Source organism: Cyclopterus lumpus, chromosome 13 (assembly GCF_009769545.1).
Source record: "Cyclopterus lumpus isolate fCycLum1 chromosome 13, fCycLum1.pri, whole genome shotgun sequence".
Taxonomy (NCBI): Eukaryota; Metazoa; Chordata; class Actinopteri; order Perciformes; family Cyclopteridae; genus Cyclopterus; species Cyclopterus lumpus.
Genome location: NC_046978.1, coordinates 12,760,237 through 12,832,325, shown reverse-complemented (window position 1 = coordinate 12,832,325; position 72,089 = coordinate 12,760,237). Strand labels below are relative to the sequence as shown.

Below are 72,089 nucleotides of genomic sequence, written 5' to 3'. Positions count from 1 at the left end.
TGCAATGGAGAGATGTAAATTCATCCATAAGGAGAGAGAGAAGAGGAGGTAGGTGCTCAGTGTATCCTAAAACATCCCCCAGCAGCCAATAAGCCTATAGCAGCATATCAAGCCAGGGCAAACATTGATTAATACGTTTTTCAGCCGTATTAATCCTCAAACACAGCTGATAAAATGTTGAAAGTGATGGTCTAAGCCTTAAAGGTGACATATAGTGCACAATTTCAGGTTTGTATTTTGGGGCTTCTAAAACACATGTTTGCCTGCTTTAATGTAAAAAAAATCTTCTTATAATGTCCATCTCAATATATCTTTGTCTGAAATGGTCCGTTTAAGCACCGGCTTCTTTAAGACTGCCTCCCGCTGAAGCCCACTTTGCTCCGATTGGCTTGTGAGAAAAATATGGTGCACCTTTGGAAAGGTAGTTCTCAAGCAGAAAGCAACATCCGGTCTGGGAAGCCAGTGCAGAAGTGTCTTTAACGTGCATTCTGTCTTCTGACCAGCAGGGGGCGACTCCTCTGGTTGTGTTGAGTTGTAGTGGATTTTATATATACTTGCACATGTAGATTAGAAAGTTTATTTTTTAAATTAATACATAAAGAAAGCTATGATAATTAATTTGAGGAATATTCTGAGGAATGTATTATAAAGCATAAGAGAGGATCACTGTTTTATTATTCTGTTTGTTGATGACAAATGTAATGATTAATTGTATGATGCTTCGGAACTTCTTCTTCCAAGCACCAGGCAGCTCGAGATTCTCAGAACTTATACAGTTGCAAAAAAAGTCTGATTGTATAGAAGTCTATAAGAAAACGACTCTACTTCTCTCTTGATTTATTCCCTCAGTAAACATTGTAAACATGAGTTTATGGTCTCAATCTCTAGTTTCAAGTCTTCTTCAATACAGCATGATGTTAATTTAGTAAATTATGGTCCATTTAGAGAGTCAGAAAGACCATAAAGGGGAGTATGCTTTAGGGCGGGCTTACTGTGATTGACAGTTTGTTGCCACTACCAGAGACGTGTACAGCGTCTCCACGTCTCTCCTCCACATTCCAAATATGGCAACTTCTGTTCATTGGTTGCAAATAGCCAAGATGACGGCGTACAAATTGCCAAAATCAAGGCTTCAAAACGACAGACCACGAACCAATGGGTGACGTCATGGTGACTACGTCCACTTCTTATATACTGTCTTATGTTCTTAAGTAGTGGGTGGAGAGACTCAGATGGGTGACGTATATTCTATTGAGTGACATAGGATAGGAGAGAAAGATCTGATTGGCTTACGTAATCACATGTGTTCTGTTCTAGGAAGCTCACAAAACAATAACTGGTTTCATGGAAAAGACAATTGGTTGATGGTTTAGAGAAAAAATGCGCATGAGGAACGACGACGCTCAAAGCAAAAAGTGCACTAGTAGACAGTTGTAATGGGAAGTGACTGTGTTTGACTGCTTGTGATTGTGATGCATACTGTAGTTGTAGTACCATGATTGGACCATAACATTGTGATTAATGCTGAAATCTGTTATTTATTACCGTGGTCGTCCTATCGACAGTATCACATACCTACTACATTTTTTTTCTTTAACCTTTTAACCGATACTGATATATTTAAGCTCTTAAGCTTAGAATAATCAAATCTGTGTCATTGGGGGCCTGCAGGCGCAATATTTTGCACCGTTAGACAAATCTTAGCTTCTACACCAGATGTCTAACTGACAGTGCTGTAGCTAAATTTAAAGAAGCGATTCCTTCTGCAATTAATTCAATACCACGTCTCAATGTGAAGGAGGACTCCTGTGCTAACTTTAGTCCGTCCCAGATTGATCATCTTGTCGATAGTGCTACAGGCTCACTGAGAATGACACTAGACTCGATAGCACCTCTGAAGAAGAAGACGGTGAGGCAAAGGAGGTTTGCTCCCTGGTATAACCCTCAGACCCGCGAATTAAAGCAAACTTCACGAAAGCTCGAAAGCATATGGCGTTCCACTAATCTGGAAGAATCACGCTTAGTTTGGCGAGACAGCCTTAAAACATATAAAAAGGCTCTCCGTAATGCCAGAGCAGCCTATTACTCATCAGTAATAGAGAAAGATAAGAACAACCCCAGGGTTCTCTTTAGCACTGTAGCCAGGCTGACAGAGAGTCACAGCTCTGTGGAGCCGTGTATTCCAATAGACCTCAGTAGTAATGACTTCATGAACTTCTTCAATGAAAAGATTTGAACTATTAGAGGTAAGATTGATGATCTCTTGCCCTCAACCAGTGCCGATCTGTCATCAAGAGGAGTGGCCTTTGAAACGTCTGTATGCCCTGGTGTATATTTGGATAGCTTTTCTCCCATTAACCTAGACCAATTGTCCTCAACGGTTTCTACTTCTAAACCGTCTACCTGTCTCTTAGACCCCATCCCAACTAGGCTGCTTTTAAGACGTGATGCCTTTAATTGGCACCTCTCTGCTGGATATTGTTAATGTGTCTTTGCTAACAGGCCATGTATCACATTCCTTCAAAGTAGCTGTAATTAAACCTCTCCTGAAAAAGCCCACTCTTAATCCAGAGGTGTTGGCTAACTACAGACCCATCTCTAACCTTCCTTTCCTCTCTAAGATCCTTGAGAAAGTAGTCGCAAATCAGTTGTGTGACTTTATACATCATAATAGTTTATTTGAGGAGTTTCAGTCAGGATTTAGAAAACACCACAGCACAGAGACAGCACTGGTGAAAATTACAAATGACCTCCTAATTGCATCAGATAAAGGACTCATCTCCGTACTGGTATTATTAAACCTTATTGCTGCGTTCGACACCATTGATCATGACATCCTATTACAGAGACTGGATCAGTTGATTGGCATTTCAGGTACTGCACTAAGTTGGTTTAAATCATATTTATCAGATCGATCTCAATTTGTATTTGTAAACAATGAAGCCTCGATGACCACCAATGTTAATCACGGAGTTCCACAAGGTTCTAAGCTTGGACCAATTTTATTTACCTTATATATGCTTCCTTTGCCTCGATGGACCTGGCGGCCTGTCCAGGGTGTCCCCTGCCTTCGCCCTATGTCAGCTGGGATAGGCTCCAGCGCCCCCGCGACCCTAATGAGGATAAGCGGTATTGAAAATGGATGGATGGATGGATGCTTCCTTTGGGTAACATTATCAGGAAACACTCCATAAACTTTCATTGCTATGCAGATGATACTCAATGATGATCTATCGATCAAACCAGAGGAGACCAACCAGCTCGCTAAAATTCAAGAATGTCTTAAAGACATAAAAACATGGATGACCTGCAACTTCCTGATGTTAAACTCAGACAAAACTGAAGTTATTTTACTGGGCCCTGAACACCTCAGAGATCAATTATCTGGTGATGTGGTTTCTGTAGATGGCATTGCCCTGGCATCCAACACCACTGTAAAGAATCTCGGCGTTATCTTTGACCGGGACTTTAACTCCCACGTTAAGCAAATCTCAAGGATTGCATTTTTTCAACTACGTAACATTTCAAAAATCAGGCACATCTTGTCCCAAAAAGATGCAGAAAAGCTGGTTCACGCGTTTGTTACTTCCAGACTAGATTACTGCAACTCCTTATTAGTTGCAGACACAGTCACCTCATTTAAGAATAGACTTAAGACTTTCCTCTTTAATAGTGCTTATAGTTAGGGCTGAATCAGGTTTGCCCTGGTCGAGCCCCTAGATATGCTGTTATAGGCTTATAGGCTGCTGGGGGATGTTTTAGGATACACTGAGCACCTATCTCCTCTTCTCTCTCTCCTTATGGATGAATTTACATCTCTCCATTGCACCTTATTAACTCTGCTTCCTCCACGGAGTCGTTGTGACTTCACGTCTCATAGGGTCCATTGGACCTGGAGGTGTCTGATGCCTGGTGGGCCGGCCTCCCGCGTTGGCCCTGCTGATGCGCCCCGCCCCCCCCTCCTCTCTACCTCCTTCTGTTTCATGGATTGGAGTTCCATTCATACATTGTCATATTCATGTAACGTGTTTATGTAACTCTGTAACTCTGTTCATTCTGTACACATGACATCTATTGCTTCTTTCCATCCGGGGAGAGGGATCCTCCTCTGTTGCTCTCCTGAAGGTTTCTTCCCTTTTTTTCCCTGTCAAAGGTTATTTTTGGGGAGTTTTTCCTGATCCGATGTGAGGTCCTGGGACAGGGATGTCGTATGTGTACAGATTGTAAAGCCCTCTGAGAAATTTGTAATTTGTGATATTGGGCTGTACAAAATAAACTGAATTGAATTGAATTTAATATTTAGGTGAAATAAATTTTTTTGTAATAATGATTTTCATTTGTTTAAAATGTGAGTGTACAATTTGATCTGTTTTAGCTGGCCACCACCGCATGGAACTATGATATTTAGAAGCAGAAAAAGAATATAAAAATGTACTGTAGTTTTATATGAATTATTGTGATTGCAATAGTAATACAACAGACATCTATACGATTGGTACTGCTCACCAACGACACTAAATAGTATCCAGCTCTGCAGACACTGGATGGTGCTCTTGTACACGTTTGTGCAGCGCTGCAGTGCTCAAAAAGCAAGAGGCAGGACATCTTTCCTTAAAAAAATTAAAGAATAATAAAGATGCTGGGTGTTTATTCCATTTGTATACACATGTCCCTGTAAGAGAAACTAAAGGTCTTCGAATATTGACTTTCAATGGAAGATATTCACTTGTCCCTGATGAATTCCATCTCTCTTTTTTATTATACGTTATATACGAGTGTTAAAGAAAGTGGCAGAGGAAATAAAAGCACTGGGTGCAACTATTATTAAAATTGATGGCAACATTTCCTTTTCCCTCAGTACACAGTTCTGAGAGGCTCAGCTCACAGGGACAATGCATGTTAATATCCTTAAATTGTAAATTACATATATTGGTATAAATACAGTTTGTTATTTTTTTTTCCAATAACAGCTGCTGTCCTCTGGCATTTTTGCATAACTATCTTTTGTTCTACATATATTTAATCAGCCGTATTTGTTCTTCTGAGGACAAATCATTAAGATAGTGTGACACAATTTCTATTTCACAAATCAATGAATGGGGGTGGGGGGAGGCAAATTTCCCACCCTCCAAATCCTGAGGGATAGAAACTGCAGAATACTAAGATTACCACAAATGTACAGTGGGTCAAACAACATCATTATATCTCTTGCCGAAAATAAGCCTGGTTATTGGCTTAGTGATGAGATCATTCTAAACAGAAAATAAACCAAAGCAGAATCCCCGATCAGAATAGGCTGGAGCCCCCGTCTGAGGGGACATTTTGTTTGTAAACAGTAAACGGGATGAGATTCTTTGCAGATGATTGAGCCTGTTTGTTTTCTCAAGCCGATGCAGTTTACTTGGACGTTCTTCTCCGTGCCTACTGGTTTACACTGTTCCAGTCTGGAGACAATCTCGCTGAACCCTCTGCTCATGAACAAGGTTGCAACTCTGGCTGTCCAGAAATGTAGAACTGATCAGAAACAGACCAATAGAAACAGAGATGTACTCTGAAAGCCACGCCCATCGGAGGGGAATAAAAATCGGCGCCACAATACGCAACCAAACAGCAAAAAAAAAGGCTCAGATCCCACATCATGTCCCTCCAGTCTTGTGTTAACCTACCTTCGAAAGTTGGTCAATAACCCCTTGAGGGTGAACTACATCAGCTCCCCCCTTAACCCATTTGCTCTGGCATAGTCCCAATAATGAAAGCTTTTAGAGGGCTATGCCTATTTTCATAAAACCCGGAGTTACAAAACGTAACGAACTATCTGAATAGATTCTTTTACATTACATTACATTTAGCTGACACTAAAAGAAAGTACAATTTCTTCAATAAAGTTAAACTACAAAGTGCTATCAATAAGAGCCATTTAAGTGCTACTAAAGTGCTACTACGGCGCTACCTTCCCTATTCAAGGTATAGTCGAAAAAGATGTGTTTTTAGTTTGCGACGGAAGGTGTAGAGACTTTCTGCTGTCCTGATGTCAATGGGGAGCTCATTCCACCAATGAGGAGCCAGGACAGCAAACAGTCGTGACTTTGTTGAGTGTTTAGCTCAAAGTGAAGGAGCTACAAGCCGATTGGCAGAAGCCGAGCGAAGTGAACGAGCTGGGGTGTACGGTTAGACCATTTCCTGGGTGTACGGTTAGACCATGTACTGGGTCTAGACTGGACCGATCTGTTCGCAGCACGGTACGCAAGAACCAATGTTTTGAAGCGGATGCTGCAGCCACCGGTAAGTGAAGGTCGCGGAGGAGCGGACTAGTGTGGGTAAATTTAGGTTAAAGACCTTCAAGCTGCTGCATTCTGGATGAGCTGTAGAGGTCGAATGGCATAAGCAGGTAGACCTGCTAGGAGGGAGTTACAGTAGTCTAGCCGTGAGAATGACCAGAAGCCTGGACCAGAACCTGTGCCGCCTTCTGAGTGAGAAGAGGTTGTATTCTCCTGATGTTGTACAGCATGTACCTACAAGAGCGTGTTATTGTGGTAATGTTGGCAGCCAGGGAGAGTTGACTGTCAAGTGTCACACCGAGGTTCCTGGCAGTCAGAGTCGGAGCCAGCACTGAGTTGTTGAAGGTTATAGTCAGGTCGTGGGTGGGAGAGCCTTTTTCTTAATAAGATACATGGACCCTGACAAAACAAAGCTAGCTATTTCCCTTTTCCCCAATCTTTAAGTGAGGCTAACTATGTCCCGACTCCAGCTCTGGACTTTATGCAAAGATATGAGATCTATATAGATCTTCATAGGGTATTTCCCTAAACATTGCATTTCTCTGACTGGCTGGAAAAATGTTCACCGTAAGTAAAAGGAAAAGTACGCCTTTCTTTAAAGCAGACATGTTAATGTCACACCAGGAGGACAACTGTTTGACAGAAGTGTGAAAATATTGGACTATACAGTGGATGTTAAGACCCTCCCTAAAAAACATACATCATGTTTTATAAATCATGATGACAGTCTGTCAGGGTTCACCTAGATTTAAAAAGTAGATCGCAATAAAAAACTGTAACTCATGAAGGAGAGCCAGCTCTAACGTTGCCTTTATGGATTATACATAACGTATTGTGGCAAAATAATACAGTTTAAAAACATTTTTCAGATAGGCATAGTGAGTGTTTTTTTGTGTTCAATTAAGGTTAAAATGAAGCACTTTTGACCCAAAAAAATAAATTCATTTTTTTCTGTTTATCTAACTTCAGAATGTACAGGTTTTACATTGGTTTCACGAACCCAAAGGAATTTGCTCATCTCGCAGAACAGCGTGTGATGCTTTATTAACAAAAACATGTTATAAAAACATCTAAATAAATCTCTCTATCAGTGCAAATCCAAATATAAATCTCACTCCAATCACCATTACCTCTCTCACTCCTACACTTCTGTACCTGCTTCCATTTCCAGCCTCATCTTTAATCCCAGTTGTATTCCCTCTGTTGTTGTTTAGACCTTTCTCCCGTTCTTAAATCTCCAACTCCATTTCCAGTCACAATTTACTGAGACCTCGCACCCAGTCTTTTTTCTATTTCTCAGTGTCTAATCACCCCACTCCTCCCAAATTCACAGACCCTGAGTTGACACAGCTGGACTCTCACTGGACTCTGTCACCACCACAGGGACTATCTGTTAACAGGAAGTGGGCCGGCTTTGCGCTTCAGGGCACATTTTCTTATTTCCTCTTTGAGCCAGCCAATCAGAGCGGGATTCACACCCGGGGACAGACCCCCAGCTCAGACTGTCGGGAAACATCTGCGTGGGTTGGCGAGGGCGTCGGACATATTGAATGTAAACCCAAGATGAGTGAAGCTGCTGGGTCACGACCGCTAATGGTCTGACCCGCCGACAGACCCTTTTTTTCCCTAAATGACTGATCTTTAAACTATCTAAATTCTTATATAGTGACTAAGTTGTGTTGGTTTACATTACGCATCAACACAACTGAATGTGTCGTGGTTATCATTGACATTTTGGCCTCGTTATTGATGTGTTGCCTCTGTGACTGATCAATGTGCTCAGTGTTGGTGTCCGCTGTCTTCTTTTAGCACTGCCACAGAATCTGGGACGACTGGAGGACCCACTTCAACAATGGTAGGGACAGGAGTTAGTCCTGCCTCGTCTGCTCAAGCTGGCTGTACAGTGTTTCTGTACCTCAGCCTTCCCTGTGCCATGTGACAGAAGAAATTATCTAAAAAAATTTATAAAAATGGCCTCATCCCTAACACAGTTGACAAATCATTGAACCTGACTAAAACAAATAAGGTCTCCACTCTTCATCTTCACACTGCCCTCTGCCTGGTTAAACCACACTTTTCCGTTTTAGAACACTAATATTCTCCTTCCTGCCACTAAACGCCTTGCCGGTGTCTGCAAAACATCATTAAAAAAAAGATACATTCTCTCAATTTAGTTTCAGCTAGAAAATGGACAGAATATATATTCACAATTTATCAAAAATTCATCCATTTACCCATTTATGCATATCTATCTCTCTCTCTCTCTCTCTGGTTGATTGTTAGTGAGACAGCGAGGCGGTGGAGGAGACGATGACGGAGGTTCGACGCCAGACGTGAGTCAGACTTCAGAGCATTATGACTTCATGAAAGCTAAAGCAGAAACAGCCATTGTTTCATTTCCCTCCACCTCCTATCTTATCAAATAACACCATGCACGGAGCCATGAGCCTGCATGTGGGAACATAGGTTTACACACGATTACAGCACATCCATACACACACTTACAGTTTCACACACACCGGGTAATGGGCAGTATTTCAAACAGACTATTTATTGCCATATTTGCATACAGTTCTTGGTCCTTACAAAGAATACACACACACACACACACACACACACACACACACACACACACACACACACGGGCACATAAAGGACATGACACAAGCTCCTGAGTCTTTGAGACTATAGCTTCTTAGTAACTCACCGCTCAATAATGGGAGGGAAAACTGTAAATCATTGAAGCAATTTCACCTCGACACGGACACGGGTCTGTTTATAGCTGCAATCAGCAAGAATATATATCGAAGCTTTGGACTTTTCTGGTGAAGCAGCCACTCTTGAAAATAAAACTCTACAGATACAGGACTATTTGTTGTTTCTATTCTCCTTTGTCGTATGTAACGTTGGTATGGATACAAAATGTAGATTACTTAACATTTCTGACCAAAATAAATATGACATATAAACACCGGTAATAATTCGGATGCAGTTATGCTACAGCAGTTATGCTAAGACATGACATGACGAATAAGAATAAAAAGCGTTTATTTCACATATGATGAACCTAAAACTGTTGCACCTAATTTCAGCTTGGGAGGCAACACTACACCTTTTTATATTATTATATAATTTCCAAATATCAGGTACATTTGGAAGCTGCGGTCGACTGTGCATTATTTACCATCAGTCCCTCTATTTAGTATATTAACTCTATAGTTGATATCTATTGTCCAATAAAACCTCACTGTGATCCTCACTGCGGTGTGGTTCACATGGTCTCTTCCAGCTAAAAAGACTTCGATAAGCCCACATGGGCCGACTCTGGACACCTCTCCAAACATGTGATAGCGTTCAAAAACATACACGCTCGTCAGTCAGAAATTAGGGCCTTTTGTTCTGGACTCCTGCTCCGTTCACGATTACGTGGTTTGCATCCAAAAGCAACGCAGAGGTCTATTTTTACTGTGTTGCATTTGTCTGGGCTGTTCAGGGGGGACTGGGGACCCCCTTCCCCCAGCAAGGATGGAAATGCAACTGAATGAGTTACTAATAAGATTATAACATGCATCTTAAAAATGGATTCTGGGTCACATTGGTCACAGTTGGAGGATGCATAAACAGCTCACCATGTGCTACATAGAGGTATTTACCATTGAAATTGGGTTAATTTAGTAGTGATCGAGGCCTTCATGAAAGGTCTAACTATATTTTTGTGCAAGGTATTTAAAATAGTAGGTATATTTTATTTTATAGTTTTGTCATTTATTATAAACCCAAACCGGTTGCTATAATATCAGTACCCTTTAATATGACATTTGATATATTGGATATATTTAATTTAGTAGTTGTTAAAATTCTCTTTACATCCCGACTTTCTCACTAGATTTTGCAACTTTTTGATCTCGTGCTGCCAGCTAGTTTTGTTGGCAAAGAGTTTTCAACACTGGGTTTTTCAGTGGGGACAATTTAAAAAAAATCTTGTGTACACTGGTTTCTCAAGATTACACACCCTAGCTTTAATTGTACTTGTTTAAATTGAAGGGAAAGGACAATGCATCCCTCCATCCACTATAACTACATCAGTTACTATTATCAAACTGTATATTTTACACTCAGGCTGGCAAAATAAATATGAATACCTCATGAAAACAACAGCACACCCATCTTTTATGTCCTGGAAGGCGTTTTCGGTATCCTCACCCGATAATAAATTACTCTTGTAATAACCAGGTGGGTTCCTGGTAATGACAGCTTGGCCTCTGGTGAGCCGCTATGTATAGGCCTATATATAACAGAGGTGAGCAGTGAAGCACAGAGGGCGAGAGACAATGTTCCCCCAAAGAGAGCCAGGTAAATCCTTTCCTCGTCCTCCAAAGAACAGAAAGGCATGTGTGTGTGTGAGCGCTTCAGTTTAACCATCTTTGTCTTTCACACACATGTATTTCAAAAAATACACATGCATTATTTGTCTGTAGCTCTGTCCTATCTTCTCTCTTCACACACACACCTTCATGAACCCACTGAACCCCCCCTAATCCCTCTGCTACCAGGACGTCATGGGTCATGGTTTGGATAATCATTTTACAGGTTGACTTTGTTTGGCTCAACTTTAATCATATGTCAGACTTCCTTTTTTCTCCGAGGTTGAAGCCCTCTCAGGTCTCAGCAATCTCAAGGACGGTCCAGTGTTATCGCAACGGAAGGAAATGACGGGGGGCCGGACAAACAACCCGAAAAGATGCAAAGTTTCTCATATGCATAATTTATTTCCCACTGACATTGTCGATGCACAAATACACATTTTGAAGCCAGGCGCCTCCTCTCTTAGACTGACATGCGGATGCACAACAAAAGCAATGGTACACAACAGCAGCGCTGAGGGCAACACGGACAAGCTTTAACATCATTGCTCTGAGTAGAGGAGCGCTTGCATGCCAAGACAATATTAAAGAAAGAGCTGTAGCTTGTTGGCCAGAGGAACCCCAACATGAACATACAGCTGGACATTCTGTAAGTAAACAGACGATTCTTTGAAATGTCATGACCAGAGATTTGCAAAAAACTGTGCAAAAAAAAATGGAGAATTTGAAACTTGATTTCACAAGTTGAAGCTGCCTTCGCTGCGACAGCCATTAGCCGACAGTTTCGGGGATCCCAAAGGTTGACTGCCAAAACACTATGTGTGGGATTTACTACACAAACAAGCTGCCAACCAGGAAAAGGAAGATCTCTCAAGTCAGTTTATTGTCATATTATGGTAAATATGCACAGCACGTGAACAAGATTTTTTTCAGACCCTTGACGCCTATTTGTAGTAATAACAATCAGCTTCATGTACAAAAAGAGATATATGCTCAATATCTATTTTTAGTTCACTGTAGATGGTTCTATGTGGATATCCAGTCAAGTCTTTCTTAATTTCCTCATCACACATTTGACATTAGAAAGAGAAATGATCCGTTTCCCTCAGAGTGTCACTTGAATCACGACCGAACCAGGGAGAACCATCTGAAAACGTTCTTGTGCAATTTGATGTGATGATAATAAAAATGACCTAATTTTCAGGACAGTTAAAGTTAAAAGGAATGTAAACAGTATCAGGTGAACCGTGGGCAGCCTTTACCGAAGCCCAAGCATGTAGCCAGGATTGCAGGAGGCGAGGCTGGTTTTCAGGAAACATAGTTTCAGTTAAGGCTGAATGTGGTTGCAATACCTCATACATTTAACTTTCAAACCGAGCTAAATCAATCCATTCTAAATCAATTTTGTTTCCCGTAACATTTTAGAGAAATACAACACAGCTCACATAACATAAGATACACTTCTACTCTAAGACTTCTCGCTATCACAGTTTAAAAGCTGAGGTACTTCATAAGGCTTCATTATTTATTTAAAAATAATAATAAAACGGTTCAGACATTAAAAACATTTTATTGACCAGTAATTGACAATCTTTCTTTTGTAAAAACATTTTTACCCTTCTTCCATAATTCAAAGTGGTGCATTTGTTTGTGAAATCCCAATCCTCTACAACTTCCCTTTGTCCAGTTTGAATGAATTCCATGTAGTTTGAATTCAGAGCGCATCTCCTCTACCACCACTAACAATAGTCAGCCATGCAGGACGTGGAGCGTTTAAATAATTCCACTTTAGTATTCAAGAGCATTTTCCTGGGCATTGTGAATTATTCCTGACACAGTGGATAGTTGTACAAGTGGTCTTTAATAAGATCCTTATGAGCCGCACCAGTGGGACGACTGTAGGGACGTCAGCTAGTCTTTTGATCTGTTGGTCCAACACTTTGGACCAGACTGAAAGGAAGGACAGATTGGGAGGACATTTGTGGTTGTGATGCTGAATCGTGAGGACTTTGGTGATCGCCTGACTTTTACATATAGTGCCGCAGGCAGGTCAAAATCTGCTCTGGTCCAACCCTTCACCGCTCAGGCTAATGACTAGTAGGCTTGTCCGCCTCAGTTGCACTCTGGGATTGAAGATAATACAGGACCTGTCCTTAAGTGTCACCCTCAGGCCACATTTGTTGCCCCACTATAACAATAGCCCAGTAGTTCACCCACTAACTTTGTTTCCTGCTGTGTCTCAATCTCACAGGGGCTGCTACCGTGGCTACAGACAATTTGCTTAGTTTATTTGTGGCTGGAGTCACTTCCTAACACCGAGGATGGTCATCTGTAGACACTCCTCCTTCAGAGCCACCAGTTCTGTCTTGTAGCTGCTTGTCTTGGCTCCATCGGAGTACACACAAGTCTGCTTCTTTGCTGATAGCGGCGTGTCTATAGTCACTGAGCCGGCGTGGAGCATGTCTCCGTGTGAGGGTGAGGAAGAGGAGCCCCTCTTGCAAGCTGCAGAGAGTAAAGCCGAGAGCGCTCGGCCAACGTCGTGCCGAGCCCCCTCGTTGACGAAACAGTACAGGATGGGGTCGGCGACGCAGTTGAGGCTCGTCAGCGCCAACGATACATGGTACGCTGCAAACAAGTTCTCCTCTGAGCCACAGTCACACGGCTTCCTTAGAAACATGATGCTTCGCACCAGGAGGAGGATGTGGTACGGTCCGAAGCAGAGCAAAACGATTAGGATGAGACTTAGTGCCAGACGCTGAATTTTGGCCTTTTCCTCGCGCTCCGTCGAGACGTTGCAGCGCACCGCCGCCAAAATCCCCCGGTAGGCCACGAGCATGGCTGTCCATGGAGCGAGAAAGCCCAGAAAAGTCCTGTAGAGGTTCATCCCTGCCACCCAGTCCTGCATGGGATACTTCTCAAAGCAGAAGGTGTGGTTGAAGCGATCCTGGAAGAGCTCATCGTGGAAGAGGGGCGCAGAGTTGGCTACGATCTCAATGATCCACACCATGGCGCTGACCAGGACAGCTGCAGGAAGTTCAGCAAGGAAAAATAAAGGAATGAGAAATACTTGACTTTGCAGTAATTTACATTCCTGTGAATAAGGCTTTACTGTATTGAAAGGTCGTACGGTTGCTCTTGGAAAGTCCAGAACTTTCAATTGATTGAGTGACTCCATGATGCTACCAGCCTATGTAATCATTCACCAAACCGGCCTGAATACCATCTGCCTTGGACAAAAATGTTATCCAGGAGGATACGTGACTTTATAAATGCAGTACCCTGAAGTGAAAGTACTGACTCTTGTGTTATTGGAACTTTAGTTGCTTTTCCTCCCACTAAATGTTTAATTTTCGATCCATCCACTGGAGTTGCTAATGACGTTGAATGACATTTCATTTAATCGAGCTTAACTGAGCATAATTAGTTCAGTTTATGTCGGTTAGTTTTAGGTTAGATACATTATCAAAAGCCCATCCTGAACTCAACATACCTGTTTTGATACGTCGAACCTTGGCAAAGCGCAGAGGATATGCCACGGCCAGGTACCTGTCCAGGGATATACAGCAGAGGAAGGCGATGCTGACGTAGATATTTGTGTAGAAGATGAAGCCGAAAAGCTTGCAGCTCTCCTGACCGTGGATCCAGTCATCGTGCTGCAGGAAGTAGTCGATCCACAGAGGAAGAGTGGTGATGTAGAGGAGGTCAGCCACTGACAGGTTGATCAGGTAGATGCCGAGCTCATTGCGTTGCCGTACCTGGAGGGAGGAATGTGACGAGGGGAAGGATGGAAAGATGATGGAGGAAGGGTTTGGGAGGCAGGAGTGGGAGATGGGAGACAGAGGACGATTTACATTTAAAGGATCAAACGGATCAAAACGGAAACGACTGGTGCAATGATATAGAGGGATAAGAGTGTTAAAGTTAAACAATCAGTGGAAATACAATGAGACAAACAGTGTTTATGTTTGCTTTTTAATGCAAAGCTCTGAAATGTGAAATAAAATAAAATGCAAAAAACATGTGTTTTTTTCATATCGACTGGATTTCGTATATTTGGCTTAGAATGTCAAGACTTGAAAGAAATGCAAAGTCTGAATTATTGTTGTTTAAAATATGTTCATCTGTCGCAAATGACCATATATCCCATGCCTTAAAAAACAGATATGTGCTACTTGGTAATAGACTGCAACTCAGGGACATACAACCACAACAAGGGCTTGTAAATGAATGAGATGGAAATCATTTCTTTGGCGGCAGCTTTTCTAATTTGATTTGTCAGCACATGGATTTGAATCCACCTACGAGGAGACTGCTCTGTTTCACATCCAGTATTGATTTTACATTTTGAATGTTTCGACAGAACCGCCGATGACAATAAACAGCGTGTATGTTGGTGTTTTGGATCCGGTTGCCATTAACAAAGCTGGTGGCTTAGTGCTAGAGGGCTGAAAGGGAACTACACTAACCACAATGCACCTGCGACAGAGCGCCTGGCCCAGAGTCGTGCTGTGCTCGGGGCCAGGGATCAACCTGAATTCAGAAAGATAGATTTTAAAAGTTGGAGGAGTCGCCCTGATGCTGAGATGGAAGCACAACAAAATGTCTTTTATGAGCTTGTGAACTTACTTGAATGAAAAGTAAATAACAATTCTGTCCGCTGCTGCCAAAGTAAACTGACAGTCTGTGGGAAACACTGGAAATGTTTTATGCTGTATGGGAAAACTAGCCCCAGTGCACTGTTGAGGTGTATGTGGTCAGCAATGTCGGACATGTTACTTGGAAAAAATCTGTTATTACACAGTGAACATCCTGTTATTTATTATGTTGATTTAGAAACGTAATTAGCGACATAACACATTACACGACTCATTTTACACGACTCCCTTCTACTGTAATTTTCAGAAAACACCACGTTGTTTAATGACCAACCGGCCCACACATTTAAGATGCCCTGCATCATGCCCCTCTTGTTTTTTCAAACGGTTTAAAATTCTTCTTTTTAACATTTGGGCTGAGCAAGTATTCCCACAAGCAGTGGGCAGAGCAAGAAATTCAGCATGTGTAACGGGTATGAATGGGTCAAGCAAACACAGGACTTTCACCCAGGAGAACACGGTACGTGTCCTGTGTGAACCGTAAACTAAAAGACGAGTTTATGCTTCTGACATCACGTTACGCAGGGAAGTCTGCTCAGGACGTTGTTATTTATTTATGCTAGTTACATTAATACATTACAATGTTACTTCATTATTTTAACACAAACCATGACATCATTTCTATCCTTAACGAATCGTTTCACAACGTCAACCAAGTGGCAATGTGTGTTGGTGCAAGCGTGATGAAAGTAAAATACTCAATGTGTGTGCGTTTGTATGTGTCCTCCTCACCTGCATGTAGGCAGCCCACAGCGCCATGCAGTTCGTGGGCAGTCCCAGAACGATGACTATGATGTAGAGCGTTGGCTGGAAGAACTGGTCCACCTGACTGTCCACGTCACAGAACGAGATGTTGCACATTGTCCTGTGTGGAACGCTCTGAGTGTGTTTTGGTCTGTGTGTGTGTCTGTGAGCAGGTGTGTGATGTGTGTTTAGCAACTCTCAGCTTTGACTGTCCCTCTGTAGTTTCACTTTATTCCAGCTCCAGCAGTTTGACAGTGACATGCCGACTCTGGCGTCCTGCTCGGCTACCACGCGGCTGTCCGACATGGAGCAACAGAAGAAAACAGAGCTGTTGTTTACGGAGCATTTCATGGTTCCCGTTTCTTAAAACACTGTCCTTCTTGCCCAGGGGCCTCGATGTGTCATGACCCTCTCTCAAAGCCAGCAGCGGCATCCCTCAGCACGGAGGAGAAGAAGAAAAGGAGGGAGCGAGGTGCAGAATGTGGTGAAATGAAAGCTGCCTTATCGACGCTGTGCCAGGCCTCCTGAGCTTTAACAGGACCTCATCAATCTTTTAGAGATTAGAGGTCTGCCTGGTCTACTGTAATATGGAGAGGCCGGACATCAATGTGTGTGTAGGTGTGTCCCAAGGTCCTGATGAAACACACAACCCCTCTGGGATGCTCGCTCTAAAACCCGGGAATGGCTTTACAGAGCTTCACCACTCTGGAGCCGAAAGGTTGTCCCTTTACTCTGAACTGCTGAACATCTGCAAGAGAGAGAGGGGGACAAAGAGTGAGAGGCTGCTACAGTATGATGCCTTATAATCAAATGCTAAAACAATGGGAAAGAAATGTTTTGTCTTTGTTTCAATGGAAATATTTGATAAATGTAAGAAACTGTGACATAGTTAAGGTAAATAAGGGCCGATTAAAACATATAGTAGAGGACTATCCTAGTAATTTAATCTATAAATGCCAGGATTTCAATGTTGGATGGGCCAAAGTCATTTTGTTTGGGCCTTTTAATTATAGAATAATATTATTTGCCTTCCTTTGTTGGTTTCCCACTGGTAGTCTCACTAAAACAGAAATGGCTGATACCATGCAGCAAGGTTACGTGCGTCGAGTTGATTATTACACACATTTGTTTCTAAAATGTTTTCAATGCTGTATTCAATGCTGTTTTCAGCTCTAGTCTTGCCAACATTGTTTTCTAGGTTCTTAGTCTATGCATTTGCGGCAAAAAGATATGAGTTATTTAATCTTAAACCATTGGTATACACATCCAGCTAAAAACTATAGCAACAATTGACTGCTGGGCAAAAGGCTGAATAAAAACACACACAAATACAAATCTTCTGCACTACAGGAATTTACAATTCTCATTGACATGTAGACATCTTTTTTTCTTTGATTTTTGGTATTCTATTGTTAAAATAAATAATAAAACATCTTAGTCTGTACTGTGACATCACGTTAGTGTCCTCATGTGATTGGCCCAGACGAAAATCGCGATATGTAACGAAATACATTTTAGTTGTCTTTATTGTGTACTTCTCTGTTAATTGGAATAATTCAAAATAAAGAAAATAAATGTTCTCTCAGTCATTTAGGATGGGCTAGTTGTACAAGTGGGTGGGCCCAGGCCCCTTAGGCACACCCACAATGCAGTGCCTGTGTTACTTTTGTCTGACAGTATCATATCTCTGTATAAGCTGGCCTCGGCTCCTTATCAAAGCTGAATTATTCAAACAGTTGTAGGAGCCTTTGGAAAGGGGAATTTAAATATAAACATGTGAGCAATGTGTAGCATGAGTTTGTCGTGACTGCCGTTAAAACTTGAACTCTGCACAATGCTCATTGTGCAGTAATTTCATGCTTCTCATACTGCTCAGGAATGCAGAAGTACAACTGTTTCAGGCACATTTCCTGTATGCATTTGCTGTGCCCTACATTTCATTCACGTACACTTTAAAATGCACTACGTTTTTTTACAATCAGAGTTCATACGTGCAGAGTTTTAGGCGTTTGGTTTGGTTATTTGAAGTGAATGGAATCCCACTTGCAGTGAAAACAAACCCCTCAAAAGTGCAAGGAATGAACACGCCCTCAACACATAGACTAGATGGAATGAGAGGCAGTGGAAATGGATGAAAGCGGCACAGAGATGAAGACTTTATTCCAACGGGTACGTGAAGCAGCAGACACTAATCTGGGGGACATTTGTTCAAAGACTTGTTCAAAGATCTGGTTTGATAACCCAGAATATACTGACACGCTGTACAGGGGTGCAATCAGACAGACTGGGACATATAATAAGAGAGAGAGAGAGAGAGAGAGAGAGCTCAGTTTCACTCCTTGACTTCTCACTTCCCACCCTGAGCTCAGCTTCTGTTTATACATCTTGGACTGCCTCGATATTTTTGAATATGGCCGATATGAGTATACATATGCTTTCAATCAAAGAGTTTATGTATTCTTCAGCTTCTTTTCATTCCCCTGCTCTTAGATTGATATATTTCAGAAATAACTTTGAAGGTTTCTCTGCCTAAGACGCCAACAGGATGTTGCGGCTTTTAAGTATTTCAGTTAGGTATTTATTAAAGTAAAGCGTAACTTGAATTAAGAAATATAAACATATCAACTCAGTCCTTCTAGCACCCACCAGAGGTTGTGTTATAATATATTTAGCCATGCACACTAGTTCAGGGAATCAGAATGTCTCTTCTTATTCCTCTTCAATGTAAATTGACAATCTGATGTTGGCAATATGGTGAAGTTTCTCTGTGGACCACGAATGTACATCACACATGTCAAGGATGACAATTAGATGAATTACATGAGTGTCGGAGAGAATTACCCCTGCGTTGCCACGGTCCAGGATCAAAGGCCTGAAAAGAAACTGATTGTACTGGGTGGCTCCCACTATGAAGCAGGGTAGCTCATTTCCAAAGAAAAAGGCAAGTACACTGAGTGAGTGTTCACTTCCTGCCTAAAAGGGTCAAACAAAATGTCTGTCATCAAAAGACTTTAAAGACCGGTGCAGGAAGCAGCTTCAGCCTGTGATAATGTGACAGTCGCCGGTGTGGAACAGTGACTTTGTGACAGTGGTCATCCAGTGCCATAGTCGTACAGACAAACACACACAAGGGCTAAGTCAGGTTATTTATACACTGCGTGTTGATAAGCTGAATCACAACTGGGCCACAGCTGTGGCTGAACCCAACGTCATTTGTTTTTACATTCAAAGCTTCTATCAAGGGTTGTTGAATGAAGCTCTGAATGTCTGTCCAAATATTTTAGGACGTTGTCCCCTTAAGAAAAAAACGGAACACAAAATCCTCCTGTCAGGATCTGTAGTGTTGTGTCGTGTTTCCTGTTTTATTTTGAAGTCCTTGTCTCTCGTGTCCTCTGTTTCTCTGCACTTCCTGTCCCTGTGATTGTCTGCCCTGTCCCTGATTGTTTCCTCATGTGTCCAATCACCTGCACCAGCCCTCTGTATTTAAGTCCTGTTCGTGTCTTTCCCCTTTGTCGGTTCGTCTTGTGTTGATCGCTGAAGATCGATCGATCGATCGTGCGTGCGTGCGTGCGTGCGTGCGTCCTTTCCTTTAACATTTAAATGAATACAACTCATCAGTGCATGCCTCCCTTTGTTTTGAAAGGCCGAACACCAACAAATATGGCTTGAAGCTGACTATTTTGTTAGATAAAAACACGTTAGAAATTATAACATATTTTCTTTCATTAAATACTCTTTTTTGGGGGTACACAAACCTGATTGGAAAGATAAACGAAATGTAGTATCTATCCTGCGGTTACAGTGCTGCGCTATCTAAGAGCTGAGATTATATCTGTCACTGCTGAGCACCTCGCAGAGCGACCTCACTTCCTCATTAGATATAACAGCTGGGCCACATGGGGGTGTCGTGTGTTGCCAAAGCGATATGACTAGCACAGAACGACATGGGTTGGTTTCCCAGCATGGAGCTCTTGTGTTATCTCACCTCTTCACCATGAATGTGGTTTGTTCTGTCAATTGGAGATGTTTATCATGCAAATGTTTGCATGCGACGGCAACACGCACGCAACTCTCTGTGTGTGTCTGTGTAGAAGTGAGCGATGATATGCGTCCTCCTGGGAGGTTCCTTTACGAGGTTCCTTCACGCTGTCAGGTCAGTTAGAGGCCGCTCCTCAGCAATCCAACACTCTTCCATTAAATGACATTACATATCATTTAGATGACGCTTTTATCCAAAGTGAAGTGCATTCAACCATGAGAGTACAAACTCAAAACAACAAGACTCTTCAACAATAATCTTCAAGAAAGCCCAACGACAAAGTGCTATGAGTAAGTGACATTCAAGTGCTACTAAAGTGCTGTTTTAAAATTTTTTAATTCAAGATATAGTCAGAAAAGATGTGTTTTAAGTTTGCAGAAGAAGGTGTAGAGACTTTCTGCTGTCCTGATGTCAATGGGGAGCTCATTCCACCAATGAGGAGCCAGCACAGCAAACAGTCGTGACTTTGTTGAGTGTTTAGCTCGAAGTGAAGGAGCTACAAGCCGATTGGCAGAAACCGAGCGAAGTGAACGAGCTGGGGTGTGAGGTTAGAACATGTCCTGGATGTGAGGTTAGAACATGTCCTGGATGTGAGGTTAGACCATGTCCTGGATGTAAGGTTAGACCATGTCCTGGATGTGAGGTTAGACCATGTCCTGGATGTGAGGTTAGACCATGTCCTGGATGTGAGGTTAGACCATGTCCTGGATGTGAGGTTAAATCATGTCCTGGATGTGAGGTTAGACCATGTCCTGGATGTGAGGTTAGACCATGTCCTGGATGTGAGGTTAGACCATGTCCTGGATGTGAGGTTAGACCATGTCCTGGATGTGAGGTTAGACCATGTCCTGGATGTGAGGTTAGACCATGTCCTGGATGTGAGGTTAGACCATGTCCTGGATGTAAGGTTAGACCATGTCCTAGATGTAAGGTTAGACCATGTCCTGGGTGTACGGTTTTACCATGTACTGGGTGTAGACTGGACCCGATCTGTTCGCAGCACGGTACGCAAGTACCAATGTTTTGAAGTGGATGCTGCAGCCACCGGTAACAAGTGAAGGTCGCGGACTAGTTTGAATAAGTTTAGGTTAAAGACCTTCAAGCTGCTGCTTTCTGGATGAGCTGTAGAGGTCGAATGGCATTAGCAGGTAGACCTGCCAGGAGGGAGTTACAGTAGTCTACACGTGAGATGACCAGAGCCTGGATCAGAACCTGTGCCGCCTTCTGAGTGAGAAGAGGTCGTATTCTCCTGATGTTGTACAGCATGTACCTACAGGAGCGTGTTGTCGCTGTAATGTTGGCAGTCAGGGAGAGTTGACTGTCGAGTGTCACACCGAGGTTCCTGGCAGTCAGAGTCGGAGCCAGCACTGAGTTGTTGAAGGTTATAGTCAGGTCGTGGGTGGGAGAGCCTTTTCCTGGAAGGAAAAGTAGTTCAGTTTTGTCAGACTGTGTGCGGACATCCACTGAGAGATGTCAGTCAGTTTGCATTTGACTCAGCTGAACAGAGTCATGACGCTTAATCCTAGGCCCAATCCCGATCTCCACACTCACGGACTTTGAGCCACGCTCTCGGAAAGTTCGTGAGGGATTAGTTCTGTCCCGCTGTCAAATCGTTGAGTCTTTAAAGGCTCCCTGGCAGACATTGTGAGCCCTTTTTGAACCCTTTCCATAAGTCCGTACAATTCATAGCACTGTGATGTTAAATAATAATTGAAGCTGTTTTTTGATAAAAACAAGCAAATAGACATATGGTCTCGTAAAGGCAAGAACCTGGAAGATTAGTCAAATTAGATAGAGAAAACGTGAAAAAATAAAAAAAACACAATTGTCCATAACATGCTTTGGTGTCATCAAGGTAACGGGATTAGTAATGTCACATTCATATTTATACCATTTCGAGCCCTTGGAGGTCTGCAAACTCAAGCATATACCAGGTGACACCAGTCCCTGAGGATTCAGGGTTTAAGACTGTTGGAGGGGGTAATAAAAGAAGTACTGTAACTAATTACTTTTAATACCAAGTAGTCAGGAAACTAATATGGTCATGTTAGGAATAATAAGAAAAAACGTATGACACTACCTGAGTGACTAGCCACAACTCCACTGAATGTTAACAGCAGTAGAGTTGCCGGTTGCGTTTATTAATTATTAATATGACTATATTACCTTACATTAACAGTGTACAGTTGTGCTTCCTGTGTCTCAGAAGGCAGTGGACTTCGTAGTCTTGAAACTGGGAGTAATTTTAAGACATTTAACCTCATACTGGGACTCCCTCTTTGAAATACTGTTCTTCAAGCAACGTTTCTGCTTTCTCGCTCTGGTTCCTTTCAAAGGGGAAATGAGGGGACCGTATTTCTCCGGAGATGATGCAAGAATTTGTTTGTGTTTAAGTACAGTTGTGTGGATACTGATACTCTAACTGAAATTCACAGCTGTAAAGAGGTTCAAGAGCTCTATTGGTAGAGAAGAATGAAGGATGCATATGTACGTGAATGCCTGCGTGTGCATGTGTACAATGGGGGCCTCGAGCAACCTGTTCAGGACCGTCCGGTGCAACACAGCAGCGTCTGATCTGCTGCCAAAGGAGATTAGGTCAAGGCAGCCATGTGGAGGTCATGCTGGTTAGAAGCACACACACACACATACACACACACACACACACACACACACACACACACAAACACACACAGAGACACACAGACACACACACACACAGATGTTTTCTTGCTCATATACACTATCTATACTCTTCATATAGCATGCTATGGGGCTGTAACACATACACATTTATCTTGGTCCTTCACTTGCAATGTACTTATCTCCCGTTCACTTCCCTGCTATACTCCCCACATTGTTTACACAATTGGCTCTCGTCTTATTATTATAACTCGACTAAAGGCTTTTGTTGTTTATGCACTGCAAATAAAGGCATCAACCAATCACGTTGTAACAGACAAAAAAAATGTACATGTAGGCGCTGTCGTAAGACCAGATCCACTTTTTACATTCTTACATTTCACAATAAAAGCAATGATTCATTTAATCTAAGATAAATTCTAGTCAGTGTTCCCAAAATAGGTTTAAAACAAGTGAACCCATTTTTGAAATTAAGCAAAAGTTGGATGCACAACTAATTTCCGTTAAGTAAATCCAAATTTAGACCAAAATGTTTTTATACGAGGAACTTGATTAATTTGCCCAATCAAAAACCTCCTCAAGTATCAGTGTAAATATAAGAATGGGTCACAGTTTAAATTAGAGTGTAAAGTTTGTAAGAATCAAATCTGATCTGTTCAATTTGTTTTGGCAAAAAGACATTTTGTTCTACGTATAAAGTAATAGATAGCTTACTGGCTCTGTTTATTGGCAGAATGTCCCTTTATTGGTTCGGTTTTGTAAACCATTCTGTGTCGGTGCAGAAACTCTTCAGGAGGGAATACGACACAAACAGAAGCCTGACCTCTATGTATGTATGTATGTATGTATGTATGTGTGTGTGTGTGTGTGTGTGTGTGTGTGTGTGTGTGTGTGTGTGTGTGTGTGTGTGTGTGTGTGTGTGTGTGTGTGTGTGTGTGTGTGTGTGTGTGTGTGTGTGTGTGTGTGTGTGTGTGTGTGTGTGTGTGTGTGTGTGTGTGTGTGTGTGTGTGTGTGTGTGTGTGTGTGTGTGTGTGTGTGTGTGTGTGTGTGTGTGTTGTACTTGTTTGTTTCCGAACCGAATTTCCCACCTTGAGTGCAAAGACATGTTTGGAATGTGCGGTCCTCACTTCTTTGTGGGGTTGTTGATGGTTGACAGTTAATTACGGTTGCAACTAAGGTCTGAAGCTGCATCCGCACTCATATATTTTCATTTAAAAAAAGATCTCCATAAACAAAGTTATAGCACTCTTTTTCATACTAACGCACCTGAAAATGCACACCACCCGACCATGCACGTACACTAGGTCTAGTGCCGGTGTAAACAGGAAGCAAATTGATCTACGCTACAGCTGGTCGCTTAGTTGCATAAATTACAAATAAGTATTATTGTACTTCCAATGTACTTGCTCACGCACTCAAATGGAGGAATTTAGTGAGGAAAAAAAGAAACAAACTTAATTTTTCATGCTTACTTACAAGGCTGCGACTCTTTACGATAGAGCCTAGGGTCTTGCTTTATCTCTCTGACACCCATAAAATGTACTTTTGATACAAATCAAAGTTTTACCACATTATGGGTCTCACTCGTTCCCCCACCAGGGGACGAAATAAGCATTAGATGAACAAAAGGAAAGGCCATTGGACACGGGAATTGTTGCCAATTGCTCGAATAATAGCTTTCCTCCTGTGCATGTAGGTAGTAGTAGCATTATATAAGATGCATTTAACTGCACAACAACTGATCGCACAGACAACAAAGTCAACAATGCTTGTAATTTGTCATCCGTGTTGAAAAATCACAGAAGTGAGGCTGATGTCGTTTGTTTTCTTCCAGAGACGGGGTCACGAGATAGGGACGTGACAAGAGACTGTACAGTATATAAGAAGTGGATGTAGTCGTCGTGACGTCACCCGTTGAGGTGTGGAATGATGTTATGAAGCCTTGAGTTTGCGATTTCGTTCGCCATCTGGGATTATGACCGTCGCCTTCTTCAATTTTTTGCAACCAGTGAACAGAAGTTTCCATATTTGGAAGGCGGAGGAGTGACTTAGAGACGGCAAATACACTGTCAATCACAGTGAGCCCGCCCTAGAGCATACCCTGCTTTATGGTCTATTTGACTAACTGGACCATCATTTACTACATTTACATCATACTGTATTGAAGAAGACTTGAAACTAGAGATTGAGACCATAAACTCATGTTTAAACATGTAGGTTATGGTCAAACTGGGGTTAGGGGAAGGGGAAATTATCAAAAGATTTTCGCTGTCCCAACCTGTGTGAGCACACGTGTATCTTCATGTTTTGGCAGTAACTGTGTGGATATTCGCCGAACATTATGGTTGAAAGTCAAACACAGTGGGAGCAGGAAGACGGTAATGCTACACTATCAAATATGTCAACACACTTCTTACAACTCGGTCACTCCCAGGACACGCACACACACATACACGCACACACACGTACACGCACACACACACACACACACACACACACACAATCCCGTATGTGGGGCAAGTACTGTACAGTCACAGGGGAGTTTAAAGGGATGTTACACTCATTAAAAGGCAAACGTTTTCCCATTACAAGCCATCATTAATGACCCTGAACAGTGAAATTCAGCAGATCTTTTATATTTGAAAGCTGGTGACCTTGGGACCAAACCTCATTAACAGCATCAGCAACATCTGAGGGTCGCCCCCCTCCCCCCCAGGGCGTATTCCCGCCTACACTTCATTTTCTTTGGCACAAGCCACAGTGGAAACATTCCCTTTACTGCATCTTTGTGTTTGGGTTTGTTTAGATCCATGCTGTGCTGTTCTAAATGAGTCAAACACAAGTCACACGGGGTTGTGGGGGAGTTTTGGTAACCTGTTAGGTGCTAGGTTAAGAGTGTTGGCAGCACTAAAGAGAGAAAAATCGCATTCCAGTCACTGCAACTTTACTAAACCTGTTGGACAAGTCCAAGTTGGTCTGACGTGAACAGCTGTGATAGAACACTTCTCATTCAAGTCTCTGTTGCCCCTTTTCAAACAAGAGCGTGAGTACCTAGACAGAAGGGGTCACGATGGAGCTTTGTCTGGGTCGGCCCACCCATGTTCATGCCCTCATCCTCCTGACATTTACATTATTTTTTGATACTTTTGATGTTTTAATCAGGGGTCTACCCTCGTCTGCTGAGGTTCATTGAAGCCCATTTTTTCCGCCAATACCATGCTGGCTTGGCTTGACGTAGTTTGAAGGTGCGATACCATGGCTGCGACTGGTAGTCAAAGTGGCGGTTATAAAACGGTGGATAAAAAAAAAAGGTCCCTATATTCTTCCCAATGAAAGTCCCCCGTTATCTTTTCTTCCTGTTATACTCTTCTTCCCTGCAGTGTCGTAGAGTTGTTTTTATTGAAGCATAGCCGCTAACAAAGCTTGGCTAATTAAGTGATAAACAGATTTAGTTTCCTATAAAACATTTTTTTTTATTTAGAAGCTGTTATTCTGAAGCAGCAAAATCATGAAATGTAGTGTTTTCATCAGCAGCTACTCGACACGACTCCCATGCAGATGAAAGCAAAACATTAACACACAAAGACACGTGAAAGTACAAACAGGGACGTAGGAGTTTAAACTAAACTTCAAACCACACTGAGAAGCTACAAAAGTACTGAGAGCTGAACATACGGCAGAAAAAACGATGTAAAATGAAAAATGTCGATGCCAAGCCCTCTAAGTTCATTATAATCTAGTTTACTTTCAGAGGGCTCTAAGGGCTCAGCCTCGCATGTCAGAAAAAGACACTTGTTGACGGTCACCCCGCTGCGACCTGCTCTCCATAAACAACACTGTATGGCAGCCTGTTGATGGTGTGTCTGTCAACTGTGGGACGGCTCTGGGGATTTCAAGCAAACCAGATGACGTCAGACTTTCTCCATGAGCCTTGGCTATTAGCCACGTCAAAACGTTTGGCGCATTTCCTCAGGCGGCGTCATTTACCAGGAACATGGATCAGCTCATCCTCCGTGAGTCTGATTGGTCGGTAGTCAATTCAGACGACCCCAAAGGCTTAAGTATGACTTGGTCCTGAAAGAGGGTGAGTCCAATCAGACCTTTTCTCCAACACAGACACTGTTCAGTCCTAGTGTGGCCTGAGACGATGATCGATGTCACTGGTAACCGCTGACATTAATAACCTTTAACTCTCTGAACCCCAAACAGTTTTGGAGCGTTTTCCGCTCCTGTCCTATTCTTCTTTCTGTGGCCTTAATTTTTTTTGGAAAGAACGTAAAAATGTCTTTTGTGCGGTATAATACAACTACAAAGCCATACAAAAAAAATAAATAAAAAACCTATGTTGAATTTCTTTGATAATTTCTTTTCCAAACATTTGTCAAGAAAAACTGTTATATATATATACAACTTGTTTCCAAGTTGCAGCAAGTTTTACCAATGTTGGGGGGGGGGGGTTAATGCATTTTATGTATTTTTACAGGATCTGTTTAGCGGGCACGGTATATTTGGGGAGACATTTTAAAGGAGAAATGTAGAATAAAATGATTGTTGATGAAATATCACAATTTTAAGCAAATCGTTTCTTCAGAAAAGATGGAAATATGATGATGACAATGTTTTTTACAGCTCCTGGCAACTGTTTAAAGAAAACATGTTTATCCATCCTATAGTGTCTTTTCGGGTTTAGAGTGGTAATTCAGTCAGAACCAAATGAAACTGCTTTAAACTACACTGGGGACTTATATAAAAGGAATTCACAGTAGTTGTTCTAGTTTCCCAGTATATCAGAATTACACCAACTTGTAAAAACAAACACTGAGCACCAGAGACCCAGACGCTGCTTCTTTCCTGCCACTTTCGTCCGTTGTCCGTTCAACATTATCGGCATTATACATCCTGCGGTCGGAAGCTCCCATGAATTTTGCGACATTGTTGTCTTAATTTGTCCTCTTTATTATTGGATCCCTTATGGCATGTGATGGAATACACTTATCGACATTGGAGAAGGAAGCGTGGGGATTGGATAAAGTGCGGCGAACCCCGAGACGATCAACAAGGACCACCCACACAGACCTGCCAAACTAAACGCCTCCTAAAGCAGAGTCAACTGCCCCAGGCCCTAGAGGCACACAGAAATATACAAATGCTGTCTAATTTCTTTGGTAAAAAACACAGGTCTCCACCAGTCCTGGTTGCTTGATGGGTTCTCCTGTGTATATTGATCCTCATCACGTTTCAATGCGATCTGTATGTCAAAAAGGTACCTCCCAATGTACGAATAAGTATGCACATGTTATGCAGATGATACTCAATTATATCTATCGATCAAACCAGACGAGACCAACCAGCTCGCTAAGATTCAAGTATGTCTTAAAGACATAAAAACATGGATGACCTGCTCAGAGATCAATTATCTGGTGATGTAGTTTCTGTAGATGGCATTGCCCTGGCATCCAACACCACTGTAAAGAATCTCTAGTTATCTTTGACCGAGACTTGTCCTTTAACTCCCACGTTAAGCAAATCTCAAGGATTGCATTCTTTCATCTACATAACATTTAAAAAATCAGGCACATCTTGTCTCAAAAAAATGTAGAAAAGCTGGTTCACGCGTTTGTTACTTCCAGACTAGATTACTGTAACTCCTTATTATCAGGCTGCTCTAATAAGTATCTTAAGTCCCTCCAGTTGATCCAGAATGCTGCAGCTTGTGTACTCACAAAAACTAAGAAAAGAGATCACATTACTCCTGTATTAGCTGCTCTGCACTGGCTCCCTGTAAAATCAAGAATCACATTTAAAATTATTCTCCTCACCTACAAAGCCTTGATTGGTGATGCACCTTCATATCTTAAGGAGCTTGTAGTACCATTTTTCCCCACTAGAGAGCTGCGCTCACTAAATGAGGGGCTACTTGTGGTTCCTAGAGTCCTAAAAAGTAGGATGGGAGCCAGAGCCTTCAGTTATCAAGCTCCTCTTTTATGGAACCAGCTTCCGCTTTCAGTCCGGGAGGCAGACATAGTCACCTCATTCAAGAATAGACTTTATTAGTGCTTATAGTTAGGGCTGAATCAGGTTTGCCCTGGTTGAGCCCCTTGATATGCTGCTATAGGCTTATATGCTGCTGGGGGATGTTTTAGGATACACTGAGCACCTATCTCCTCTTCTCTCTCTCATTATGGATGAATTTACATCTCTCCATTGCACCTTATTAACTCTGCTTCCTCCCCAGAGTCTTTGTGACTTCACGTCTCATAGGGTACATTGGACCTGGAGGTGTCTGATGCCTGGTGAGCCGGTCTCCCGCGTTGGCCCTGCTGATGCGCCCCGCCCCCCCTCCTCTCTACCTCCTTCTGTTTCATGGATTGAAGTTCCATTCATGCGTTGTCATATTCATGTAATGTGTTTATGTAACTTTATAAATGCTGTTCATTCTGTACACATGACATCTATTGCATCTGTCCATCCGGGGAGAGGGATCCTCCTCTGTTGCTCTCCTGAAGGTTTCTTCCCTTTTTCCCCTGTGAAAGGTTATTTTTGGGGAGTTTTTCCTGATCAGATGTGAGGTCAAAGGTCAGGGATGTCGTACAAAGGCAAATTTGTAATTTGTGATATTGGGCTATACAAAATAAACTGAATTGAATTGAATAAGCAAACCCAACATAAATCTGAGTGAGTGGGAACAAATCTGCCGTGCTGTTTGTTTTGCACATGAAAATAATGCAAATATGCTGCACACAGTTCAATTCATATTATGTTTTAGATCCTGTCTATTCAAATAATTCAGCGCTATGCTGTATACACCCAGTTGGGCCGGTTACTTTCCTCCCTGGAACCTCTTCAAAGGGTTCTCCTATGATTGCAGTCCTCCTTAGAGGGCAGGACAAAAACAATACTGTTATTGAAACTGCCCGTTGAGTGATAGTTGTTAATTCTCAGAGAGGAGGGTGACTTCATCAACTCCTCTGGGGACTCAAACTGGTAACCATCTGGTCAGCATGCTTGCCTTGGGATCAAGCTGCTGAGACTCAGGCGTTAAAAAAAAAAAAAAAAAATAGATAAAAGAATCAGATCTGCTGGAGGAATATTTGAAGGAATGTATTGAAATCAGTAGACGGTTCTGTACAGGAACAAAGACCCCAGGATGAGGGCCTTTACCAAAGCATCATTATTTCCATCTTACCCAGAAACCTGAGGTCATGATGTTACAAAATGATGGCGGTGGTCACTAAAATCTCAAAGAAGGCAAAGCGATAACCAGCGTACTGACATAAAGGAGTTTTAAAGCGAGCCGTCTCTGTTCTGGTCAAACATGTGTTTGTAATACCAGATCGAGAGCTGCAGTTTGTAAACTTCATCTGGTTGTGTGTCACTGATCATTTATTTTTTTAAGCAACCCTGGGTGCATATTTCAAATCCGGGATCGCAACTTGCATCCAGACCAAAAACTTTTTTCAATAAAATTGGCATATTTAGTGCTGAGAGCGACAATAAATACAATCCAGTCTACTCTCACCCTCGTCTATCATGCACAGACCATGATATCATTGAAGGGAACAATGGAAAGATCAGTGAGTAATCTTAACATTTGAAAACTAATCATGTCAGCTTAAATAATTGCTGCCCTTGTGTGTGTGTGTGTGTGTGTGTGTGTGTGTGTGTGTGTGTGTGTGTGTGTGTGTGTGTGTGTGTGAGAATAGGGGGCAAATTGTAATGTGCTTTGGATAAAAGCTTTTTTTTTAAAAACCAATAAGGTTTTGACCTTTTGTCACCAGTGCAGTACGCTTACTCTTCCCTTTTGTGAAAGTCAATTTTTTGATTTTTACCATTTGTACCAGCAAATGTATGTGCCCTGGCCAAAATGTACCTATATAGATATAAGCAGTGATCTAGTATTTTTTTTGCATCTTCCAATAGTCAATAGTCTCCAATCCTTGTTAACGAAACTAGCAAAAATAGCACACAAATTGAAATCTTAAACAAACCTGATACTCTTTTTTAGTTGTACTTTTATTTAACCAGATAAGTCCCTGATCCCTCACTGGCTTCCCACTCACATACTTTCAACTGAGTATAATTGGGTAGAAGTTAACCATCTCTGCTTTGGTGCATCTGTGTAAATCAAAAGCCCATGTTCACCACCCGCATCTGTAGTTTTTCTTCCAGTAAAACCAGAAGGTTCGATTCTGGCCACCTTGTTGTGGAATTGAGGCGTTTGACGGGAAAAGTTTCTCGTAGAAGAAAACTAGTATCGTGCAGAGGCTGCAGCGCCACCAGAATGTCACAGTGGTGATATTAAATTAAGCTTCTGAGGAGATAATGTGTTGCTCTGTTCCTCATGTTCCATGGAGATGCTTGCAGAACAGGGAAAGTTTGACTGAAGGGGGGAAAGGGGTTGATGCAGATGTAAAGCCCCAGCATCCAGCCCCTGATGGCTACAGAAGGACACACCTCCCTGTTGTTCTGGACCAATATTCCATTGAATAGACTGTGTTTTGCTATGTGCACATTTTTGTGGACAAATCCCATGAGCGTCTGAAGTAACTCCATGTCAACACGGGAGGCTTTTACAGCCGCGAATCAGATATGACAACAAAGCAGCTTCAAATGCAGTCATGCAAATAAAACTTGCTTTAAACACGTGTGATTGCAGCCGGAACAAATGTAAAAATGCACCTTTTGAGCTTTTGCTTTTGTGTTGTTTTTGGCTTCGCAGGTCGCTGAGATAAAGAGTTGGCCCCGTCCCATATATGATATTTGCAATGGGATATCTTTCTGACTGACAGTCTGGCCAATGACATTTGAGCAGTGTCTGTCACTAGTAACCAGTGCTGCTCAGTTTTATTTGCTGCTTTTTTTACTCAAGGGAATGACCTCAATTAAATAAGGAATAATTGATGCTTATGTATGCGTGCATTCTCTATCTCTTCCTTTCCCTCACACTTTTGTACGCATTGTTCCCTTCCTTAAATAGATACATTTTGCTTTCTTTTGACGATGGATATAGAAAGTGACCTTTTGGGTTGACTTAAAAATTCCTAGCTAATATTATATACTCGATTGTTTACAGGGTCCTCCAAAGTAAACCTAAATCACACATATACAACAGTCCGCCATAAATTCATCTGTCATGAATGAACTTCATGGTCATTATTGAACACTGCAGTTTGTGGTGTTGTTAAAGAGAGGCGTTTCTAATATTTTGTGCAGTCCATTTACAATATTTAGGACACCTTTCTACCAAGCGGTATACTACAGGATTTTACTCACCTTCTTCTCCTTTCACTAAAACTGCAAATATTGAGTTGGTCTCACCCACATCGCTGACGTGTCAGGTTTTTATTTGTGTCAAGTTTCAGGACATTCGAAACGATCTAATGTGAAACGGCCATGACTGCCAACAGCGTCAGAGACGACAGTTGGGCTGCGTCTCCTGTCCTCAGGGCTCCGAGTTTAAGCCAGGCGTCCCAGAGGGCCCCAACTGTCAAAATGACTTGTAAACAGGAGGGGGGGGGGGGGGCTCAGTGTCAACTCCCATAAGTGTGGTGGGAAAAGCCCCGGCATCATCCTGTCGAACCCCGCAACAATAAACACAGCAGGAGAAGAGGGGAGGTTTGTTGGGAGAACGTTGACTTATCATCTCCTTGACAGAAATTTCAGACACAGTGACTGGGTCAGGCTGAACTTGGCATTTAAACTGTGTGTTTGTGTGTACTCTTGTACCTCTATCTTTCAAGAGCAATTTGAATTTAAGACCTTTAGAGAGTATTTGGTATAGCAGGAACAAAAGTCATAGGTTGAGTTACACCTCAGTCAGCTTAGCAACTGTTCATGCACACAGAAGCCTCCAGATGGCTGAGGCTTGTTGTTTGTATTATTTCTTCCTCCTGTGGGGCTTGTTTGAGTCTGCTGTGCTTTAACGGTTCTTACTATAATTCCCCCGAGCACTATTACTGCAAAAGAAAAGAAAAAAGAACTTAACGCATCAATAAACACTAACAGCTGAGCTCTTGGAAAGATTCTTCTTCCAAACACCTTACAATCACTCCATCTAAATATTGGTTACAATATTATAACCCTAGTTCTACAAGCACAGGCGGAGCCCTCTAATGGACTCTATGGGTAATACTCTCTCCCAATCACGAGCAGGCATTCGCCAATCAGGACATGCCTACCTGAATACATTCAGACTCCACAGTATATAAGGCAACACACCCAGCTGCTACACTGTCCAACATCTTATTTAGCAAGCAGCACGGCCTCCTTGGTAGAGGTGGGCGGGTCCCTTCCTGCTTGCCAATAGGCTCGGGAGATGCACTCAAATACAGTAGCCAGCTTGCCAGGTGTTTCTTGGATATGGTTTCACCGACCACACCATCTCCAAAAGACACAACCAGCTGTTCAGTGCGTTCAACATAACATGCCAACACACAACCTGAACAGAACGGATGTAACTTTGCTTCCTGTACTCCTGAAGTTCTTGGAAACAAATGAGGGATTTGGTCTGAAGGAAGCCTTGTTACAATCACCATAAAACAGCCAGCAAGGGGCGACAGGGTGTTGAGTTCACACACTCTTTCTGCAAGCAACTGATAGCTGTCTTGAACAACAACCCTTTCAGAGAAGGGCGTTCCAGAGGTTCAAAAGGAACCTTCACCAAAGCCTTGAGCACTAAGGCCACCAGGCGCTGTCTCCTGCCCCCCTGCAGGAACCTCTTCATGAGAGCGTGACCAAAGACTGGTCTGTCGCCAAAACCCCAAAAGAAATGGCTACTGTGTATACTTTAACAGTGGCATGAAACAGCCACTATCCACCAGACAAGAAATAATAGATCCAACTGCACATGACAGGGGATCTAGCCTTTCCTCACACCAACACTGGAACCCTGAACACAGGCAATAGTGGATCCCGCTCTTACCACTTGGATGGTCTGCACCATTTGTACAGATAATCCAGCCCACCTAAACCTGTCCCTCTCAGGAGCAAAGCCCACCAATTGCACCTGCCTCCAAAATTGGGTGCCATCATCTAAGTCATTACTGCATACCGCAGCAACAAGAGATGACCTGAGGCTACCAGAATGACCCCCAACTGCTCACTCTCGTCAACAGGAGAGGGATGAGATGGAGCGGCAGTAAGGCGTGAAGCAGCTTTCTTGGCCGTGGCACGTGAGCACTAAAACTGGTGTGCAGGGTGTTAACATCAACAGGAATGAGGTAGGGAGCAGAATCAAGTCCACACTTTTAAGACACTCCCTAAACAGTCATTTCTAGTAATTTCTTCACCGTCGGTCTGCTCCCAGCAGGACCTTTCTGTTGACCCATTGCCCTCTCAGTGCAATGCCAATGTGCCATTGTTGAATTGCTGACATACTGCTTTTCAATGATTTTAGTTTTTTCTGTACCACCAGTACTGATTACGAGGTTTATTTAACAGTACCTTGATTGCATTGCTGCTGAAGTTCTTCGTCTTCTTATTACAGACGTTTCTTGGTGGCAATTCTTGGGCATGTGCCAGAGTATTTGCACACAACACAACTGCTGCCCTTATACATAGTGTTTAGGGGGCTTTGCCTTTGCCTTTGCTAATAGTAAACAATTGGTCACACGCCTCCGATTTATGATCAAGTTGGATTCATCATCCAGCACTTCTGGGTAAGAGCAGATTTGGATGGTGTAGAAGATTTGGTACATCGCGAGAGGACTTTCATAATTTTTTTCACTGAACAGAAAGGTAAGCCAGAACCTAAGACACATTTAAGAGCTTGTTGCTGCATGAGCTACATTCTGTATGGGAGCGTACTAAAAGTATTTGATAAAAAAATATTTATTTCCTCTTTTATTGATGTCAGGTGATTAATCTGAATCAAAAGGGGCATGTTTCACTCAAATCCGTCGTCAGCACCAACCTGCACCCTGTGGCCCCTCTGTTCAAACAAGATTTCATGCATCATAGTTCCCCAAACAGATCTATTGTGAGATGGCTGTTTGCTGCCCTTCACAGCCAGCTCGCCTGAGGCCTGGAAAAACGACATCCCTGTGACAATCACAGCCTTACCCCTTTAAATTTGTTTGTGAAAACACACCATCTGTGGCGAGCTCAGACATATTTTGCAGGCCACTGGCTATGACAAAACCGTTCATTTTACAGAGAAAGAAGGCAACCAGCTGTAAAATATTTCACAAATCTGATTTAGATATGTCATGCTTCTAATGCAATTATCCTTTTGTCAGTCATGCTAAAGGCTACAGCTGTACAGTGAACTGTGCTCTATTACGTTACAGTACAACACACAATGATCCTACTGCTGCCACCACTAACATCCAAGCAACTCTTTAAAGGTGCAACAATTTGAAGACGGCTGAGCTGATGGCTTGCAGTTAACGGTGCTCACAGAGCTAATGGTTCAAACGACAACGGTGCTGAGAGAGCTAACAGTGTTGAACTGTTAAAAATGCCCCTTTCCTGTGTATGCTACAGTAGTAGTTCAAATGTAAGGACGGTCTGTTGTTGCCCTGATAATACCTACAAATAGCAATTCCACCATGTCAACTACTTATATCATTATTAAATAATATTTTTTTTTTATTTCTGTTGCATCTTTGTCTACATATCATCCATTATGTGAACCGCTTATTTCACTCAGGGTCGCGGGGAGGCTAGAGCCGATCCCAGCTGACATTGGACGAAGGCAGGTTTCAACCCGGACAGGTCGCCAGTCCATCACAGGGCACATATAGAGACAGACATTCATATCCACACCTACGGGCCATTTAGAGTTTCGAAATAACCTGAGCTGAATGTCTTTGGACTGCTGGAGAACCCAGAAGGAACCCACACTGCCACGGGGAGAACAAACATGTTGTTTAGCATGTTAGGGGGCAATGTTAGCTTTACAGTCCAGCTGAGGATGATGGGAATCTGGTCATTAATATTAGCAGTCTCCTGATATGACCACATGTACATAATGAACATTTTGGTATCTAAAAATTAGGTCAAAGAATTTTGATAACCCACACTATAATTGTTCAAATAACGTTCCCTTAGTTCAGTGGTCACCAATCTTTTTATACATTGTCATATTCATGTAATGTGTTTATGTAACTTTGTAAATGCTGTTCATTCTGTACACATGACATCTATTGCTTCTGTCCATCCGGGGAGAGGGATCCTCCTCTGTTGCTCTCCTGAAGGTTTCTTCACTTTTTTTCCTGTCAAAGATTATTTTTGGGGAGTTTTTCCTGATCCGATGTGAGGTCAAAGGTCAGGGATGTCGTATGTGTACAGATTGTAAAGCCCTCTGAGGGAAATTTGTAATATTGGGCTATACAAAATATACTGAATTGAATTGAATTGAGAGAAAAACACTGTCCAGACTGGATTTATAACTTTAGGCTTTTTATTTGGCCTAATTGTAAATGAATGAAATCAAACACTTTGGTTCAGCTTTCAAATTGATGTGACCAAGAACACACTAAATGACTTAATTTCAGTGAAACATAAGAAGTAAATTATTTGTTAACCGCACACAATATGAACAAGAGAAAACACATTTGCAATGAGCAGGCTGGATGAACTACCACTATTAACTGTTGTATTTATCAACTGAAGTTACAACACAACACTGACAACATGCTCAGTCAGTGTAACTAATGTAAGTTCAGTTCAGCTCTGTGTTCAATCACAATGCCATCAGAAGGCATTTGACTCAAGTCTGTGAGCTGTCTGTGACTGAACACTGTCTGTGAGCTTATAGTTGGGCTCATAAGCACAGCCAGCCAGTCTGAGCCCTTATAACAGTGGTTCTCAAACTTTTTCTGTCACGCCCCACTTCGGAGGAAGAAAAATGTTCATGCCCCACCGCCCCAACACTATTTGTGTCACTATTTGTGACTCCTGCATCTGTGCTTTTTCAAATAATAGAATAGCACTTTGTAGTTTAACACTTTAGTAGCACTTAAATGTCTCTTACTGATAGCACTTTGTAGTTTAACGTTATTGAAGAAATTGTACTCGCTTGATTCTTGTTGTTCTGAGTTTGGAATCATGGTTTAATGCACTTATTGTAAGTCGCTTTGGATAAAAGCGTCAGCTAAATGACATGTAATGTAATGTAAATAAAATTGCAATCACTTTCAAGTAAACCAGATTGCTCCATCAGACAAGAAAAAAAAGAATTTGCAATCACTTTGTTAGAACAATGCAAACTATCTGTGCAAAAAATAACTAACATTTTGCAAGAAATAGCTTATTGTGGCTGCAATTAACTTGTTTCGCACTGAATATCTTTTCAAGATAATAACAATAAAGTGCAATCTGTGAAAAACTAAACAAAAACAAGTTAAAAAATTGAAGAGTTTTACACTGAATCTAAAAACCAACAACATTGTGCAACCTGTGCAATGAGCCGGCTTTCCACTACAAATCTTTTAAAACGGAGTTTGAGGCTTGATACGGCCACTCTCAATTCATGCTCAATGTTGAGCTTTTGTTTTGAAGGGCAACAGCAGAAAAGCCCATCTCACCAAGGTAGGACCTGGCAAGTCGCCAAGAATCTTGGCCATCGTGCATGCACAGGCGTAAGCTGTTAACGCTGTAACAAACATTTCCGCGAAGGCAGTGGCGGGCCGTCAGGGCCTTCAAAGCCTTCTCTGAAGTTCTAAACAGAATCACAAATTTATAGCCATTTTATAAAAAAATATATATATATATATTTTATTTTTATAATTAAAAGTTATATCTATTTTATAATGTAATTGTATTTCACAAATACACTACATGTATTATAATTATTGTTCTCTATCAACTTATTTTCTCATTGCACAGACAGGACTCTCATGTGTTCCTCTGCTTCAGGCCTCTGGTATTCCTCATGCATAGGTAGCTGCTTAACAGCATCGTTATCCAATCACATCGCATGTTAATGGTCACGCGGGCCGTGTGACCAATCACACGTCCAGGCTTCTAGAAGGCTCTCTCAACTATTTTAAACAGGCTTCTTCCATAGGGAAGACATGCCCATGTCTTTCCTATGGAAGACATGCCCGTTTAAAAAACTTGCGCTGTGATTGGTCAATCGGCTACCGTGACTCGTCATCTAACAGGAAACTATAGCACGGTTCATGTTATTGAAACTGTTGTTTCGAGAAGTAATTGAATTTATAGTATTTTAGTTCTTTCATCTATGGCTGAAGGAGGAGTAGTAGAACCGGACTTGGTGGCAGATTTACTTCCAACGCCATTCTCAAGGAGGACGTTGGAGGAAAAGCACGGAATCGTAGCAAATGGCCGCCCTACCCCACAGCTAACAGCCTTGACCCAGCAAGAAAAAACATTTATGCGTCACTTTCAGTTTGCCAACTACAATATTATACATTATAGCTTTGAGTACTTTTATCATGTTTGTCCGGTTGTATGTGTTTGGTGTAATGTATGTCGAGATGGATGCCTCGTTTTCTACTGCAAACCAAGTCTACCTACGGGTACTAATAAAGTAACCAAACCAAACCAAAATATTCCTGGATGACAGCATCGGAGAAGAGTTGCAAACTGTCTGGGAATGCCTTTAATTTGCGACTGAGCGTCTTGGTGTTTACTGCCACTGTGGAGCGGACATTCTCAGCCTTAAAACGCATTTAAAACTTACTCTGTCTATGGTGTTGTTTTTATTATATAATTAATTAATATCGTTACTTCTGATGTTAATAATATTTGAATGCCTCGTTATTTTCAGTGCAGTGTTTTAGCCAGGTTTTGTGGATTTTTTTCGTCATGTTTTATTATAAATAAATGTGACTGGTTCTTTTAAGAATTTGTTCTTGTCCTTGTGTTAATTACGTTGATTTGACTATGCATTGTCCGTTAATGACCCAGCATGCCGTCATGCGCGTATTTATGCATTTGTAGGTGTTGCGCTTCATGTAACATTTTATTTCACTGGCGTCATAATGAGGTGATTAGGGTTTTCAGCTCTAGTCGAGACGGCACAGAAGGCCTGGGTCCGAAATGCACGGCCCGCCACTGCGCGAAGGTACAGGCACTTCAACATGTATTTATTAATGACTTAGTTGTATGTCCGTGTGCTCTGAAATTTTGTAATATGTGAAGTTCTCAATAAAGGTCTTTCTGCATGTCCCCTGCGCCCCACCTGTAGCTCCCCTGGACTACGTTCCCCTCATTGGGGAGCGAAGCTGACAACACTTCGGCTGTGTAAGAACACATTTACAGGCGTTCATGAATCTGAGATCTTTTCTGACGTTGATCTTCTGAAGTCCGTAAGAAAACATTTCAGAAGACACTTCAGAAAATGTTCGAGAATGAGGAACAATGTGTTTCTGAATTTATTTTCATTTTATTTTGGAAAGCGACAGGGAAAGTATCTGAGATCAACGGGTTGGCGACCACTGCCTTAGTTCATAGTTTGCTGATGATATAATTTGCTACAGATTCCATGATCAGCCCAGCACCTTGCTTACATTTTGTGTAGGAAGTGCTGACAGAGTTGTCTCCAGTGGTGCAGTCACAGTTATTACAGCGATCCATCTAGGTCCTAATCCATTGACAGGTGAGTCACATCAGACGGTGACTTCAGATTAGATTGCAGTGAAGATGACTGAGGATATCTGGACCAAACAACCAGACCGTATTATTAAAAAAAGCTGTCTCCAGCACGGTAATCAGTTTTTGAAAATATCATTGGAGTAAAATGCTACTTCCATGGCATCTGACTTCCATGCACCTGCAGAGCGTGTGAGTCAGCAAAGTGCAGCAGTCAGTATCTGTCATCAGCAGGGACCAACATGTCTGTCACAGTCTCACCTGTGTCGCTTTTGTAAAGCTCAGCAGGAAACTGTTGCACACCGTGTGTCATATTAAACAGGCACTGGTCCCAGCTAGGTGACTGGAACATGTTACAGGCTCTAAAGGAGTGTCTGTCATGTTGTCTCCTATTCCTTCCTGTTTGTCTTCCCCTCTTTGATGTATCACATAAACCGACCGTTTTACATTACTTACATAGACTACATAACAAACATTACAAACATACTTATTTTAACCCAAACCACAATCTTTTCCTAAACCTAACCAAGTAGTTGCCCAACTAAAAGTAAATCTATGTTGGAAGTTTATTTTGAAAAGACACTGCACTGAAATAAGCAGAAACTGACAGGCCGTCTGAAACTGAATAGAGGGGAACCTTAGTTTAAAGTTTAAGGCAATTGACAAAGCGTCTGCATTTAGGGAGTTGGGAGTAAGAAAGTGTTTAATGAACAGAATCAGTAGCAAATGAAAACTCTATGTGTTGATGTTAAAGATGCTGTCATTTAGTGATCTACGTAAAGTGCAACACCAGGACATTAAAAAAGAATTGTGCATATTACCACTGAGCTCTTGTTCAGTGAAGATCAACAAAAGAAACTCTCTTTGTGAGTCAGTCTCTCCAGAACAGGTCACCAGTGAGAAAGTGAACGACTCACAACGGCCATATCAGTAAAAAAAATCATCAGGACAGGATGTGTTGCTGTTATGGCGAGGCCCGAAAACACGGAGTCCGTCACCGCAGTACTTGTTAGACAAGATGACGGTGCTGCTGAGAGCAGCAGAGCACAACAAGAGAAGAGCGCCCACATGATAACAGCTCCCAGCCCATCATCAGCTGCTGAGTCATGAGACTGGCCCTGGGAATATTAACCTTCTTCCATCCATCTTTTCATGGTGGGTACACATTACTGCACAATAAGTCCCTGTCTTCTCAGCTTTGGAGCTACACCGCAACTACACAGCAGTGGCGAGCGTCAGTACAGCGGCAAGCGTTCAGCACACGTCGAGAAGAAAGTGGCAATCTTTGTAGACAAGAAACCCGCCCATACAAGATTGGGAGCCTTTTTATTGCCTCTCAAAGCCTCTGAACATGGCGACAACTTCGTTTTTTCAGTAGCTAACGGTGCAAACTACGAAAAAAGTGCTGACAGCGCTAACAGGGTTTGCATGTAGGGCAACCAAAAGGTGTAATAATCAGCTGTAAGCGCTGAGCGGTGTAGCCGTTAGCTAGCCAGCGGGTCGCGCTCACTCGCACTGAAATGCACTAAAAGCATTTATGTTTGACAAAGCTAGGAGAAACTGGGATAACAACACACGCAGTGGGAGAGCAACTTCATTCACTGCTCAGGTAGACATTACTCCACTACGTATTTATGTAGAAAGTTGTTGTTTTGCTCTGAATCATGTATGTTGCATTTTTAAACAGACAAAAAAAGAAAACCCGTAGAAATTGTTAAAACACACACAGTACAATCGTATTAACAGTAAGAAAGGAATACGAATGCAAGACAGAAAGACAAAAGAAACAGAGATGGACAGAAACATAAAAAGAGACAATAAAAAATGTAATGTAATGAAGCAAGGACAGAAGCAAAGATTTAAAACTAAAGGGAAAAATATAAAAGGGAAACAAAGTACCTTTTATTTCGGTCTTCCTGAACATTAATAATCTGCTGAAAGCGGAGACATAAAACATTTCCCAAAACAAGCAGCAGACAAAATAAAATTTGTCAGAGGCGATGTTGGAGAGAGATTACGAAATTGAAGGACAGATGGATGAGAGTTTGAATTAGGTCTGTTGAACAACGCTTCACAGAACTGGTTGCATCCATTCATTCACACAATACAGCAGTGGTCGTTGCAGACACACCTGGCTGAGAGATCTGCACTCTACTGAATGCACTTTTCTAGTTCTCAATTATGTGTTTTAAGATATAAGCACATTTTATCAACAGTTCAAATAGCGGCACCGTTTGTTTCTCTTCATTCAGTTCATGTTTGGTCACTGCCCCTTGACATGTGAAATTGACGTCCTCTTTAGCAGCTGGATATGACGTACAGGGCTTTCAACAAACTTCAACATAAACCCTCCTGCGGTATTTATGGACAGTATAGTGCAACAGATGGAGTGTGAATTGCGTTAGAGTCTGCCTAGGGCAGGCGGAAGTGGTGGTGGATAGGTCAAACAAACACAGGACCTTCAACAAGGTGACCTGTGTTCCTGTGAAACTGAAAGTAAATGTTGACATTTTGTCACCTGAGCTATTAGTGTCTTTAGTTACCTGAGTCCAATGACTCGCTAGTAACGCGACTCGTTTGTCTCTCACTAGTCGCACTAGTCACTAGTCAATCTAGTTTATGTCAACAATGTTGCTTTTTGCTTCTACTTCTTTGACAAGTAGGGAGTGAGAATATTTTTGCATCGGAGCTTTGAATAAAATAGACATTCACAATGGTAGAGGAAACCCTGATTTTTGTAAATTGCATCCACATTTTGACAAGTTCCACAATATTCTGCATTTTACAGCTGATTCCATTTTCATCATCAGATTCCTTTATTCCACCCTTGTTTTCCAAATCGCAGAAATCATTGCGCTTTACTAATGTTATGTCTTTCATCAGTCTATTCTGTAAACGGGAACATGAATGGAATAGGGAGGACTGAATGTAAAAGAGATTTTAGAGGCACAGAGGATACACAAGTAAATGGAAAGATGCCAGCAAACAAGCACATGTAATCTGTGGGACATTTAGACAAAGATATTTGATGTTATGTGTTGCAAAGAGTGCTGTTTGGGCTTGAGTTCCTTCTAAGCTGAGCTTCCACACACAGTCCTCTAAGTAGCAGAGGCTGTAACAGATTGTAGCACAAAACAGCTGACTTTGAACTTCCAGTCTGGTTTCCACCACTAGAACAGCTGCGGCTGAAAAGACAGGTATGAAAACATAACTCCAGTCAACTTCCAAACGGTGTTTGTAGGTCTAACTTCAGTACTGATTTGAATTTCCCAAACCATTCCAAGACTTTCCAGATTCCTACCTGCCTTTGTTCACAGCCTGAAAGTAATCCTTCCTGCTTTGTCACTTGAATAACTGTGAGAAATATTTCAGGAATGTAAGGTGCTGTGCCAGACTGGGTAACTTACGCAGACTTCATGTCCCTCTACATTACAGCAAACACTCAAGAGTTAGCCCTCTTTCATGTGTGTCACTTCCTGTTTCTATATCGGACTCCAGGAAGCCTAAACTCAATCAACCAGCTTCACTTCTGACCAGCTGCCTGTTTACAGTAACGCAAAGTCATAAAAATAAACAAACACAGCCTGATAATGAATAGGTTATTCATACCATGTGTACTGCACACAATAACAGGAGCTTTGCTCTATTGTGTAGTGAATCGGTCAACAACTCGCCGGACTTTATTACGGGAACATCTTTCCCTTTTTCAATGTCCCTCCCATTGTTGTCACAGCCTCTTTTCTTCTGACGTTTTTACCTTTTTATAAAGGATTACTGTAGTGGAAATCTATACTGGTTCATAGTAAAGTACAATGTTTATTCATTCTTCATAACAAAGTAGAGAAAATTAACTAGAAACTATAAAACGTCAATCCATAGGCTGGAACCGACACATTTTTACAATGCGAATACAGAAATTGGATGCTTGAAGGACATGACAAACACATTCCGAAATACAGTTTTACATAAAAATTGCATTTCTTCTACATTGTACTTTATGGGAATCAAGAACTATGGCTGGTGTTACTGAAAAGGAGAAGATACATACCCACATTGTCTTCACTATCAGCAATCTTTACTAGCTCCGGGGTAAGACGCCAAACATGAGCCGGAATGTCTCCACATGTTGTCGTAGCTGCCTCGACACGTTCAGTTTGGGCGAAAGCTTGCGGTGCAGCTACAAAGACCCTCTGAATCGGCTCATTTGCTACCCCTTAACCTCCTATTGCATCCAGCTCGTCTGTACTGGACACTCTGACCAGCTGTTACACTGAGGAAGTTATCGGCATATAGGAGGAAAAGAGTGTGGTGCAAGGAAATAAGTGAGTTGAAGAGAACAGAAACTGAACAGGAAAGACAATAGCAGTCCAGTGCCTGAGGCAGAGAGACAGGGGGGGGGGGGGGGCGGGCGAAGGCTGCAGGTAGTTAATCCTGGCTGTTCATTTCATGCTCGGGTGGCCGTGCAGCCGTCCATGTTTCAAAGCCCTCGTGAGCTCGACCCAGAAGCCCTGCAGGGAAAATTAATGACTCCAATAAAAGTGTCACATTTTCCTGTGACGTTTCCCGCATTGTGCTTTATTGGACAAATCTTAATTTGGCCTTGATCAGATCACCATAGCTTGTTACTGTATTCTGGAGAGAAATGAATGAGGCAGTTTATGTGTGTGTGTGTGTGTGTGTGTGTGTGTGGGTGGGTGGATGACTAAATTATTTCCTTTCTGCAGTTGCCAATACACAGGACATGATGATTGATGCTGTGTCCTGGCAGCTGAGCACCTGTGTTGCTGTAGTGTACCTGAAAGGGTATTGGACAGTGGAAGTTAAGTTTTCTAGACTGTAACTTTTTGTATCCATTGGGCCATCTGTAATGTCAACATTTGGTATTGTTGCCTAAAGTCAAGCATTTGCATTGCACATTGACAAATGCAAATTCAATTCCTACCACTAAATTTTGTTTGAAAATGTTTTCCTGCAGCTGGAACAAAAGACGATTGTGTAATTTTACCCTCAGTGTCTCCAAACAGTCCATCGTCAACCACTAAATGACCATATGTTGTTATGGGGTTGCTTGTGTTGTCTTTTTGGTCCTGTGGCTTGTGTGAGGAAAGCGTTTTCTTTTAGTACAAATTACATACATTGTCATTGTCAAATACCGAATACTTGGTCAGGGCCCCACGGGGTCTGATGCCAATGCTCCGAGGCCCCCTTGAGTGTCTGTATGGGGCGCACTGGGCTTTCAACTAACTCCACTAATCTCATTTTGTATTAAAAGCCTGTCTGACCCAAAGCTCTACAACACTGAGAAGACAAAGAATGGCTTCCTTCGCTCAGAGGGCAGCGCCAAATCCATTGGACCTGGTTTCACTTCACAGGAAGTCTGAGGAAGAGCCTTAAAACACAGTGTTAAAGAAACACACTGCAACTGATTCCTCAAATGCCAAAATTCAAGTTATAATCAAGTCTTTTCGGCCCAGAACACAGTACCAAGTGTTATTTAGGCAGCGTGAGAGAGAGAGAGAGAGAGAAGCAAGAAATAAGAGACAATGAGAAGGAAAATATTAATCAAGGAAAAGTAAAGAGAGGGAGGGGTGAAAGAGATTGAAAATGAGGGAGATGAGAGGAGGAGAAAGAGAGTGCTGATAATGTATGAGATGGAAAAAGGGTGAGAGCCAAATGGATACAGGGAGTGTAATTTTAGATCCAGACCCCCCCAAAAAAAGAAAAAGAGATGATGAAAAGAGAAGAAGCGGTGGAAAATAAATAATACGAGAGGGAACGTTGAGACACAAACATAACGGAGAAGAAAAGAGAAAGAATGAAAATAGAGAACACAAGCCATTGAACTTGAGATGAATAAGGAAAGAGAGAGGGATTAGAAAAATGAACGACAGAGGAAAAAGGGTAGAACGATGGATATTTAATAAGTGAGAAAGAAGGTAGACAAACAGAGAGAGAGAGAGAGAGAGAGAGATGTTATCGACCCTCTGAAACTGCTCTAATGTTGGCCGCAGGTGCTGCTACTGTCTCCACACTGGAGACATCTGAGTGAGTGTGTGTGTGTGTGTGTGTGTGTGTGTGTGTGTGTGTGTGTGTGTGTGTGTGTGTGTGACAGGGCTCACAGTATTTACAGACAGAGACAGTGGTGACCTCATCACGTCCTGGGTGCATTTAGATGCGGCGTCAGACTGTCAGCAGTTACACAAACGGAGAAAAGAAGAGAGAGAGAGAGTCTAACACACCTCTGATCCCTGGGATCCGCCCCACATACACACACACACACACACACACACACACACACACACACACACACACACACACACACACACACACACACACACACACACACACACACACACACACACACACACACACACACACACACACACACACACATACATACACACACACACACACACACACACACACACACACTTGTTCCCTCTCCTTTGATTAAATCTACTTCTCTCCGTCTGCAGGCCGTCAGCCGTATCGTTTCATCAACACACAAAAGACCTGCTTGGTTGCGTTGCTTTACAGAGACTCACACTGCCGGCTTCTGGGAAGGCTTTCACAGTTTGTTGATACCAGGATCCATTTTTCCATTTTAAGAAATGCAGCAACAAAACTAAGTTCCGGCGATATTAAAATCCCTTTTCTGGCTTGATGTTTTCAAAATTCACAACAGGTGTGGAATATTGACAATAACACTGAGTCTACCTTGAGGCATTAGCTAAACGAGAGCGCCAACAAAACAAACATTATGTTTGGATGAATGACCAGAGGCAGTGTGTTTTGGAGGGAATTTCTACAGAAATGGCCCAAAACATCCAGTCGTGAACTGATGTCACTGTCACCTCACAAAATCCTTTTTGGGCCGTAACACAACAATTAACACGCTATTTATGACAATTTCAGCCACATTTCTAAAAGATTAAAAAGATGAAGTGATAGTCATTCTGTACAGACATGCTTGTAAACCGCAACTTGACTGCTTTGGGCCGGCATACAACCGCGGTACGCTGGTGGAAATTCCAGTTTAATTAATTTCTAAACAGATTAAATGATCTGGCAGACACCGACAGCCTGATATTCACCTCCCATCATTCTTCAGCAAAAACTTCTAATGATACTAAGTGAATATTTATAATTCCTTCCCGTTTGCTAATCATTGTCTTATCATGAATGAAGTGATGGAGGAGTAAAACGTCACCTCACTGAAGAGCAGAAGAGAATAGCACACATGGTAAGAGTTGTAAAAAGAAACAGCAAAGTTTCAAAGTCAAACCGATAAGTTCATCATTAACCTGCATTTCTGATACACCGTCGAAAAACAAATAACATTTTATTATCGCCATGACGACAAACAAAGCGCAAAGTTGGCAGGAGGCATTATTGCCGATGCAAATGAGCTCTTGACGCTGGAAAACAGCAGAGCAGAGTCGCCCACGATTAAACACATCGGCACAAAAACACCACTCTGCTCCGAGACCTCCAATTAAGCGTGTATGTGTGTGTGACTCAAACCACGGCCACCCGCTATCGCCTATGAGTCATCCCTCTAATTAAGAGACCAGAATCACGACACCTCTCTGTGTCTCCGGAACAATTATCCAATTAGGCGAGCCGTGAGCCTGCAGGCTGACGTTTCTCTCTCCGAACTGCACGAAAAATGTTCCACTTTTCCATCCGTCACCCCAAACGTTCATTTAGATTAAACTGTTGGTCAACTTGCCCAGTAATGCGTTTATGACTGCCCTCGTGGATGGATCGCTCCAGCAATCAACACTTAAATATTCACTATTGTACAGTTACAGTGGATTGAAATTGGTTGTATTATTGTGTGGCATCTCAATTGCTTTGAGCACTCTAATAAGAACAATTTAATTCAGGTTCAAATAATTAATATTTAGGTATTAAAGCAATCAAATGGCTATTCATATCTAATTTAAACGGGCTGAACAACAGTGCTCATTCTCACTGACTGCTGCTTTGCCATTTATCTTTCACCTGCATTTTTTTATCAAACCATGGACAGTGCTGTTTGCTGCGTGCACAGGCTGCGCAGGTCGGAGTGGCGCTGTCCGTAGTGGCGCTGTCCATAGTGGCGCTGTCCATAGTGCTGAAACAGAGCTGAGGAAATCGATTAATGGAATGGGTTTCTTCATTCGGTGTCTTAAACTGTTTGCTTCTCATCGTTGTTAAAATAGAGGGAGAACGAATAGCACTTTCTAACGTCACAAACAATGGTTTCTAGCACCGCCAACAGCTGATTCTAGCACCGCGAACAATGGTTTCTCGCACCGCGAACAATGGTTTCTCGCACCGCCAACAATGGTTTCTATGACCGCCAACAATGGTTTCTCGCACCGGCAACAGCTGTTTCTAGCACCGCCAACAATGGTTTCTCGCACCGCCAACAGCTGTTTCTAGCACCGCGAACAAAGGTTTCTCGCACCGCCAACAATGGTTTCTACGACCGCCAACAATGGTTTCTCGCACCGGCAACGGCTGTTTCTAGCACCGCCATCAATGGTTTCTCGCACCGCCAACAGCTGTTTCTAGCACCGCCATCAATGGTTTCTAGCACCACCATCAATGGTTTCTAGCACTGCCAACAGCTGTTTCTAGCACTGCCAACAGCTGTTTCTAGCACAACCATCAATTGTTTCTAGCACCGGCAACAGCTATTTCTCACACCACCAATAATGGTTTCTAGCACCGCTATCAATGTTTCTAGCACAGCCAACAATGGTTTCTAGCACCGCCATCAATGGTTTCTAGCACCATCAACAGCGGTTTCTCGCACCGCCATCAATGGTTTCTAGCACCAGCAACAGCTGTTTCTAGCACCGCCATCAATGGTTTCTAGCACTGCCAACAGCTGTTTCTAGCACCGCCAACAATGGTTTCTAGCACCACCATCAATGGTTTCTAGCACTGCCAACAGCTGTTTCTAGCACCGCCAACAATGGTTTCTAGCACCGGCAACAGCTATTTCTCACACCGCCATCAATGGTTTCTAGCACCAGCAACAGCTGTTTCTAGCACCGCCATCAATGGTTTCTAGCACTGCCAACAGCTGTTTCTAGCACCGCCAACAATGGTTTCTAGCACCACCATCAATGGTTTCTAGCACTGCCAACAGCTGTTTCTAGCACAACCATCAATGGTTTCTAGCACCGGCAACAGCTATTTCTCACACCACCAATAATGGTTTCTAGCACCGCTATCAATGTTTCTAGCACACCCAACAATGGTTTCTAGCACCGCCATCAATGGTTTCTAGCACCATCAACAGCGGTTTCTCGCACCGCCATCAATGGTTTCTAGCACCATCAACAGCGGTTTCTCGCACCGCCATCAATGGTTTCTAGCACCGCCAACAATGGTTTCTCGCACCGCCAACAGCGGTTTCTCGCACCACCTACAATGGTTTCTAGCACCGCCATCAATGGTTTCTCGCACCACCAACAATGGTTTCTCGCACCGGCAACAGCTGTTTCTCGCACCACCAACAATGGTTTCTCGCACCGGCAACAGCTGTTTCTAGCACCGCCATCAATGGTTTCTCGCACCGCCAACAGCTGTTTCTAGCATCGCCATCAATGGTTTCTAGCACCAGCAACAGCTGTTTCTAGCACCGCCATCAATGGTTTCTAGCACCACCATCAATGGTTTCTAGCACTGCCAACATCTGTTCTAGCACCGCAATCAATGGTTTCTAGCACCACCATCAATGGTTTCTAGCACTGCCAACATCTGTTCTAGCACCGCAATCAATGGTTTCTAGCACCACCATCAATGGTTTCTAGCACCGGCAACAGCTATTTCTCACACCACCAACAATGGTTTCTAGCACCAACCATCAAATGGCTATACATAGCTAATTTAAACGGGCTGAACAACAGTGGCCAACAACTGTTTCTAGTAAGAGAAATAGTTTTTTAATATTTGCATAAAGGCTTCATGACGATACTGTCAACTGCCAGCTAGGACCCCATACATTACATCATGGAGGTAAATCCACCAAAAGAAAACACTATCTGTCACTAAAAGCAACATCCATTTGGTGGAAATCCTCTTTTCACAACATTTTGAAAAATACCACAACGTTCTTTTTTTCTTGCACGACAGCATTATGCTATATTATGTTATGCTATGTTATGTTACAGTATAATGCGATGAAGTAGCACGGTAGGTGTCAATCCTCCAGTCAGGTTAGCTGTTAGTGTTGTTCTCTACAGTACCACTGTAGCCGTTCTGGCATCTAATCACAGTGATTACTTAACCACAGAGGCTCTTAAGTGCTGTTTATCAGAACTCCTCGGGAGAGCAATTACACCACCACTGCTCTCTCTCTTTACATCCACCCTCCTCTGAAGCTATTTCTTTCATCCTCCTTTCCTCTCCCATCCATCCATCATGTCTCCCATCGCCCTCCTTTCAACCTCTTCCTCTCCTTTCTTTCCCCTACTTCATGTTCATCCATGTCCTTGTCTCCTTTCCTCTCTTTCCAGTTGATCCCGTCACCTGTCCTTGCATTTTTTTGTTCTTTTCTTAATCCAATCTTTTTTAATCAATCTATGAGATTTTTTAGATATTTCACAGGATAAGGGAAAACGTCAGCTGGTGGCGCTATAAATAAATAAATGTCATGAGATCGCTAATGTCCTTAGGATTCATCGTCTGAGCCTCACAGATAAAGTATTTGAGTCCGTACCCAACTTTTGGACCGACCATCATTGTCTTTTTTTAATGCAAAAAAACTAACAAAATGAAAGATAAACTTGACAAACCTTTTCAAAAAACTATACCCAAATGTCTTGTTTAGTCCATCCATACTCACATTTGTGCACTTCTCAACCAAATGTACTGTCCGTGAACAACATCACACCCAACTTCACCCCTTGGTGAACGCATTCTTTTAAAGGTCACACTGCCGTATGACTTCTGTGAGAGACGGCAAACAAAGAGGGATGTGAGAGAGAAATCTGGGTTGGGTCCGTGGTGCTGGGGGGATTGTGATTGGTTGTGGAGTGGTAAAAGGAACCAGTAAGTAAAGCATCCTTCTGCCTTCAAGGGCAAAAAAAAAAAGCACAGATTATCTCTCCGACGAGGTTGGCACGAGTTCAGTGTGAGAGGATGAAGGAAGAGAGGATGGGTTACTTGTAACAAATGAAATACAGGAACAGACAAACAGACAGAACTTTATATATATATATATATATATATATATATATATATATATATATATATATATATATTCTTTTTGTGTGTGTATTTTGCAGCCATTGAAGCAAGTAAAAAAAAAAAAAACTGAAAAAAAGGAAAGAAAAGAAACTGACAATAGAAAGCTATCACAATAGAAGGACAGCAAGGGAGGGAGGAGAAAATGAGGGGGAAGAGTGCAGACTTATGAGTAAGTAGAGAAAAGAAGATATGACAACTGTTGCTGTTGAAAGGAGGAATTCTGTTGGAGGAACAGAGGATTCATTGTGCCGGCTGTTTACTCAAAGAAGGCCATTAAGGTCTGTTGAAGCATTTCCCTGCAGCTCAATGAAGTGCGATGCTTTCCAGAGATCAGTCTCTCTCTCTCTCTCTCTCCTTCCCTGCCTCGTATGCTAAACTGCTCATTTCTGTAGTAGTATATGCATCAAAACAAGAATTCCTCAGGATGACGAAAGGAGAAGCAAGTGGCTTCATGCTCGTACGGCATGGAAATCAACTTACGTGGCGCGAGGTAATCCATCTCAGGAAGCAAGAATCCACAATTTGATTTGTTCACACTCCATTTATAGTCAATATAGTTCATTTTGAACCTGTCAAGCTCGATTCAACACATAACAAACTACGTTCTAAATAACATCAACGCTGGATCTAAAAGAACATTCTTTTCTTTTAGTCTGGTTCCCTGCACAGTCGGAGGGGTTCAGTGACACAGGCGGCTGATTTAGTTGTACAGTCTCATGATTTATTAATGGTCTGCAGTCAAAACCCCTGGAGCTGTGGCAGACACACAAGTGCCCGCTGTACTGTACCATCAGCGCTTCCAGCTTGTCCAATTGCTAATGCAATTTGACTTGCTTTTGCAACAAGTTAATGGGAGCAAAAATAAAAGCTGGCTGCGTGAAGAGTGTAGGAGACAAGCTGAGTTCAGAGGCTTGCAGAGAGATGTTCTCGCACAGCATGCTCTGACTTCTTCTTGGATGGCTTTAAAGTCCATCCGACGAGCGTTTAAGAATGAGTATATTTTCGTCACTTTTATATTCCTGCAGTGACACATATATTATTAAAAACAGCAGATTTACTTTTTAAAAATTGTAAGGATATTTGGTGAGCCAGAAAATTATGCAGAAAGCCCACATTATATGAACATTTTACTACCATATTAATATGAATGTAATTCAGTGTTTGTTAACATAGCTATTAAAGCCACCTCTTGAGTGCGTGTTCGAGGTGACTAATGGCTCTATAAATACACATGTACGCCCACATGCCCGCTGCGTACGCGGAGCAGAGTCCTGCTTTCTGCGGCAGGTGTTTCACCCACAGAGACAGTCAAGAGGAGAGAGGCAACAACCATACTCACGGTGCGCTTCCACGGGCAGCGACGTCCCCTCAACCGACCGCGCGTATCCATCCAGAGAGAGGGGGGGAGGGTGGAGAGAGAGAGAGAGAGAGAGGGAGGGAGAGAGAGAGAGACAGAAGAAAAAAAGCCTGCTAGAGGTGATGTCGGTTTAAACAGCCTCCACAGCGCGGCACAGTGCGGACAGAGAGGCGACGGCCGGCAGACTGAGAGACACCGAGAGAGGGGGAGATAACACAGAGAGAGAGAGAGAGAGGGCGGAACATTCTCTCTCTCTCTCTCTCTCTCTCTCTCTCTCTCTCACATGAGCAAGCACACATAGTTGTGTTCATGTCTACGCTCTCATATTGAGGTTAAAGCAATACCAAGAAAGATGCAATAAATAAATGTACGTGATTCTTGTGGGCAACAAGTTACCCTGAAAGTCAGTCATATTATGAAAGGGCTAAAACAAATGAGATCAAACAAGAAAGAGAAAAAAATATATAAATTAAATATGTTGCACAAGTTTGGGGCGAACTGACCTATCGACCTTGTTATCTATTAACAGAAATGGAACATCATATTCATAATGTTTTTAATCAGTGAATATTCACCTGAAACTAAGAAGCAATGTGTTTGTTTTGTTCACTTAGAATGAGCCCTTCGTATCTCCATAAGGAGCAGGTCCTCTCCAGAGAGACCGCCATCGTGTTTCTACAGTAGCCCAGAACAGACAAACCGAACTTTGGCTCTAGAGAGATTTCTATGTTCCCATTGTAGTCCACCATAGTTCTCTGACTTGTGAAACTGGGGTAGCGTGAGACGCAACACTGTGGAACCTCCAGCCGCCATCTGATTTCAGTGGCTCCCAAAGTAGCGGCATGTCGATGAGTGACAGCCTCTAAACAAGAGTCTTGGAAAGGCTAGTTGCAACCTGCAACCACACCACCATATCTCCCAAAACAACAATGTCACTTTAACTGATTAAACACATTGCACCCGTCTGGACCATAGTATGTATATAAGAAGTGGACGTAGTCATAGTGACGTCTATTGGTTGGTGGACTGCCGTTACGAAGCCTCTAATTCGGCAATTTCATTCGCCATCTTGGATTACGCCCGCCGCCATGTTGTGGCCCTTAAGCATACTCCCCTGGATGGTCTAATTGACTCTAAATGGACCATCATCTCCTAAATGAATATCATGCTGTTTTAAAGAAGACTTAATGTTTACTGAGGGAATAAATCCAGTGTAGTAATTTTCTCAAAGACTTCTATACAATCTGATTTATTTTTGCAACTGGAACAGTCGCCCCCTGCTGGCCAGTAGAGAAAATGCAAGTTGTAAGGAACAAAGCGATAAGTGATCAAACATGGTTACCATAACATACTACCTATAATAGTCTGTATACAACTAGTCTTACAAAACGTTATCATTCTCTATTAACATTAACAATGGTTAGTACATTATCTGTCGTCAGCGTGCGAAAAGAATCCAGTAGTCCATGGTCAGGATTACAGGTGTATGAAATGTTGCTGCAGACCTAATTACCTGATAGGAAACCGGCGTAGAGTATCAGCACTGGTGTGCACTAAGTCATATCTTGACAGTACATGAAGCTCCCTTGCGACAGACTCCTCGCTGGCCCATCTGGAATCTGGAGGTCGGAGACGATGTTGTCGTTTCCGTGGAGAATCAGAAACTGTTTTTTTTACATGTTTCTGTATTTCTCCTAATGGGCTCCATGTGTTTTTTTTGTGTTGATGATCACACCTGCATGAAACCTGGAAGAGGTTGGCTATGTGCTGCTTCCCCCTTCCTGCTGTGTTGTCTGTTAAACGACGTGTTCAATTATGTGTTTGGTTTCAACCTGCAGGAACAAGGGAACAAGGTTTTTTTGGGGGGGGGAGGAAGGGGGGTGGGGGTGGGGGGGTTGAGGGGGGGTCATGTCCTGTAAAAAAATATATCCAGAACCTCGCGTCCCTGTGGCCACAGGAAATCCAGGATTCAATTAATTAAAGTTTAACAATATTTAATGGAAAAGATAAGTCATAGCGTTCACGGCCGTGTGGCCAGAAAGGAAGAGTTCTCCACAGACTGTCTCAAGACTCCCAATCAAGTAGAACCATTGTCCCCAAAACAAATGCTTGGCTATTAGTCTGGTCATGCAAATGAATTCACACCTAAAGGTTAGTTCTATTGGCTAGTTCAAAGAATGCTGCCGTTCTGTTTGCTAAAGCTAATCGATAAGCTGGCGGGGTCAAAGCTCACACTTCCGGTCAAGGACAGGAAGTTCCCTCCAGAATAAAACTTATACTGCCTTCAGAATAAAAGCAACATCTCAGGTTTCAATCGGCAAAGTTGTGTGCGCGTGTGTGTGTGTGTGTGTGTACTGTCTAAAATAGAACTCAAGTAAAAGCCAAGCTTGTAGGTGTAAAAAAATCTCCCAGCGGTGAACTCGTCATGTCCCCATTAAAACTCCATCCAGCTCATTTACTATGTCTTATGGAAAGTGAGCAGTGTTCTGATTTGTCCATATCTTGTCTTTTCTTTAGATGCAGTGGCGGTGCTGCGACAGCTTTTTAGTGTGAATCATAACGTTCAATTTTAAAGCGAGTTAACAGACATTCCTACAAAATACGTATACTTCTGCCGTGAGATCGGGGTCCTGCATACGATGATGCGCTTCAAGTACTGCAGTCTCACTGAGTATCTATAGAGGTATTTATGACGAGCACCTCGTATAACTTTCAGGGAAAATTAAGTTATATTAATCACATCATGGCGACGACTGCGCCCTCTGCCACATGGTTTCTGCGATGTCAAGGGTACGACAGCCAAGTGCATTCAGTTTCAGGGTCCTGGTGTCGTTCCCGCTGGCTCGTTGTCACGGCTTCCTGGAACACTTGAACCGAATGGAGCTATAACGGTTACACCTGTGCGTTTCCCTGACGAGTCCAAAAGTGTGCTGCGACAAACCTGTCACACCTGATTGGTTTCCCCTCCCAGAGCTGCTCTGGGTTTAGTCATTAGCTCCCCACTATAAACAGACCCAGTGTTCATCCTCCTTGTTTTCCGGATCATTAATGATGCCGACAGTACACAGTGTTCCCTGTAATCCTGCAGTTTCCGCACACCCCCAGTTTGCTCCAGTATGCAACTACTGCCCGCATTCAAGACAGTTCGCCAGCATCATTGAGCAGGGACAGCTCGTTGGGATCGGACTCCCCCCTCGGTGGACTGAAAACCTTTTCACCCTGTAGGTAGAACTACATGCAAGATCGGTGACGGTTCAAGTCAATAGAGGATGACTACCTCTAAATCTCTCTAAAATCATCATCTTTTACTATCTTACTGAAATCCCTCGGTATGCCAAGGTACTTCTGTACGGTGAAACGGAATATTTGTATACCTGTGTACAGTTACAGGAGGGATTCAAATCAAACCTATTGCATTGATTGGACCACTAAAATGTAACATCATATGTTACAGAGGACCCGTGGCTCCACACACTCCTCTCTTCATCTCGACTTTAAGTATTAAGGTACTTGAATATTTATATTCCATGCTATACTTAATACTTCTCCTCCACTCTTCACTCCAGCTTCAGTTACTTTACTTTTACCCCCGTCCTGTCCAGTAAAAAAAAAACGGAACTCCGGATGTGTTGACGTTGAATGTTTGTGATGAACTGAAGGATAGTGTGTTCCTTTATGTGTTGAGGAAGATCCTCTTTCCCCTTAAGTTAAATAAACTCTTCAAGAAGCCTCTTGGAGCAGCCGTAAAATATATCGCCACAAAGCACAGGACTGTTTTCAGTTTTTTAGAGAGATACGCGATTCTCACAGGAAGTATCTGAATATGATGCATTGCCGTAGATTAAACTAGTAGAGGAAAGAGTTAAAAACATCTTGCACTTCTTATACTAGTATTAAAGTTTCTCACCAAAACTACATTTTACTAGACAACATGTGACGTCATCATAACGTCAGAATTGACCTCTGCCTAATACTAATTTCGGCCATTACTCAGATCGGCGAATAGTAAAGCCTGAATGCTGATCTCCTGATTGCATATTTCTATTAAATATTGGCAGATAACGATGGTCAGTAATCTGTATTCCACAATGTGATGGTTAAACTGTGTGATTAATCCGGGGTTCACATGCATGCCGAACCGTGGGGGAGTTCCTCCACAGCTGCAACCCTGTCTTCCCACGCTGTACAAGGCTTTTATGTAATAGTTCCTTCTCCGCGCAGTACACGTGACATCGTATCCAAACAGGGGGCTCACTTCAACGTGTGCCTGTTACCATGTATCCACACCCATCGCCATGTGCCAACTTTGTTTAGACAGGTGGTGTCCACTGAACGCAGAGTGGATCCAGGAAACGGCACCACGCGGAGATGAAAGGTCCGAGCTTCATCTTCATCTGTGAGGTGGGCGAGCCTTCAACAATACCTGAAAAATGCTCAGTGTTTCCAGGTATTCAGATCAGTCAGTGGGTTGGTCGAGACTGAAATCTCTCTACAACAATTGGTTCCAGTTTAGTGCTGACATTCACGGTCCTTTAGAGGGCGAACCCCAAATAACGCTCGCCGCTGTATTAAGCCTTGTGGCATTCCGGGACACTGTGTGCAGCCGTTTGGGTGCCAACAGTTTACCATAGAGGTTTACTTTGTTGTATCTTTGTGTTTAGTTTGTTTAGGTTCACACCGCCCAAGTTCAAGGACCTGGAAGTCATTAGAGACAAACGGCCTCTAACATTTTACATCATGTTGAAGGGACCACATGTTTCACAGCTGAATTCCTTGCTAGTTTTTAATCAATGCTTTTGCTGTCTGGCTTTCACAGGTGAAAAGGGAAAACGATTTTTTTTCCTGTGTTTTGCGAGCGATTCTTGTCCACAATAAAAGAAAATAAACCAGAAAGAAAGAAAACCGCATTATAGATTTGAGTTTCAATATTGCAAATGCGATGTGCACCTGCATCTATTTCTACAGCTGTACAGATGATGACATGGCAGTAACACTGAGAAACTAGACACCCACTGTACATACAAAATGGTTCTCTTCCAGGTTCTTCTTTTTTTTTTTTTTTTTCGCTCTGCGGGACAACCAGCAGACGCCCCATACTTCAACACGTTGCACAACAGGCCGTTGGCAGCGCCTCAGGCACCCTGGCGGAGCGGAGAATAGCCCGTTACACACAACCTGCATTCTAAACCTTATCCCCTCCATTTACCTCTCCTCCCCTCCCTCTTTCTGACTTTGTATCCCGTTCTCTCGGCTTTCTCCATCTTTCTTTCTGTTTTCTGTTCTCTTTCTCGGGCCCCCGTTTTTTTGCAGAGAAAAACCTCCTGTTCATACCGCCTATCTGTATGCGGTCACACACAAACGTGGAGGTCTGGTTCAGGAGGTGGGGCTGAATGCACTTTCTCATGCCTGGTTTGCTAACGCGAACACTTCTACACTACAATGTATCCTCAAAATGTTAACGGGCACCTGTTAAGAGTTTGAACAAAAAAAAAATAGAGTAGAAAACAAGCTCTCTTTTGCCAAATATTGTAGTATTTTGTCGATAGCCAAAGTACCCAAAAGAGTACATAGATCTCAATACATTCATAAGTGTTTTCTAGTTCGCACAACATTAAGAAAACTCACTTCACTTTAGTGTATTAAAGTGTGCATTTTTAAACTCAAGTTTGAGTAATTCTTTGACTCTCTCTCGCTCCCCTATGTGGCTGATATTGTTATGAAACTGTGTCTGGAATATTAATTGTTGTTTGCATGATAGCAAACACAACATCTTGGCAGACGCCGTGGTGTATTAACGTAACTGCAACACATGCACAGATGATAAACTGTCGTGCGATGCAGATGTTCTGTGTGCAGGCAGCTAATAAACTCCAACAGAGCCGGATGTTACTTGCAATACCCTGAGAAAGATTATTTTACAAGAGCTGAGGTATGGGGCTTCCACCCGGGTAAGCGCTTTTCTTGTGCTTTGTGAAACCAAAAAGTGGTGTAATATATGAATAAAATAATAGATACATGTAATGTCTAAAATCTAATTTTGTATTATCGTTTTTGGAGTAAAAGTGTTGTCTGTTACTCTATTTTCACCAAATGTGAGAGGGACTGAGATAAAATGGGACTGAGAAATGACATTATGGTGTTACGTTATGGTCATACGTTAGGGTGTTGCGTTATTCTATGGTTTTGCTTTACGTTAGGGTGTTGTGTTACGGTGTTACGTTGTTACGCTTTACGGTTAATACGTTAGGGTGTTGTGTTACTGTGTTATGTTGTTACGTTACGGTTAATACGTTAGGGTGTTGCGTTACTGTGTTATTTGGCGGTGTTGCATTACGGTATGGTTTTGCATTGTGGTTAATACGTTAGGGCAGTGGTTCCCAAACATTTTCTGTCAAGAACCCCTTTGATGACATAGGAACATTGGACGACCCCCCCCCCCCCCCCCCCCCCCCCCCCGCCGCAACCCGACCCAAAATTTTTCGCTGTGTGTCTCTCTCTCGTTCGCGCTCCCTCACTCTCTCTCTCCCTCGCTCGGGCGCGCGCTCGCTCTCTCGCTCTCGCTGGTTTTGCCACAGTCGGTCTGTGACATGAGCCGCTCTGGTGGCGTGGTTGGAACACAGTGCATGTCACGTCGGTTATTTTATATTGTTTTACAGGTGTATGTGTGCGTCTGTGTTTGTGGGTTGGTGATGAAGCCGCGACCCCCCTGTAGTACCACCGCGCCCCACCTAGGGGTCGCGACCCCCACTTTGGGAACCACTGCGTTAGGGTGTTGCGTCATTCTATGGTTTTGCTTTACGTTAGGGTGTTACTGTGTTATGTTACTGTGTTATGTTACTGTGTTATGTTACTGTGTTATGTTACTGTGTTATGTTACTGTGTTACGTTACTCTGTTACGTTACGTGTTAAGTTATGGTTAATACGTTATGGTTAATACGTTATGGTTAATACGTTACGGTGTTGCGTTACTGTTATGTTGCGGTGTTACATTACGGTGTTGCGTTACTGTTATGTTGCGGTGTTACGGTGTTGCGTTACGGTGTTGCGTTATGTTATGGTTTTACATTGTGGTTAATACGTTAGGGTGTTGCGTTATAGTTTTACGTTACATTGTTGTGTTACAGTATTACATTAGCACGTTCCGAGGGCACGCTACGCTGTTATGGATGTTTTTTAACCAAGTGGTTTTGTCGGCTAACCCTAACCACCTGGCATTGTAAGTGTCCGCCAGCATGATACAATGCTGAAACTTATTTATGCAACTTTCTTTTGGTTTAAAAATGTTAACATTCAACATATCCCCTGATTCAATGACAACATTGTTTCTGGCAAGTGGCTTGCAATCCTCTGCAATTTCAAAAAAGGGGCAATATTTTTCACTTCTTTTATAAAATAGCAACACCAAGCCATATTAGTACAAAGCGGAACTGTATATCAGAAGCATTACATTGTATCACTGTTGTTGATATGAAATCTAATTCCTCATTATGAACTTTAAAGGAATACACAAAGATCAGCTTGTTGCTCAACTAAACACCATCAGGAGAAGACATCAGGCTGCTAGTGTTATCTCAACAGGGATTAAATTGGAACACGTAGATGCTTTAAATGTGTGAAATCTTCGTGTAACAGAGTTTATCTGCAGTGCTGTGGAGAGGGCTGTAATATGAAGCGGGTTCGCCGTGGGACAATGTGAAAAGAAAAAAATACACCTAAAATGATTAATGTGCATATTTATCTCATGTATACCAGTGGTGCCCAAACTTCATTCCACCATGGGCCGGCCTTCACGGTGTGGGCGACAAATATGACTTAACAAATATGATAGAATAAAATATTATGTAATAAAATGATACGACCGGCATAAACATTTTTTATTCATTCTTTCTGTGTGGCACGGTACCAAGGGACCCACAGACCTGTATCGTTTGTCACATAACACTGACTTCCTGTTGCCAGTAGGTGGGGGCAGTTAAGTCAACTTTTTGCAGTAATCATATTTCAAGTAATTACGTGTAAATAAATTGAAAACTGCAAGGATCAAAACCATCAATGTCTTAATTTCCTGATGAAGAAGAACACTTTCAGAAATCGGTCACACATATAAATATACTTGCATAATGTTTCTGTAGTTGTTTAAAACACCTGGGCCCTATTTCTCGTACCTGGCTAACGTAGTTAGCGGGATAATTTTCGGGATGAGATCCCATTGATGAAGGAGCGATATTAGTTAGATTATCGTTTTATACTTAAGAGACTTCTTATCACGTCCTGATGACTTCCTATACGAGCGCTATCTATTCTGCCCACAAGGAATTATTTATTAAAGACCTTCTCAAGCCATACGTTGAACACCACACCGCAGCCGGTCTCACAGATGTATGCAGAGCCTTGTGGTACATTGTTGTAAGTGTGGTACATTGTGGTACATTGTTGTAAAGTGTCGGCAATGCAGAACATTGGGAAAGCAGCTGCATGTTCATAAAGTTTATTTAGTGCTTAAGAAACTTATGAATGTGTTCATTACGTTCCACGGCCATGTCCGAGTAAATGCAATAAAAGTTATATATGGTCATCTCCACATACATGTCTATACACATATATATTAGCTACTTGTTCTGAAAGAGTTGAGATAGTTATTCAGTGTGGCTATGCGAAGCAGCCAGGCTCATAAGCCACACTGAATGTCCTGCGGGCTTATATTTATTATTCTTCCGCCAAAACTTTGGACCACTAAGGATCCCAAAGCATACCTCGCAAACGTGTCAAAATACATCAAAGCGTGCAGCCTGATCGGGAATCGTGTGAAATGACTTTTCTAAGAGATCGAACGGGCGCTCAAAAAACAACAAAAAAATGAGAAATTGTTCCATTCATTTGAATGGGGTTTCGGAAGAGAAAACGCTAATCAACGCTAATCTTTGTGCCCACAGTGACTCGCCATATGTTAAAAGGTAGAGAAACTAGAAAGAGCATTTCCTGCTGAAAATGCGTTGGAATGCAAAAAGCTGAAGCTTAAACTGAAATATTTGAAAAAATAGCTGAATATAGCTGGAAAATATATGAAAATAGCGGAATATAGCTGAATATATCTGGAAATAGCGGAATATAGCTGAATATATCTGGAAATAGCGGAATAGCCGAATATATATGAAAATATCTGAAAATACAGAAAAGGCAAACTACCTGCTGAAAAGTGTTGAAGCCCAAAAGCATTTAAATGAATTGCTGAAAATCCTTGTTTAAATGTATAATTGGAAAAATGTAAAGGAAAACTGCATCTAAATAATCCAAGAGATGAATTACAATTCAAGAAAGGGGAGAGAGGGAGGACAGAGAGGGAGAGGGAGATGGAGAGAGAGAAAGAAAGAGGGTCGAGGGGGGGGGGGAGACAGACAGAGAGAGAGAGAATGAGAGAGTTGTTAGAGGCAGAGGGGGACAGAGGGAGAGACAGATAGATTGGGAGGGAGAGAGAAAGAGAGAGACAGGTGTGTGTCTGTCAAACTGCACTAATGAGAACACCTGTGTGTGTGTGTGGGGGGAGCTTTTATTTTGAAAGGGAAGACAGAAAGACAGACAGCCTGTAGCTGCTCTGTATGTGTGTCTGTGTGTCCTCTAAATGTAGCTAAAACAAGAATGAGTGTGAGACTGCTCTGATTAGCTGACTTGAAGCACCTGTGTCATGAGTGACAAACTGAGTTTTTGCTTTGAAGAATATCTCCCATAGCCTCCAATTCAATTTCTTTTTCGGAAAAAGCTTAATATCATATAGAACTTCAAAGGCAAGACCCCAAAATAATTACATAAGACTTGCAAACCCATAAATGTCGCTTGTGGGTCTGTATGTTACACGATGTGTCTCTAGTTGCGATTTACAAATCAGGTGCGATCGTCTGTGAGAAGACGTTTTGGAGGTGGACTTGCTTCCTCGTTAAGGGTTCTCCTGACATGTGTGAAACATTGTGGATTCCATCGACACATGTGAGGACCAGCACAAGATTCCCTACGTTTTGATCCATAAATGGTGTAAAAAGAGTGAGAACTTTGGCCGTAGTGACAATTTACAAATCTTTTTTGTTTAAGATTCGGAAGTCTCTCTCTCCTCTAGCGATGACTTCACAGCTCTGAGCTTCCCTACACACACACATGGAGAACTTTCAAACGAGCGGAAAAACACAAAACTAAAACGGGGACAGTTAAATAAGTATAAAAGCTATCATAAAAAGCTAAATTATAAACTTATAGCTAAAGATTGTCAACATTTTAAAGGTTAAATGGTGTCTCTAGTTGAAAGTATGCGGACATTGGAAGGTTTTAAAGGTGACCAAGGGCCTGGTCACCTTGATGACCTTTAATAAACATTTTGTTGTTGTTGTTAAAGGCAAATAAATAAAGTTATATCATTATTATTTTGCTTTTTCTGTCGAGTCGTTTGTTTCTTGGGGCCTGGTGCCGTCTGCAGAACGAAGCTTTCGAACCTCGCATTTTTTTAACTTGTAGTGAAGTCATTCCTCCATAAAATAGTGCAGCTCGCATATAAAATTAAGGCTCAGTCATTTCCTAAAGACATGCTCACTCTAGTTTTTATCAGACATTTAGGAGGAAATGCTGCCGTTTGTTGGGACTATTTTCAGCGGCGGTGGAATCCACATTGATAAGCATTTGGGTGTGTGTGTTTTATGTGTGTGTTTTGGTCTTATTGTGGGATTCATTAACAATAAGATAAGCAGAATATCACCAGACCTAATCTTCACATCTGATGACATCATATTTGACTGTAGGTGTTTCTAAGAAAAGATATTTCCCACTTTGTGAAGATGCAGCATTTATTTCCTTGTTTGTTCCTTCTTGGACACAAGTTGTTGACTTAAATTGCAAAGGAATAAATGACCGTTTACTCACTTTATTACCTTGAAGAAACCTTTTGTTTGTTTAGAATTAAAAACAAAAGTCTTGATGAATTAAAGTAAACAAACTATATCAAAACATCTGTTTACATACTTCTTCCCAAACACATCCAAAAATCCAGATTATTACAAGAAATCTGGGAATTGCTGAGTTTGGGATTTGGGACTGAGCCACTCAAACTCCTCCACCACGTTAAGGTGGCGATTCGCGGAGGAGAAAAATACACGTTGTTTCGAGATTCAACGATCCGGTTGATCCAACGTGAAGTACATGACTCCACGAGAGATGTTCCTGTCCCACAATAATAAATAGTGTGCGTGCGTGTGTGTGTGTGTGTGTGTGTGTGTGTGTGTGTGTGTGTGTGTGTGTGTGTGTGTGTGTGTGTGTGTGTGTGTGTGTGTGTGTGTGTGTGTGTGTGTGTGTGTGTGTGTGTGTGTGTGTGTGGCAGCCTCAGGGTTGTACATTTTGTCAAAATATTCCATCCTGTGTTATTTGATTACGTGTCTCTGAGAACAACTTTTTGGTTCTCACGACTCGTCTCATCTCAAAAAAGAAGAAGCAACTCAAATCTGCAGCTCTTTCCATCTGTTTTACGTATTTTAACTGCTCGTCTCTACCTAGTTTTTTCTTCACACGAAATGGAAAGAGCTTCACCGACGCAAGAATTACAAGACACCTTTTTGTTGTTGTGACAATAGATCATTTTAAAGTGGCAAGACGGACATATGTTACGTTCGTTTGGATCAATACTTTGGAGAGTCATCTTGGTTTCTGTCCACTCCTCCCCCATGTCATGCCAAATACATTGTTACTCTGTTGGTCCCAGCAGGGAGGAACTTAAAGTGGGACTGCATTAATCTTCTCCAATATATAGCCTACTCTAATCTCCCTGTCGTCCTAGTGAAGAAAATGGCAACTGCTCCTTTTCAATGAAATCCATAAATCACAGCCCATGTCTCGATTTACATTAAATACACTGCACTGCTTGAGACCAGTCTTTTGTTTGGCACAAATACAGACTGTTCTTTCATCTACTTCTGAATTGCAACATTATGCTAACAATACTACAACATTATGCGCATCTACAGTTCGGTACTGTCATAATAAGAGTAGCTGTCACGTGGCCCCAGCCCGTAGCCTCCAATGGCTGCTGAGGGAAAGCTAGTGCTGGAACAAATTGACAATTGATAATTACTAAAACGGTAAAGGCATTCTATTAAGCAGAGATGTTAAACATTCACATTCATACAGATGTATTTATTTATTTTTGTTCTTCACATAGATGTATTTAAAGGTGGACACCTACATTGTGGTATCACTCATCACCAGGTGACAAATAAGCAGAGCTCGCTGTCTTTGGTTTCAAACAAGAAAAATAAATTGAATTTTGATAAGCTCTTGTGCGCATATTTTCTGAAGGAAAAGGACCCACTAACAATATAAACTTAGTGTTGTATCTGATTGTCAGAGAGAGACTCATGAGTGGATGCAAGCCTCGAAAATGCTCTCAATGATGTGTCCATGTCCACTATGTAGGGAATGTGGATAAACAGTTTGTAATGGATCTCCCACTGATGATAATTTGTATGAATGCTGATGTTGCTGTGGAATGTGCTGCTGTTGCAGAGTTAACTGGAAGAAATAACAACGGTTGTTGTAGATACAAGGGGCAACTGTGAAGCCCTTATTGGGTCACAAACCAAAGTAACCTTAAGTAAAACATGGAAGCTCAGCCTGCTCCTGCACTGATAAACTAACCCTGCCCTCTGGGGGAAAGGCTTGCTAATTCCAATGTGTTACACCCAGGCCTGTCTGTTTTCTGTTGTGTCACCTACCATGTCTCTCGTTTCAGAATCCTCCCTCCGCGTGTGTCGTCCTCATGTGTGATTGCAGACCCGCCCTCATTGTTTCCACCTGTGTCTCGTTTCCCTGTGTATTTGTTCTGTGTCAGTTCGTCTCTTAATGTTGCCGAGTAAAGATCCCTATTTCCTGAGTTCTGACTAATGCCTCTTTATCTGCATTTTGAGTCCTCCCAGCCAATCCGTGACACAATGGAGCAAAGAAGGACCTTGAGTTAGCAGTGGATCCAGAAACCGTACCATTCTAACTGACTACAGGGCTCTCTGCTAGCTGCTGGAGGGTGTCTATGCTTTGATAGTTTGTCGTCTCCGGTTTTGAACATTTCTTTCCAAAGGAAAACACGAAAGTGTAGTCCCTCACATTTAGACTTTAGACCTGCAAGTCCAAAGAGGTCAACACTTCAGCAATAGTTGTAAGACCCAACACGTGTTAGCTTGTGGCCCTCATCGGGGTCATCCACAAGCCAAAACGCATTGATCCAACAATAGAGTTGTTCTAAGACTCTGAAGCCTCTTTACGTTTGTCTAAGCCTTTCCTTGTCTCTGCACAATGCGCTTCTAGGATATTCCTGTTATTCAATACAAACGCAAGAAACAATGCGAAAAGGCAACAAATAACCTTTTAAAGTTTGTCAGTCCTCGCTTGCATGATGAATTTCCGGTTCTCTGTACATAAAGCCGACTTCATCCCTGTAATTGAAAGTTATATGTTGAAACCCTAGCCCTACCGGAAACTGTTCAGAAAACACAGCTTCCCTGGCAAAGCTTTCCGCCAAAATGTAGTGGAAGTTTAACATGGATTGTCTGGTCATCAGTTCTCATCTTGCTTGACCTGATGGGAGCTTATGACAATCAAGATAAACGCTCAGAAAGAAAATGTCCATGTGAGTGGAACTCAATGACAAGAAGGGGATTGTGACAGGACTTGTTACAGTCACATTAACATAAATAATACATAAATAATTTAATTTCAGGTGCCTCACATTTCTCTCGATTATCTGTGATCTTTAGACACCTTGATATAGGAACAAATATTTAACGTAAACCAATGCCACACACCACAACATGTATAGTCTCAGCAAATTTGCAATTTAAGATACATAAAACTCAACAACAAATACACAAGAGACAATACAAAACCTATTGGCTGCATTCACAATACAAATATTCAACGATTTTGAACGTTGACATCTTGACTTTTTGTAACAAATGAACAGAAGTTTCCATATCTGGAATGCGGAGATGTGACAACGTATACGCTCTGGTAGCAGCAGCGACCTGTCAATCACAGTAAGCCCGCCTTAAAGCCTACTCTGCTTTATGGTCTGTTTGACTCTAAATGGATCATAATGTACTAAATGAACATCACGCTGTGTTGAATACAACTTGAAACTAGAGATTGAGACCATAAACTCATATTCACAATGTTTACTGAGGGAATAAATTAAGAGAGAAGTAGAGTCAGACTTCTTTTTGCAACCAGGAGTCGCCCCCTGCTGGTCAGTAGAGAGAGTGCAAGTTAAGTTAGTTAAGGCTTGGCTTCACTCGTCTGCTGCCCGGTTTGATTCAGCAGCTGGCTGTAGCTGTGGAGGTTTGTGTATTTCCAGCTACCAGATTTTGGACCCTGGTAAAAGTGCATCGGCTTGATTAGTTGGAACTAATGGGTGAAAATACAGTTAATGCTTTTGAGATAACCGTTAGGTTTAGAAGAGTGAAAAGTGGAGTGCTATCCAGTCATAATTCCCAGTTACTCCATGCGCTGTACATGATCTTGTCTTTTAGGAGAGATCAACTTCAATTACCTTCTAAATGCCAAAACACCAGAACATGCTTATCTTTCACTCTTTGCTGTCTCTGAGCAGCTTCACACTGCTAGAGCAGCCTCTCTCTCCTCTGTCCTTATCCTTCTAGACCTTTCTGCTGCCTTTGACACAGTGAACCACCAGATCCTTATTTCCTCCCTCCAGGACCTGGCATCTCAGGCATCGCGCTCTCACTCTTCTCATCCTACCTCACCGACCACACTTACCGGGTAACCTGGAGAGGATCTGTATCTGAGCCTTGTCCTCTGACTACTGGGGTCCCTCAGGGCTGAGTCCTGGGTCCTCTCCTCTCTGTACACCAACTCTCTCGGCTCTGTAATTCGCTCGCATGGCTTTTCCTACTATAGCTATGCTGACGACACCCAACTGATCCTCTCGTTTCCCCAATCTGAAACACAGGTAGCAGCACTCTGTCTGACTGACATCTCTCAGTGGATGTCTGTTGACAGACACCATTGTGATGTAACTGTGCTCATACCTGCTGTCATGCCCAGGATTCCTCCTTGACCTTTGACCTCAGTCGCCACTCTCATTACTTTGCTCTAAAAGCAGAATGCCGTATAGAGCAATGCATTCTGGTACAGCGTGTAATTATCCCACGTGGCTTGCGTTTCGTGTGATTTCTCCTTTGTCACATTACAGTATCATTATTCAGTGTCAAGAAAAGGAAAAAAACTAGTTTAAACGAGCAACCTTCGGCAACAAGCGGACTCTCCTCGAAGCATCGCACACATATTGACTGTCACCACAACACTCCTCAGCTCATCATCAAACTGTTTTTAGGAATAATAACACTTTTCAGCTGATTGAAGAGTCAATATACAAGATAAAGAATAACTCAGGGTTATTAGTACCCCATATGTATGACTCGAAGGAAGACAAAGCCTCCACTCGGTAGCGCTTGGGTAAAAACTTTATTAACAAAACAGAAGAAGGCGAAGCACAGCTCAAGCTCACAGCACGTTACCCTTCTGTTGATTGCTAAAAGTGCCACAAGGATAACAACATCCATCATCGTTAGTTAAATATTAAAATAACACAGCCACTCAGATATACTGCATAATATATGTATTTATAGAAATGTACTCTATAGACCTTTTGCGACATTAACAGCAGCTACAGGAGGACAGCCTCGGTCATGCTCTTGCATTGTAGCGCCAGCTAGTGAGAGTGACAGTAGTACAATCAGAAACACAGCAGCCCTGGCGTGTGTTGGGGGGGGGGGGGGGGCAGCTTGTACCTTTTACAATCTTTAATACAATCCGGGGGGGGGTTGGAACTGCATAAGGTAGCAACGCAATGGCGTACAGTACGAGTTTTAAAAAGGGGAATACCACCCATTTTAGGAATCCCAGAAATGGTGTAAAGACTTCACATGTTTGAACCCCGTTATTTTAAATCGTGTACACTTTATAGCGTTTTGCAAACCCAACTGCTTTGTTATAGATGTATAAACACGCATATTTCCACTGGTTTCAATCAGTGACTATTTTTAGCAGAGTAATCACTTTTGGCAAACTTGGAATTGCCCATCGGTCCTACTTTCAGTCCAGAGCAGACTGATTCTGAAGTCTGCTAGTTCAAGAGTCTGCCAACTGATTTTTAAACTTTGTGGAAACCAAACGCTGCTCGGCCTAATATTAAACACCATAAACTATAAATGTAACCCGAACCGTGACTGGAGCATACATTCAATCAAACCAACCGTAAAGTGTACATGTCATCAAGGAGCTGAAACTTGCAAACTCACTTGTTCCTTTTAAAATAGGTGGTTGCCCCGTTAAAGGGGGTTAAGATAAATACAGTTTAGGCAGACAGTACCAACGCTAAATGACAGGTTCACTGTGTGGTCACCATCAGCAGCTTCCAGCTGGGTCTATTTTTTATTTTTTTTGGGAACAGATAGGATGACCTTCCTGTAGGGCAACAAGTCATTTTTTCTACTTTCTATTAGAAAACAACAGGACACTAAATAATATTCCATCTCATCCGATGTGACATCTGTGGGTCAAGTTGTGTGTGTGTGTGTGTGTTTTATTTATTTTTATTTCCAGTAGGCACAGAGGACATACTGCCCCCTGGAGGTGCAGGAGGATAGAACAGTGAAGAAGGGTGTCAGGACGCTGGGATTGGAGATGTGGGCGGAGAGCATTCGCCTAGAACCCCCACTGCAGGATGCTGGTGTCTTTCCCACCGGTGGAGATCAGGTGACTGTCGTCGTGCAGGAAGGCAACGTTGGTCACGTGACTGCTGTGGCCGGCGCACTCGTGGCTGAGAGCCTGCATGTGCCAGCGGGGGGGAAACACAGCAGAGGGATGAGTTAGTCGGACGCTACATGGTGAAGGTTGACATTGAGCCGCTGTACTCAAACTCTTAACTTCTCTGGTTGATATCATGTTATTAAATAATTAAACACAACTTCCCAATGTTTAAAAATGCAGAGGTGACATTTACAGTGACATTTCTTCCTCAGAATAATGCAAATAACAGTAAAACCTTGGCGGTACAACAGACATTAATACAATATTAGAGAGACAGAGAGACAAAACCGACTTGTCATAACCGTTTACAGCGTCTGAGTTTCTGTGCCAACGGCAGCCAGCTTGTCTGAAACGAGCCGTTAAGTTTACAGCTCCGGTTTAACAGGCTTTGGCTGAGAACCTCAACTTGTTTTAAATAATAAACACATGGTAGAGAACGGTGCGTATTATAGGTCTTCTGGTGATCCCACAGTGGCTGAGTATTTAGCCATTTCTGCTGAGCTTTCACTCTGTCCATTCACACATAATCACAATGTGGGCACAAGTGTTAAAAAAAGAAAAAAAAGTGCGACGTCTACGCAGAGCAAATTCCTAAACCAGTCGAGGGATGAACGGTCGGACAGCTCTCGTAAACGAGTTGACGAGAAAAAGAACAGGCGACTGACCCTTGGTTGAGAGCAGGGGAAGGAGAACAAGTGCACTTTGCCAAAGTCATCGGCGGAGGCCAGCATGGATCCGCCATGTGACCTGCACACGGCGTTGATGTCAGTGCCGTCTGCGCCGTCTGGCCAGATCCCTGAGAGAAAAAGAGAGAGAGAGAGAGATAAAGACAAGATTCACGGCTGGAGAGTCAAAATGTTTCTGTTGAATATTACATTTGTGTCAGTCAACTTGCGCTAAAATGCACTGTATGTGCACACACACACACACACACACATACCAAAGGTGGTGAAGCTCAGCGTGCAGGTGGAAGTGGCCCACTCCTGGTTGCGCACAATGTCCATGTTGGTCACATGTTTACCACTAGATGCCTCCCCTATGAAATAAATAAATCAGAATTACTGAGTGACAGTGCTCCAGTCTGTGGCTTTGACTCCAAGAGACACCCCTCCTCCCATTACGTGAGATCTTTAGGGGGCGGTAGCGCAGATCAACCGTTTATGATATACATCATCTGAAAGATGGGAACCTGAAGATTGATATGCGTGTCAAGTTGTTCTAGTCATAAAATCACAAACATGACGGCCATTCCCAGTTGTTGCATACATTTTTGAGTCGATAGCGTTTGTTACACAGATTTGGTACTACATAACATTTGTTTTGCAATAAATGTGTGTCTGTTCAGAAACCCGCTTATTGTCTACAAACAATAGAAAAGCCATAAATCACATGTTTTGTGAATACCGGCAAGCCTGCTTTATTTCAGTTGCCAAACCACGCAGCAATTGTTATCTTATGATGCCCTCTAGGGTTTCTAGATGGAACAGCAACATGATAGCTGCTCACACCATACTTCCTCAAAGTCAAAATGTCACTTCAACATTTTGTCTATCGTTAAAACACGAGTTTACATATCAGAAATCCTTGTTTGGGCAATACAATGGAAGAGGAAGCTCAGTGTGGACCTACAGAAGAGGATCTCGTAGTCTCCAGAGTTGGTGACGAGTTGCTGGCTGTCTGCTGACCAGTCCAGATGGGTAACGAAGCTGGAGTGGCCCTGAGGAGAAGGGCGAGAAGCTTACAAGACTTAAGAGATCACACCGAGCGCGGCACTTTCATCCTAAACACTCCACATGGGAGAATAAAGGAGTCCTTCACCCCCAACATTAACCAGAATCACTCACCCCTGTGTTACCTTCAATTCTTGGAGAAAACTTTGTTTTTGAAATACAAAATAAATTGGAGGAAAAAGGGGGCTGTATTTAACAACAGCAAAACTATATAAGAATTCTCACGTATGTTCACTACTTCCCATCTTCCCTAAAATCCCTTCTTTGTATTTAAAAACACGCTATTCAAAACGAAGATGCATTTGTTGTACCGAACACACGGCTGGTTAAATGACACTTGGATACCCTAAATGACTTGAGAGAGAGTTCATAATCAAATGTTTTGCTGTTTTAAACAGGCCCCCCAAGACTATGCTTTGTGATTCATGTGAGAAAAGAGTAATTGACACAAATGGTCATTTTGACCTGAACTGTGTTCCTTTAAAAAAAAAAATGGAGCTTTGGCTGTAGTAGTTACAGGACAGTAAATAAATTAAAAAGCATATTTACGGTGCATTTGCCTACGCGGCTGTACTTTCGTCCGCTCTCCATCACGGCGTAGATGTAAACAAAGTTGTCGTGAGAAGCGACCGCCAGGAAGTTACCGTCTGAGGGCACACGGAGCGCAGAGTTAACGGCAGCGTGGCGTGTTTCTGAGCCCCGTCACACCAGCTGTACCTGATGTTTACCTGGAGAGTACTTGATGTTGGAAATTATCTCATTGCCATCCGTGTGCATATAAACGAGATCGCTGCTGTCAGTGTCCAGCACCAACCATCTGCAACACACACACACACACACATTAGAGAAACAGAACCCAAGATGACTTTTCATACCGTATAAAGCAGAGAAGGTAGTACGGTACATCTTTGAAATGGACACAGTGAATGTTTGTCATTTTGCTTGTAAATCATTCACACACTTTTTTTTCAGTACTACAATTCCATGTATATACTACTTGAAAAAGGAAACAGATTACCACATTACTCCTTTTTCGATTAACTATGTACCTCAAGGAAGACGAAAAAAAGCCGCCAAGTCAAAGACTGTAAACACAGTACAGACAGTAATCCCTTTTAAAGCAGCAACCATGTAAAGCTATAGAGCCTGTAAGAAATGGATTAGTTGTTAATCCCCTTCTGTATATGCAGGTTTTATTAAACACGAGAATAGCCACAAATGATGTGATCCGACTCCTTCCTCACGGCCTGTAGACGCGTTTCTGGTGAGTCATGCTCAACGTCAAACAGGCCAGAAAACACGGTGAGTAAACAGTGAGAATGTTACAGTGGTTACTTATTTTTACATCTGTTTACTTGTTCAGTCAGGAGAGCGTAATTGTGTGTTTTGTACGTTTAATAATTTATAATAATTGTGCAAATCCCTGTTGATTTATTCGCTTCACTGTATTGCACCGGAAAAGGGTTGAAAGATTAACGTGTCCTCCCGACCAGAGCTGATAAATACAGGGGGACTAGTCCAGAATCAAGCCAGATGTTGGTGGGTGGAAGTGGGAGAAAAAGGCTTGAGTGAATTGTAACTGAGCCCCAACCTTCCAGTCATAGTCCCCACAGCCAGGAC

At 42.3% G+C, this 72,089-nt stretch overlaps 2 protein-coding genes across 6 annotated transcripts in view; both read right to left on the bottom strand.

Annotated features, from left to right (window-relative positions):
• Nucleotides 1-12,192: 12,192 nt before the first annotated feature.
• Nucleotides 12,193-52,074, bottom strand: gpr4 (G protein-coupled receptor 4). 4 transcript variants are annotated; one of them, XM_034548364.1, is made up of 4 exons: nucleotides 51,870-52,074; nucleotides 16,030-16,789; nucleotides 14,133-14,397; nucleotides 12,193-13,666 (listed from the first exon to the last, which is right to left on the bottom strand). In XM_034548364.1, exons 2-4 carry the CDS (start codon nucleotides 16,156-16,158, stop codon nucleotides 12,945-12,947), a joined length of 1,116 nt encoding a protein of 371 aa, XP_034404255.1. In that variant the 5' UTR covers nucleotides 16,159-16,789; nucleotides 51,870-52,074; the 3' UTR covers nucleotides 12,193-12,944. The 4 variants fall into 4 exon arrangements, with proteins under 4 accessions (XP_034404255.1, XP_034404257.1, XP_034404256.1 ...); XM_034548366.1 differs by lacking the exon at nucleotides 51,870-52,074 and adding an exon at nucleotides 50,127-50,199; XM_034548365.1 differs by lacking the exon at nucleotides 51,870-52,074 and adding an exon at nucleotides 31,994-32,144.
• A 15,299-nt stretch (nucleotides 52,075-67,373) lies between these two features.
• The window catches only part of eml2 (EMAP like 2), a 15,666-nt gene continuing 10,950 nt past the window's right edge, over nucleotides 67,374-72,089 (bottom strand). For both annotated transcript variants that reach the window (XM_034548169.1, XM_034548170.1), the window contains exons 13-19: nucleotides 72,061-72,089; nucleotides 71,198-71,286; nucleotides 71,019-71,116; nucleotides 70,369-70,456; nucleotides 69,680-69,775; nucleotides 69,405-69,535; nucleotides 67,374-68,757 (exon numbers count right to left, since the gene is read on the bottom strand). The exon at nucleotides 72,061-72,089 is cut by the window's right edge and continues 39 nt beyond it. In XM_034548169.1, coding sequence (XP_034404060.1) covers nucleotides 68,635-68,757; nucleotides 69,405-69,535; nucleotides 69,680-69,775; nucleotides 70,369-70,456; nucleotides 71,019-71,116; nucleotides 71,198-71,286; nucleotides 72,061-72,089 — 654 coding nt within the window. In that variant the 3' untranslated portion in view covers nucleotides 67,374-68,634. The remainder of the gene's footprint in view (nucleotides 68,758-69,404; nucleotides 69,536-69,679; nucleotides 69,776-70,368; nucleotides 70,457-71,018; nucleotides 71,117-71,197; nucleotides 71,287-72,060) is intronic.

Coding starts and splice junctions, on each gene's coding strand:
- gpr4 (XM_034548364.1), bottom strand. CDS start 16,158: ATGTGCAACATCTCGTTCTGTGACGTGGACAGTCAGGTGGACCAGTTC. Junction 14,398..16,029: donor TGTGGGCTGCCTACATGCAG/GTGAGGAGGACA, acceptor TCCTCCCTCCAG/GTACGGCAACGCAATGAGCT. Junction 13,667..14,132: donor GGTTCGACGTATCAAAACAG/GTATGTTGAGTT, acceptor AACTTCCTGCAG/CTGTCCTGGTCAGCGCCATG.